The sequence below is a fragment of the Equus przewalskii genome, chromosome 12 (assembly GCF_037783145.1).
Source record: "Equus przewalskii isolate Varuska chromosome 12, EquPr2, whole genome shotgun sequence".
NCBI lineage: Eukaryota > Metazoa > Chordata > Mammalia > Perissodactyla > Equidae > Equus > Equus przewalskii.
The window spans coordinates 13802276-13874364 of record NC_091842.1 but is presented as its reverse complement, the minus strand read 5'-3'; the positions used below and the strand labels follow the sequence as shown (position 1 = coordinate 13874364).

General features: G+C 42.8%; 1 long non-coding RNA gene across 1 annotated transcript; it reads right to left on the bottom strand.

Annotated features, from left to right (window-relative positions):
* Positions 1 to 45384: 45384 nt before the first annotated feature.
* Positions 45385 to 65616, bottom strand: LOC103557615 (uncharacterized). The gene is made up of 3 exons (XR_546522.2): positions 65491 to 65616; positions 46978 to 47097; positions 45385 to 46885 (listed from the first exon to the last, which is right to left on the bottom strand). It is a non-coding gene; the product is annotated as an uncharacterized lncRNA (long non-coding RNA).
* Positions 65617 to 72089: the final 6473 nt, after the last annotated feature.

Below are 72089 nucleotides of genomic sequence, written 5' to 3'. Positions count from 1 at the left end.
TAGATCATCCAAACAGAAGACCAATAAGGAAACATTGGCCTTAAATGACATATTAGACCAGATGTACTTAGTAGATATATACAGAACATTCCATTCAAAACCCACAGAATACATATTCTTTTCAAATTCACATGGAACATTCTCCAGGATAGATCACCTATTAGGCCACAAAACAAGTCTCAATAAGTTTAATAAGGTGGAAATAATACCAAGCATCTTTTCTGACCACAATAGTATGAAACTAGAAATCAGGAGAAGATTGAAGAAAACTACAGGAAGAAAACTAGAAAAGCCACAAATATGTGGAGATTAAACAAAATGTTACTGAACAACTACCAGGTCAATGAAGAAATCAAAGGAGAAATCAAAAGATACCTGGAGACAAATGAAAATAAAAATATGATATGCCAAAGTTTTTGGGATACAGCAAAAGCAGTACAAAGTGGGAAGTTTAGAGTAATACAGGCCTAGCTCAACAAAGAAGAAAAATTTCAAATAAACGATCTAACAGTACATCTAAAGGAACTGGAAAAAGAAGAACAAACAAAGTCCAAAAATTAGTACAAGGAAGGAAATAATAAAAATAGAGCAGAAATAAATGAAATAGATACTAAAAAAAAAAAAAAAATAGAAAAAATCAATGAAACTAAGAGCAGGTTCTTTGAAAAGATAAACAAAACTGACAAACCTTTAGCTAGATTCTCCAAGAAAAAAAGAGAGCAGTCTCAAATAAATAAAATTGGAAAGAAAGAGGAGAAATTATAACAGATATCTCAGAAATACAAAAGATCATGAGAGAATACTACAAAAAAATTATACACCAACGAATTGGATAATCTGGAAGAAATGGATAAATTCTTAGAATCATACAACCTTCCAAAACTGAATCAGGAAGAAATAGAGAATTTGACTAGACCAATCACCAGTAAGGAGATTGAAACAATAATAAAAAACCTCCCAAGAAATGAAAGTCCAGGACCAGACAACTTCCCTGGTGAATCCTACCAAACATTCAAAGAAGACTTAACACTCATCCTTCTCAAACTCTACCAAAAATTTGAAAAGGAGGGGAAGCTTCCTAACTCATTCTATGAGGTCAACATTACCCTGATACCAAAACCAGACAAGGAGAACACAAAAAAAGAAAATTACAGGTCATTATCACTGATGAATATTGATGCAAAAATTCTCAACAAAATACTAGCAAATTGAGTACAACAATGCATTGAAGAGAGCATACACCATGATCAAGTGGGATTTATTCCAGGGACACATAGATGGTTCAACATCCACAATTCAATTAATGTGATACACCACATTAACAAAATGAAGAATAAAAATCACATGGTCATCTCAAAAAATTCATAGAAAGAATTTGACAAGATACAGCATCCATTTATGATAAAAACTCTGAATAAAATGGGTATAGAAGGAAAGTGCCTCAACATAGTAAAGGTAATATATGACAAACCCACAGCTAGTACCATACTTAACAGAGAAAAATTGAAAGCTATCCCTCTAAGAACAGGAACCAGTCAAGGATGCCCACTGTCACCACTCTTGTTTAACATAGTATTGGAAGTCCTAGCCAGAGCAATCAGGCAAGAAAAAGAAAAGGGATCCGAAATGGAAATGAAGAAGTGAAACTGTCACTATTTGCAGATGACTTGATTTTATATATGGAAAACCCTAAAGAATCACCCCAAAAACTATTATAAATAACAAATGAATACAATAAAGTTGTAGGATACAAAATCAAGATACAAAAATCAGTTGCACTTCTATACACTAACAATGAAGTAGCAGAAAGAAAAATTATGAATATAATCCCATTAACAATTGCGACTAAAAGAATAAAATACCTAGGAATAAATTTAACCAAAGAAGTGAAAGAACTGTACACTGAAAACTACAAAATATTGCTGAAAAAAATTGAAGAAGACACAGAGAAATGGAAAGATATTCCGTGCTCTTGGATTGGAAGAATTAATGTAGCTAAAATGTCCATACTTCCTAAAGCAATCTACAGATTCAACACAATCCCTATCAAAGTTCCAAATGATATTTTTCACAGAAGTAGAATAAAGAATCTTAAAACTTATATGGACCAATAAAGACCCTGAACAGCCAAAGGAATCCTAAGAATAAAGAGCAAAGCAGGAGGTATCACACTCCCTGAATTCAAAATATACTACAGAGCTATAGTAATCAAAACATGGTACTGGCACAAAAACAGACACACAGATCAGTAGGACAGAATCAAGAGCCCAGAAATAAACCCACACAGCTATAGACAGCTAATTTGCTACAAGGGAGCCAAGAACATACAGTGGAGAAAGGAAACTCTCTTCAATAAATCGTGGTGGGAAAACTGGACAGCCACATGCAAACTAATGAGAGGAGACCATAATCTTACACCATACACAAAAATTAACTCAAAATGGATTAAAGACTTGAATGTAAGACCCGAAACCATGAAACTTCTAGAAGAAAACATAGGCAATACACTCTTCAACATCAATCTTAGCAGCATATTTTAAAATGCTATGTCTGACTAGGCAAGGGAAAGAAAAGAAAAAATAAACAAATAGGCCTACATTGAAGCTTCCGCACAGCAAAGGAAACCAACAACAAAATGAAAAGACAGCCTAACAATTGGGAGAAGGTATTTGCAAACCATATATCTGATAAGGGGTTAATATTCAAAATATATAAAGAACTCATACATCTAAACAACTCAAAAAATGGGCAAAAGATCTGAACAGATACTTTTCCAAAGAAGATATACAGATGGCCAAAGGGCACATGAAAATATGTTCAACATCACTAATTATTAGGGAAATGTAGATCAAAACTACATTGAGATATCACCTCATGACTATTAGAATGGCTATAATCAACAAAACAAGAAATAAGTGTTGGACACCCTGTGGAGAAAGGGGACCCTCATACAGCTGGTGAGAATGTAAACTGGTGCAGCCACTATGGAAAATAGTATGGAGATTCCTCAAAAAATTAAGAATAGACCTGCCAAATGATCCAGCTATTCCACTGCTGGGTATTTATCCAAAGAACATGAAAACTTGAATGCGTAAAGATATACACACACCCATGTTTTTTGCAACATTATTCACAATAGCAAAGACTTGGAAACAACCTAGGTGCCCATCAGTGGACGAACAGATAAAGAAGATGTGGTACATATACACAATAGAATACTACTCAGCTATTAAAACAGATGAAATCCTTCCATTTGCAACAACATGGATGGAACTTGAGGTTACTAGGCTAAGTGAAATAAGTCATACAGAGAAAAATCAAATATAGTATTATCTCACTTATAATATAAGATAAAAACAACAACTATAACCACAAACAAATACACACATGCAGAGATTTAGATTGGTGGTTACCAGAGGGGAAGCAGGAGCAAGGAGGGCCAAAGGGGTGACTGGGTACATGCGTGTGATGATGGATGCTAATTAGTCTTTGAGTGGTGAACATGATGCAGTCTACACAGAAATCAAAATATAATGATTTACACCTGAAATTTATATAATGTTACAAACCAATGTTACCTCAAAAATTGATCAAAATTCTGACATATGCTACAATAATGGATGAAACTTGAACGCATTATACTATGTGAAATAGCCCAATCACAAAAAGATAAATACTATATGATTCCACTTGTATGAGGTACCACGAGTAATCAAAATTATAGAGACAGAAAATAGAATGATGGTTGCCAGGGACTGGAAAGAGGGAGTATAGGAAGTTAATGTTTAATATGGGTATAGAGTTTCAGTTTTGGAAGATGAAAAGAGTTCTGAAGAAGGATGGTGGTGATGGCTGCACAACAATATGAATGTAGTTAATATCACCGATGTGTATACTTAAAAAGGGTTGTGATGGTAAATTTTATGTTGTGTGTATTTTACCTCAATAAAAAATTGGCGAATAAAAAGAAAAGAAAGACATCAGTAAAAAGGAATGACTTATTTAGAGACACAATAAAATCAGAAGTACATATTAGAGTAAAAATCCTTGGAAGTGAGTGAGGAAACACACTGAAGATAATTTAGGTGAGGTAAAAAATGAAAAAAGAAACAAAATTATTACAAGAATTTACTAAAGTCCAACCCACACAATGGAGGAAACAAAAGCTACTTCAGTAGCCAGCTCTGTTGACAAATGACTTTCACTCTCCAGATGCCTGATGACATTTAATTGGTCTAAAAGTGGAGCATCTAAGAAATTCCTTTGTTTTTCTTTCTTCTCCACCTACTTGCTCCATCCACCACAGCCATCTTCCACTTGCCCCAACGTTTCCAGCTCCCTTCCATCTCAGGGCTTTGCACATGCTGACCTCTTTACTTGGGTGGACATACCTTACTTTTGCTTGGCTTCTCACCCTTCAGACCATCATCCTGAAGAGACCACCCTTATGACACCACCCTTAAGAGAATGTCCCTGTATTTCCTGTAATTCTGTATACCCACATCATTCCTCTCACAAAGCTTATCAGAATTTGTCAGTGTTTAATCTATTTTGAATTCCCTGTCTCCTCGACCATATTAAGAGCTCCATGAGGAAAAAACAAATGTATCTTATTCACCATTGTATCCTCAGTACTTAATACACAAAATGACTTTAGAATCCAGTTCAGAGTGGGTCATAAAAATATATTTACTGAAAGAATAAGTGAACGATCATAATCCAGTTAACTCCTATGAGAAAGAGAGGGAGGGATACCTATATAATTAACACAACTGTACAAGACTCAGAGGAGCTCTGATTTTAAAATGGCACCTACCAAAGTGGTAAAAAGAAGAGTTCATGACCAAGGACAAATATGAGAAAAAGATGTCACACTATGAGAACAGTATCAAGAAGCCTGACATCCTTATGAGATGAGGCTGCAAACAAATGCTGAGAAGATTCACACGGACTTTCTTAGTTATATCTGGAGTTAGTCAAATGTAGGGGAAGAATCTGACTGGCTACTTAGGGTATAAGGTCTACAATTTAGAGGCATTAATGGGAAGATAATCCCTGGGCAAATCTGCCATGGAGAAGGATCTTCGGTCTAAAAAGACAATTAGAGTGAAGTTTATTGCCATAAAAAAAAATCAAGAGAAAGATCACTGAGTGTGGCCAATACTTCGGATTGGCTCACTCAGTATCCTCTCTGGCCCCCAGAAGTTCTTCCCAATCTCTAAAGACTGGAAAATAAAAACTATACTTCCCAGACTCTCTTGCAGCTGGGAGTTTTCATGGGATCCAGGTTCTACTAAGTGAATGTTCACACAAGACGCGTGAGAAAGACATGAACATTGTAACAAAAAGGCTAAACATGGGGGATTTGGCTTTTCTGGTAAGCATGGCGGTGGAGACATTTGGTCCTTTCGGGACCAGCAGCAACCCTTACAGCTTCATGATCATGGCAGTAATGGGTAGAGGGCTGGCAGTGGTGCTACTGGCTTACTAAATTGCCCATTTACTACTGCAGCAGAGGATGCGGGATCTGGGACCCAACCTGGCAACAGCTCCCTTAGCAGGGCAGCTCTGTAACGTGGTTCTGGGATTTGTTCCTAGAAGCTCGACTCAGATTCTGTTGCTCCAATTCTGCCAATGTCTCTGTGAGCTATTTAATACCCTTTGTATAACCCTTTTCTGCTCAAAATTGCAAGAGTGGATTCTGCTGATTGCAACTGATAAACCCAAGCAATCCACCAAGAAGAGAGAAGACAGTTCCTTTTATGTTTACGTGTTAGGGACAACTATGTCTAGGAAATCTTTTACAAATGTAATTTTGAGATTATCTTGGATTTCTTTCTTTAAATCTATTTCTCCTTTACTACTAACAGTGAAAACTCAAAAGAAACACTAAGAGGGGCCATGTGTTTATTTTAGAGATAATCCTGTAGAAGAACTATGTGCATGTGCCAATGAATCTTTGGGTAAAAGAATGTCAAAGATAAAGAATGTGTGTTTTGAATGGAGGAGACTAGGCAATTTCCAGAATCCAGAGGGAGTGAAGAAATATGCAAATTAAATGTTTGTAAATAAACAAAAGAAAAAATCAGTGTTGGATCTATTAATCAATGACTATTATGTAACAGCTACACTTCTCACTATGTATGAAATCAAAGAAGAAAGACAATGACACTAGCTCTTTTCTCAAAGAATATACAACTAGTTGTTGAACAAAGGGAATTACGTATTAAACACCAAAAAATGATATAGGATATTATGGAACTAAACAGAAAAGTGTTTTAGTAAAGACATTGGTCACTGTGGGTAGGGGTCATTAGAAATGGCTCCATAAGAGTCACACCAGTTACCCTAAATCTGGGTAAAAGAGTAAGCTGTTGGAAAGCAGAGAAAAGTTGCGAGGAATTTCAAGGACAATTAATGTAAAGCATTAGCAGGGACATGCATGTTATTTTGCCTGGAGGCTCAGAGCTGCTGGGGAGTATTTGGGTTGGAGGGTGGTGGGAAATCCAAATGAAGAAGTTAGGAAGAACTTCCACTGATCATATTGAGTCACACAATTTCTGGGTTAGGAGAGACTTTTAAGGTCATCCAACTCAACACTTGAATATTTCTACAGCTTACTCTCCTCTCATCTGACTTACTGTTTTTAGAAAGTGAGCATAAGAGGATGGATGTGATTTTAAAAGCCCTAGAGAAAGCCTCTTGGATAAATCCAAGACACTGATAACAGAAAAACAAATACAAATTAAATTTAGGAATTGCTTGTTCCAACATTTTAATTTTACAAGTAAGTAAACTGAGTTCAGAGAAGCAGAAGGACTTCCAAAGGCCACTCAACTTAGCAGAGCTCACCCTGGACCCAGGCCTCAGAACATCGAGCCCAGGTCTCTACCTTGACCAGGATTTTCCTGGCTCTGTTTTGTGAGTACTCAATTTCTCTTACCATGTGTGAAAAATGTTAATAACCTTCTCTCTCCAAACATTCTTCCCCAGAGGAATAATAGATCAAGGAGAGAGAGAGGTTTGCCATCATGGAGGGACATTATCATTTTTATACAAATGCTAAAACAATTCTGAGCTCTCAACCTGAACTAAGCTACCTTAATCTTACCTGTGTCTCACACCTGGGGAAACTTGGTTTAGAAAACTGAGTCAAATCCATTTCAAGTGTTCTATCTTAAGCCTCTCAGTTTGCACTCAATTTGTTTTACCACATAGTGATAGGAATTAAAGGCCTTTGCCACAGTTTAGGCAGCTTGCCAATACCTATTTTATAGCAATAAAATATGTACAAATTAAGGAATCTCATGTGGAAAATTCATTCAACAGCCTCAAAAGCCAAATGAATGGTAATTACTTTGAACACAATGTGGCAGCAATCAAGCACGATTGGATCATGCTTTTAAGTGTACGTCTACATTTTAAGAACTAAGATAATTATGAATTATGAAAATAACTAACAGAGACAATGGCACAGAAAAGCTGTTGTTTATGAAACATGAAAGGGACGTTTTCAGAGAGTAGGGGGAACGAGTCATTTTGCACACCTGCCAGGGAATATTGACTATGACATAGTTATGAAGTACAAGGCTGGGATCGGCTTCCCTTCCCAGCCATTTCACATGGGGATTACTACTGCTGAGCTCCAGTGTTCGCAGAGGTTGATGGGAGCCCTGAGGTTTCCAGCTCCACTTCCCACACAGCGTGGAATAAATACCCTTCCACCATTCTACTCGTCACTGTTCTAATAGATCTACTCCATGTTATGACTAGAAACATGGATGAAAATGTTCTCTGGATGATCAGTTGCCAAACTGTCTCCAAACAAAATTATTCTGAGAAACAATTCTTGGAGTGGAGAGTCCTTGAAACAGGATTTCTTTTGCTGGTCTCCTATCTTATGTGAGACCCTGGGGAAGTCATTCGACCTCTCTGTTCCTCAGTTTTCCCAACTTGAAAGTTATGGGGTTGGCCAACTGATCTTCTTCAATGTGTCATGTGTCTTTGCTACAATGCAGGTGGTGTCCCTGGGAGCTGTGAATGTGGGGGCCATGTGGAGTGTGCCAGGAAGGCATCTAGGGAAGAGCATTCCAGGGGGGTTAAGCAGCAAGGTCATAAGACATGAACATCTCTAGTGCACTTGAGGAAGCGTGAGGAGGCCAGAATGGTTCAACTGAATGTGGGAAAGAACAAGAGATGAAATCAGAGAGAGAAACTCAGGCATCATGTGGGGCCTTGAAAGCGACTGCATGTTGGCTTTTACCCTGAGCAAAATGGGAAGTTTGGTAGGATTGTAAGCAAAGGAACTGCGTCATCTGATTTACTGTTTTACTAGGATTCCTATGAGTTTTGGAGTGAGAATAGAGTGGAGGAAAGTAAGAGTAGAAACAAGGAGACCAGTTAGGAGTCCTTGATAATCCAGGTAAGAAATGATGGTGGCAGGTACTAGGGTAGTAGTGTTGCAGGTGGGGATAAATGGTCAGATTTTGCATTCGATTGGGGAATGTGGGGGAGGGCATTGGGCAGGATTTGCTGCTATAAATCCTACCTATCAGTCTTCCATAGAACTGAGAATCCAAATAACCTCAAAGATTAATAGTCTTCCATGTTTACAAATGTTGGTGACTCAGTTCCCAACTCATGGCCCTGATACTTTCATTTGCATTTTTAATTTTCCAATAAAGCTTCAAGTACATATACATTACTCAGGTTCAGTTCGAATATTTTGAACTTCTCTACCAATAACAAGTCCTTATTGTCAGACAACAAATGACTTATTACAGAATTCTGTTGAAGCAACGTAAAATCTTTTCAAAGGCCTACTGTCTTAGGCTTGGTTCTCTTCAGAAAGTAAAGCCTGAGACAAGGACTTGTTGTGGGCAGTTTATTTTTGAAAGTGATCCCAGGGAACAGGAGTGGGATCTTGGAAATGTCAAACAGAGAAGGAAGTTGTATAGGTCTAGAGTCTCTATCTAGCTTTCTTTCTATCTGTGTATCTATCTACATACCTACCCACCTACCTATCATCTAACTATCAAGAGATTTATTTTAAGGAATTGTTCCTGCAGTTTGAGGGCTGGCAAGTCAAATCCAGAGGACAGGCCAATAGGCTAAAACTCAAGTGGGAGCTGATGCTGCAGTCTTGAGGCAGAATTTCTTCTTCTTTGGGAAACCTCAGGTTTTGCTCTTAAGGTCTTTCAACTGATTGGATGAGGCTGACCCACATTACCAAGGATAATCTTTACTTAAAGTCAACTGATTGCAGATGTTAACCAATCCACAAAATGCTTTTACAGCAATGTCTTGATTAACGTTTGACTAAATAACTGGGTACCATAACCTAACCAAGTTGACACATAGACTAACAATCACAGAAGGTATGGCAGAATGTTTGCAAAGGTGGTCACCATTCCTCCCTTCACTGTATCCATGCTCTTCTGCAATGGAACTTTGGGGCTCCTCCCATGCATAGATGAAGTATGTTTCCCCACCCCTTGAATCTGGGCTAAACTTGAGATTTGCTTTGACCAACAGAATGTTTCAGAAGTGATGCTGTGCCACTTCCAGCCTGCACATCAACAGGTTTTATACGCTTCCTTTTGGTTTCTTGGGACTCTGCAACCTCCATGTAAGGAAGGCCAGGCTAGCCTGTTGGAGGACAAGAAACCACAATAACATCCCAGCAGAGGCCACCTGAAACCATCCCAGATGCATGAGCAAGCAGAGTTGAGAAAAACCAAGCCTAGCCCAGATAAGCAGAACTACCCAGTTGACCCATAGATTTATAAGCCAAATAAATCGTTAATACCTTAAGTTACTAAATTTGGAATGGTTTGTTACAAAGCAAAAACTAACAAAAAGGAAAAGTCAATACAAGGGTGAATTATCAAATCAATCACTATTATGGGAAGTTGGGGTTCCATCCCACTGGACCCTCTGAGGAACTTCAAGACTGATCATCTGAGAGTCAGAAGAGGAAGAGCGTTATTTCACTGGTCCACTTCTTCATTAGTCAAGAATTGTCCCCTGGGATGGTAGTGCTGCCATATTCTCAGGCTGTGCACACATAGGCATCCAAAAGATTTCTGCATGGGCCCCATGCTGCAGCATGAAAGAAGCCCTTCATCAGAAAGGAAGATTCATATGCTGTACCTGAGTCAAGGTACCCTAAGTTTGCACTTTGGTAAATCAGACTTTTACGAAGATGGTTGGAGCAAAAGATGGGTTTAGGAGATGTGAAGTGAGACACATGGGATGTCCAGTAGAATCCATCACATGGGTTGTCCAGTAGAATCCATCACTTGCACTGCTATGATCTCCTCAAGCTCGCCATTAAGTTTAATCTGTCACAGATTCTTTCAAGGTGGTAGGGGGCTGGTGATAAACTCTTCAAAACACTGAGCATAGTGGATTAATGGGCTAAGGTAAAGTTCCTCCTACTGCAACTGGTCTTCAGGGTGAAATAGATACTCATATCTCTTATCTTCTACTTTTCCAGTTCTTCTTCACTTTGGCCAACACTTCAGCAAGTCTAGGGTACTTACTAATTGGGGTGACCCAGATCTTCTTCAGCAAGCGGTCTTGGTCCTTATTTGCTTTACTTTCCTGAACTATGTTGCTGATTGCCCATTTCCACCTATTCCTGGGTGTGGAAGCACCAAGAGGAGCGATATTGATTACTTTCTTCCCCTATTGTTTCACCACATCCCTAATTCCTCATGGTAATCAGGAACATTATCCCTTCTAAAGTAGTAACTCTTTTCTTTGCCTACTGGTCCACACAAATGAGGAGCCCAATATGACCGGGTGGTAACTGTGGTTAAATTTCAATGGAATTTTTATTGTGTCCCCTAGTGGAAGAGTTTCTTTCTTGGAATCTAGGACCTCTATTCAAGTAGGGCCTAAAGTTTCAGGGATAAGAAGAATAAATTTTTTCATTGTGTTACTAGAAGTGATAGTGAGAGGAACCTAATGTACTTGCACTGTTTGGCTTGGCTTGTGGACCCATGTATTGTAGTTCATTGGGGATATACCATCATATATTAGCCACTGGCTCAATGTGTATACTGCATCTTGGAGGACAGGTGCCCCAACACGACAGGATTTTTTTTCTTGGAGCTGGCCCCTTCACTGAGACTTTAACACGTCACTCCTTTTAGTATATTAAAGTGCCTGCTTTAGAGTGATGTGGTCTGTGATAGGACCAGTAGATCCTGTGGTTATGCACTCTTTGTCACACCTCCCTGGTCATAAAATAGGTCTTGTGATTTGAAGCAATATTGTGAGTAATCCTATGTCACTAATCAAGCATTCCTCAGCCCTTGGATGGTGGTGCTGGCAGAGGCACCAAAGGCAGGGAAGATAGAACACATCTGGAATAGGTGACAATTCAAGTAAAGGCAAAAACCTATCCTCTCTAGGTTGGCAAATCAATTTAAACAAGCTGCCAACAAATAGCTGGTGGTCTCATGGGTGGCACCATGATGAATGCTCAGAGTCAGTCTCTGCTCCTAGCAAGTTGGGTATTCAACAATGGCCGTAGCTAGATCAGCCTTGGTCCTATATATAACCTCCATCCCTACTCCCATGACCAATTTTTCTTTTTTTGATGATTTTTTAATTGAGTTCATAATAGTTTACAACATTGTGACATGTCAGTTGTACATTATTTCTTGTCCATTCCCATATAAGTGCTCCCCTTCACCCCCTGTGCCCACCCCCAAGCGCCCTTCCCCTGGTAACCACTGATCTGTTCTCTTCATCCATGTGTTTATGTTCCACATATGAGTGAAATCATCTGGTGTTTGTCTTTCTCCATCTGGTTTATTTTGCTTAACATAATACCCTCCAGGTCCATCCATGTTGTTGCTAATGGGACAATTTTGCCACGACCACCTTTTTAGCCCATTGTACATGTGCCAAAGTAGTCCAAGAGAGAGCATGGCTAACACCACCATCAACGAGTCATCCTATCTATCAAGTCACTGAGTGACTATGGTGGGGAAGACGCTCTAGTGAGCATTAAAATGAGGCACAAAGATTAGCACACTCTGTGTCCCCTCCAATTGATTTGCCAGTCCTCGTCTGCCTAAAATATCCTTTTCTCTGTTCTTTCAGGCTCGCTCCCTCCATGCCTCTGACCAACCAGAGAAGCCATTCACCTCTGCCAGGAGTACAAGTATAGTTACAAAGTGCGCTATTCACAGCTCTAACCACTGGAAGTACTTGCTTTATCTTCTGTCCTTAAGGAATACTCCAGTGTGAAATTGTAACAGTCCATCTCCAGGAGCATGAACATATTAAATATTATAATTATATTATATATTAATATATTAATATGTGCAAATAATATAATGTAATTATATTATATATATTATATATAATATTACTATTTACATATAATATTAAATATATTAACCCATCCCTGAACCATGTCTGAATTTATCCTCTGTCAGTTGATCAGATGGAACAACCATGAAGCCTTAAGTATAGGTTTAAAGAGACGCATTAGTCTAAGAGAGTAGTTAACATGGAACCCTAGGCCATCTGTTCATGTTTCTTATCCATGCCCTCAGAACTTGTTCAGCTCCAATTCTAAATGTACCATTTCCATCATACAATGAATTGTTTCTGTGCCTACCCAACCTTACGACTCAAGTATATTGGATAATACCTAGCTAATAATGGGCAATTTTGTTCTCATGGTCACATGATGTCCCATGGTTATTCAGTCTCTACTAAGGCACAACAGCATGCCAGGAGATGAATTTCAAACAGCAACTTGTTCTCTGCCGCAGAAGGCATGGCCTTGCTTCAGAATGCTTTGGGGTCCTAGGAATCTGCACTGTGAACCTCCTAAGGGATTTATCAGTACTCCTGGTACTGCCAAACTCACTGGGGCATATGGCCTTAGCAGCAAGATAACTGTCACCACAGCCTGGTCTGCTGCAGAGCTTACCCCTTCTCTTGGCCCAGCTCAAACTTGCAGTGTTGTGAGTTATCCTACAATGGGTCAGAACAGGGTTCTTAAATACAGTATATGCTGCCCCCAAAATCCAAAGAGGCAACAAGCACAGTGCCTCTTTCTTAACGGTAGGGGTCACACAGTTCAATAACGTAGCCCCACAGGCTTCAGACCACTGAATTTATGAATATTTTACTAACGTGGCATAATCCTGAGTTTTCAGAGAATATGTCTCCCGTCGTCTGGCAACATGTATTATAGTAGTGCATCCAGAGTACTTGACACTTTCTATTCATCAGATCAAACTAGTATGATGTAGTATGATGTCATCCATACAGTGGATGACTGTGATGTTGAGTGGAATGTCAAGATGATCTAGGTTCCTGTGGACCATGTTATCATAGAGAGGACAGTTAACATAGGGCAAGATAGTGCGTATATTGCTGTCCTTTCTGTGTAAAAGTTGATGGCTTTTCTTCTTTAATGATAGGGATTAAAAAGAATACACTTGCCAGATCAAGCAGCACATACTCCACATACCCAGTACTAGATGCTGATGTGTTCTATTCCAGTAAACATGCCACATTTAGCATAACAGTTGCAATTGGTGTTACTGCTTAGTGAAGGTTATAACAGCCCACTGTCATGCATCATAATCCAGATAACTTTTGTTGATGAGCTGATGGAAGACAATGGGGATCATCATATTTGCATCATTTAATTCCTTAACAGGGGCACTTATTGCTTTGGTTTCACTTGTAAAGTTACTCTTGTATTGCTTTGGATTTTCATTTGGTCATTCCTCTCATACAGGCTCTTACCACCCAGGTCAGAAAGCCACTGTGAGTGTTCTGTATATCCATCAGAATTATGCACTTGCAGACTAGAAAAATACCCATGGGATAGATCCATAAATCCACTGAGACTTCTGTGAAAAAGACTCAAGCCAGGACTGCATGTGTCACCTGGTTCCACAAGCACGACATACACTAAACAAAGGGTCATATTAATACTTCAAGTCCCTTATTAACAGCGTCAGGTCAGACTCTATATCTCCTGGCTCTTGAAAGTTCTGGCTCTTTCCTTTTTTCTAGTGTGTAGCTACTCTGACTGAAGGTCCTTTGCGGGGAGAATTGGGAGCATATATACTCTACATACTTGTGGTGGAATTGCAGAGTCTTCCTCTGAAGTGACCTCTTAAATCAGTGAAGTGTCTGACTTTCTTCTGGAAACTGAGTGAGACCTTGTCACTCCCATTGTAGTAACTAGCATCAGCTTTCTGATTACCAGCTATCGACTTTTTTCTTGTTTGTTTTTCCTGTGGTCCTACAAAGTAAATAATATCCTAGACAATTTCCTTTGTATCTTGTCCTCAGGAATGTCATGGTCATTGCCATAAATCCCTGCAGGTCCAGCGTACACTGGCTGCCATCCCAGCTTTCTTGTCCATTATAGTAATTATTTCTGCCTTGCCTTGTCAGTTAAATGCCACCACCTGACCTTTGCAGTTCTGAGGTCCTGTTATCTCCTTGATGACAGGGAGCTCAGCTCCATGGCATCGCCTACTGCCAGGCCCAAACTACAGAGAATGTGGTGCTCTCCTCACCACTAGACCTCTCAAAGAGTTAGTGCTCCCCTCCCCAGCACATTTCTTACTGTTTTAGTGAAGGGAGTGAGATGGGAGAGAGTTTTTAGTAAGGGGGTGAATTTTCTAGTTTCACGTAATAAATCATTCTAACATTCCCACCTCTCTCAACCTTTTGATCACTAACTCATGACTCTACCAAAAAGGTACTATCAACTCCACCTTATTTATTGTGAACTATCACCATGTGGAAGCTTTGAGAAGCCCTCCCAGGAGTGTGTTAGGACTGACTCCAAGTGACCTTGCCAAGATATTAACCCCCAGTTACGAGAAAGTTTCCCTTATCAATAAATTCTCCCCTATTCGGTTGCATATCGTGCCCCCTCCCAACCTCTACCACCACACCTGGGTCTGGCACCACCAGATTCCCTCCCATGATTCCTCTCAGCATACCTTTACCAAGTCTTGCCATTTTTGGATGAGTATGTCATTTCCTTCCAGAGCAGGGAGTGGCTGTGCTCTGCTGCAGCCTGACCCTGGTTATTGTTCTGCAGGCAAGCAGGAGATGGAGGGATGGGTTGTAAGGTGACTTCTTCATGTGAACTTTTTGCAAACTTCCAGGCAAGGGGAAACTGATCTTCTCTATCAAGGGAGAGAGCTGCTTCTGCTGACCTGACAGATCCAGGGGGATCGAGGCTTCACGATTCTCCGGCCATCCAACAAATATCCCGATCTCTGGTCTCAGAGTCCCAATATTTCACATCAAGGCCCTTATTTTGGCATAAGACACCTATTAAGACCATGTACGCAGTCTTTTTCCTAACTCTGTTCTCCTTAAAATTGGATCCTGGGCCTAGTTTTCAGCACGGTTCATCCTGCAGCTGAGAGTGATGGAGAGCTCCTTAAATGCTTCCACAGAGGCTTTCTGACGTTCACAATGTGCCCTGAGTACATGGCTGACTGACCTGAGTCTTTCATTTTATTTCTTCAATGCTTCTAACGCTGTTAACAGAAGCCAGCCAACTCCAGAAACTTCAAACTGACCGCTGCCCACGCTCCTGTCAAGTTTCCCCGCCTGAAGGAAGCCAGTGCACTTCATCTCCATCCGCCATCAGTGAGAGTCTTGGTCGCTGTGAGGTTTCCACAATCCAGGAGTTGTCAACACCTCAATTACCCCAGCAATGGAGCCCAGGCTGCCACCCGACTGATTAACGAGAGCGATTTCTGAATCCCATCCTAAGGGTATGCTTTATAGGGACACTCCTGGTATCGACAGTTGTAGTCTGCATTCCTCTGGAGAGCACACCTAAGAAGGACACTGTGTCCAGGCAGGGTTTAGTTTGATTTGCTCTGGTTTTGAAGGGGCTCCCAAGAAGAGGACTGGGACGAGTACATCAGGAAAGGAGGGAAAGCGGATCTAGGAGTAGCTTGTGAGCTGATCACTTCAAAGGGCCCCTGGGCCTTGATCCCTCTGAGACCCTCTTAGTCATGTAGCATGTCCACCGGTGGGGCAGAAAAGGGGAACATTTACCCACCAGTGGGCTTCTGTCTCCCATCGACAAGGGTTGGCCCATGGGGCAATTAATCCTCACATTTGGAAACTGTCTATGTTAGATACTGGAAGAGTTCCCACAGGTATTCTGCTCCAGGGTCTCCAAGAAACTCTGAAACAGAAAGAGTGACTCATGTTCAGATGAGACAAGGTGTTGTTAGGCCACCTGTGTACAGCTGGCTTTTGGTAGCAATGACTGAGGGAAAAGTGCGCCAAGAAGGGTGAGGTGAGACACATCTACTCTTTGTGAATGGAGTGTGGAAGAAACACGATTAATCTTTTCAGAGCCTCTGCTTTCACATAGCCAAAATGAGGCTGTCAATCAATGTCTTCATATTGTGGGCAACTGGGGCTGAGTCCCAGGGGAGCCCTTTGGAAAACCATGTGGATTCACTTCATAACTTTCCTGCTGAGGGATGAGGAAGTTGGGCTTTTTATTCACAGCTTCAGTCACTCATAGGTCAAGGGTCGCTCCTGGGGAGTTAATTCCTGGCACTTCCAGTCTGTCCTCTGAGGGCAAGAACTGAGCACAGTCTTGTGGCTGGAAAACTCTCAGGCAGAGAGTTGCAGAAGGCCATGAGCAGGTGTGGGACCTCTGCAGGCGACCTTCAGGGTAGGTCAAGGAGACACAGACTGGACACTGGCAATGTTTCTATAAATATCTCCATCTCCTCAACCTCTATTGGGCAGGGCAAGAGATCAGGTCAATTGGGGTGATTGATTCCAAGAATTTACCATGTCTTCCAAATTCTTTTGTAATCCTCCAACATTAGTAAGCACCTGGTAAAACTCATTTCCCATAAAACATCTCCAGAGCACCCCTCGGATGCATCAACACATACCCTTTTCATTCTCCCATTACCAGACTATCAGAAGTTTTGAAATTCTCTTGTAAAACTACTGCCTTGAGTCTTTGTGAAGAGAACAGCAAAACAAATGCTCAGATTGCTGAGAAAGAGCAGATACGCATGCCATGCCGGACATTATTTTAAAGCCACCGCAAAAGACCTCTTCTCACTTTATTAAAAGTGGCAGACAATGCCCGGGCGCCGCAGCTCGGGGCCAAGGAGCTTGCAAGGGCAATCCGCATGCTGTTCAGTGCTAATAGGCGACAAGTTCCGATATTCCAAGAATTTCTAATTCGTGGCTGCTTTCACTTTCCCCGAGTAGATACCCAAATTGATTCTGCCTACTTCAGGCTCAATGTGTGAAAATGCTGACTGACAGAAACACCTAAGGGTAATACATCTGCCAAGTGATTGGTTAAACAGCTATTCATTTTGAAATATATCTTCAAGAAGCAGAATAACAGAGGGCCACTGTAGTGTGCAGCCCATTAATTATACAGTTGACAGGAAAATTACCCTTCAGATCAACATTAGTGAAGACTTGTCTGGATGGAGGCCGGGGGCACGTAGAGAACAACATTCCACAGGGTTATCTGCACAGCCCGCTGTGAGGCCCTCCTACATCGGGGAGGAGTGAGCTGTTATATATAGCGCAAAGAGCATGAGTGTGAATCCTTCTGCCCAAGGTCCTATCTGTGTGACTGAGGAGAATGTATTGGACGTTCTTCAACCTGGTGGTCCTTACCCATAAAATGGGGGCAACAAAAGCAGCCCCAAGGGTAGTTAGGAAGAATAATGAGAGTGCAGGTAAAGTATCTGACGTAGAGTAGACGCTGCTCAACACACATCTGATTTCTTCCACCCTGTGGTTCCCTGTGCCCTATGACAGCCCCCCGGGCACCTGGCTGTAAGGAAAGCTGGGAGATCTCCTGGCTGTGTATACCTGCTCCTTCAGCCCTACCCAGTAGCTGGCCCAGAGCCCTAGGGCCCAGGCCAGTGGTGCATGAGGAATGTCTGCCCCTCTAGAAAGTAAGGTTTGGATACTGTCTGTTATTCTTCAGCCCAGGTATGAATTTCTGGAGAGAACTGAGCCTCTGGCACCTGTCAGACATCAGGTCAGGTCGCAACCTTCTCACCTCCCCTGCCTAGCGTGGCTGATCAGGCTGGCTGGCATCTGAGTTCATGTCTGCCTCTTGGATCCACTCAACTCCTCTATGACACTGATGCTGATTGTAAAACCCAATCCAGCTCTCAGGGACTCTAGATTTAGATGGTACCTTCAAACTGAGTAATTGGAGGAAAGTGTAATGAAAGGAGCCATTGACAAAACTCTAAGCTGCTACCAGCCCCATGCCTGTGGGGACCCAGCAGGGAGGGCTTACAGAGCCTGGAAAGAGAGAGAGGGTTGACTGTCCGGGCTGCGGTGTTCCATGGAGGGATGTGGCCAGGCCACAGCAGCCTTGCAGGAGGGGAGCTGGAAGAATAAATTACTGAGTCCCCTCTCCCTCCTCTCAGGAGCTGAGCTCAACCAGAAGCCAGAGGATGAGGGTTCCTGTTGCACCGCTCCAAACAGGTCAGCCTTCTGGGCATAAACAGAGGAGGGCAGAAAGGGAGGAGGAGTAACTGAAAAGCAGCCACTGTTCAGGCCCACACCACACTTGGGTGTGGCATTGAGCCTGGGCTGGTCACATTGAACTTGAGGCTTCCAGGACTCCTTGGAAATGTTGGACCCCTCATAGGTACCACTGCAAGTTCTCTCAGCCCCAACTCTGATTCCAGCAGCTACTCTGGTGAGCCGTTTTAAACAGGCTTCCTCCAGCTTCAAGTGGGTACAATGGCGGCTCTTTGCTCTTAGCACTAATGTGTACTCCTTGCTTCCTGATTGAGACTTATCTGAGGCCACAATGTAGGACACCTGCAGCCGTCCCCTTGACTTTCATCCATGCACAACTGAAGTGTAGGGGGTTAACAGTGTGGGGCCATACTTGACCCACAGAGGCATAAGTGCTTCTCTCCCTGCCCCTAGCAGGAGTTCCAAACTATGTTTCATAAGCTGCCTTAAAAGGCTGGATTCTGATTCTGAGCTCCAGCACACTGGGACTGGAATCTGCAACCTTCACCCAGTTCCTGCAGCCCTTTGCCCTGGCAGATGATGTTGCTTTCTGCTCTAGATTTTAGACTTCCAAACCCGACGACCAGCACTCCCTAAATGCCCCACCCAATCCAGTCTGTAATAGCCAGAATCCAGGTAGGAAACAGATGACAAAATCAACCGGGGAAATTTGGGGAGTATTGTATGAAGGATTTATTTACATAGGTACCAGCTGTTACTGTCCCAAGGTCTGGGGATCAAGTACCGTCTTCTGTGGTGATAGCCAACTATGTAACTCATCCTTAGTGGGTTTTCTATTCTTCTCTGCTAGTCCCTCACTCCTGTTTCCTGCCATCATTTCCCAGATAAACTACCTGCATTCAAATCTTAGTCTTGAAGCCTGTTTCTCAGATCAGGAGGTACCTGAACTAGAAGGCATTGGTTCTCAAGTGTGATTTTAGGACTTCCAGAAATTCCGGCCATTTCAGAGCTTATTAGTTCCTTCTAGTTCACGCTTGAAGCCCCTCTCTCACTCTCCACCCACACCTTTGGGAGTACCTGGGATGCCTGGCCATTCTCTGACCTCTGATCTCTGACTAATCCCTGAAAACAGCCCTTCTGTCTTCTTTCCAGCCCTTGGATCCATCCTACTGACAGAGCCCCTGGAGACCACCATGTCCACTCTCTCCTTGCACCTTGGAACTAGGAGAAGTTCTGTCTGGATTGGAGGCAATAAAAGAATTAGGAGACTATGGGGGTTGCCTGTTGAAAGATACTGGCAGTGGAGATGAAGAGAAATATCAAGGAGGTTGAAGTACAAAATTTAATGGTTGCGGAAGGCACGAGAAAGACAAAGGCAAGATGGGTCTAGGCTTCTCCCTGGAGCAGCTAGGTCGATGAGGTGCCATTTGTTAGGCCAGAGTCTATGAGAGAATTTCCTAGGGGGAAGGTTGTAGAAATTCCAGTCATTCTAGATTCTTTCCCTGCCAACTGTTCACCTCTTTATATATTCTCTACGTATATTCGGCCAGGTTCCATCTGAGAGTTTGGTTATAGAACTCTATTTATAGGTTAAAATTTATTCTCTTTTAGTTGAACTAACACAAGACGGAATTTTAAATATTCAATTTTGCCAAGAAACGTATAGAAAACCAAATTATAATGAAGACTTGGAAGAGTTACGGATTAGCTTGCCTGGCAGTTTACTCGGCGTGGAATTCCTCTTCCAGGCACTGCAAAGGACTTTATCCTGCTCTCCCAGGTTTCTGGATTTAGGCAATTTCCCCACCGTTGGCCTTGTGTTTCCAGAGGAGAAGGGACATAGCAGCCTCATTCATAGCCCTAACTGAACCGTGGGTAATGCCCACCGGCAGTGAGAGCCAGAACCTGGGAGGGAGGAAGGTCAATCTGGATACATTAGAATGTACTTCCAGAACTGCTTATGGTGAAAGCTCTTGGCAAAGGGAACAAGCACAAAGTCGTGGATAATCATTCCAAACAATGGTGAAGCAAGATGGAAGAGCCCACGCAGCCGGAAAAGTCAGATCCCAAAGCTGGTGAGAAGACTGGGTTTGGGAGATGGAGAGAGTGAAGGCAGGTGTCTGAGAACAGACTGGACAGTCTGGGGAAGGATCATTCCTGGAACAGATGTCAGGTTCCGGTGGCAAATGCCTTTTCCATGCAATGTTCTGGAAAAGGCCACAAATTAGTGTTGGTGGATCCTGTCCTAGGAGAATGAAACCTTCCAAAACTAGCAGGAGAGAGAGGCTTGCTGAATGAGTGTTGATTGCAGGCCAGGTGCCATGCAAGGCACTGGACTTACATATTTTGTTTAACCTTTATCAGGATTAAGGTAGAGAATATTTCCCCCAAGTATCAAATGAGGAAATTAGGGCTTGAAGAAGTCAAATTACTTGCTGGCTGAGCTGAGATTCAGGTTTGCTAGTTTCTAAAGCCCATATTATTTTTATTAGCAGATTCTAATTTCTCTAAATGTATTTTTGCCTCTCTCTACCTCCTACAATGCTGAAAGGCTATTTATGTCACACTTTGGCCCAACCTGAGTATGAGACATATGGTGTCTCAAGAACATGAGCAAGTGGGAGTGAGGAAGTTGGGACCGGATGCCACAAGGGCTGAGCCCAGACCCACCACTGACTGTTGTGGGGTCCGTGGAAAGAGAACAAATAGAGGCCTGCACACCATGCAGAGAAATATTAACAAGTTGTAAGTCAAGCCAACAGACTGTTAAATAAAATATGTTCTATTATGTATTTCTTCCTTGATAAACAGACCTTCATAACAGCCTGAAAAGCCAAGTCACAATGTAGAATTCTCGAGTTCCTCTAGGTTCCATGTGGAACACAGCACTGTAGAACCCCTCAGCCTGGATCCCCCCATTCCAAGTTGTATCCTGCTTTGAAGAGGCCTTTCACATTTGCATATGTCCAAACTCTGTCCACACTCCACCCAAGCAGCTACCCTCTTGCTGGGCTTTGAGCCTAGAGTTGTGCGTGCTCTGTCAGCACACAGGGGAGATGCCTGTGAAGGCCCTAGAAGCAGAATCATGATTGTTCAGGCAAAGAATTCTTGCGTCTTGGGTATCTGGAACACGGTCTAGAGGGGAAGAGATGGGTTCCAGGTGGGAACATCCCCTTGACCACGTGGTCTTCTTACCCCTTGGGAAGGTCCTGCCTAGAGGATAGCCCTGGTGAGAACCTCCAAAGGGTGAACCCAGGACAGAAGCCCCCTCGCCCAGGTCTAAGGCCAGTATTGGCTGGATGATCCACTACACACAGCAAAACAAAGGGATTGTGAGCCCCAGGATGGCTCAGGCAGGGGCTACACAAAGGGTTCAAATCAGCAGACTGGTCAGGTTGTCTTACAAGTACAAAAAGCAGTCCCTCCCCTCACAGTGGGACCCAGCAGGGATCTGGAAACAGGAGAGAGAGCTCTAGTCTGCATAGTAGACTGAAGGTTAAATGCAGAAAGGCAGAGCCCTCACTTATTTCTGAATAAACCAACAGAGCGAAGCAAGCATCAGGTAGTACCAGAAGGACAGGTAACAATAAGCAGCAAGAATAATTCCAGGCCCCTCTCCTCCTGGCAGGGCTGAGGTTGCTGATCAGGTTCTGCCCTGGTCAGGGCTGGCTCACGAACACAGAGTCTGATCCCCAGTATAGAGGGCACCAGTGATTCTAATCAGGAGAGACAAGGGAAGGCAGGAGCTGATCATTTCCCCATTAGAAGCGACAGCACACACTGTGAGGAGGGTGGGTTTGGAAGCTTCCTCTGCTTGCTGAGCATGACTCCCCTCAAAGTCAGTTTAAACTGAGGGAAAAAGAGTGTCCTACCTCCAGCCACTATGGAGATCGACCAGGGAAGCTTCAAGATGCTCTACGAGATCTGAAATCACCTATTGGCAGGTGGGAAGGTAGGGAGTCAACAGCCTTGTTTAAAAGATGGTCTCTGTTGTAAATGAGTTAGGGTCCCACAGGTCTCTGGTGCTTCTGCTGCATTAATCTTTTTCCTAAACGAGTGTTCATTTTTTAAAAGAAAACATAAGTTGTATTACCATTTCATTCCATACGTGTTTACATTTGGCTATTTACTTGGGATAAGAAAGCCTCCCTTTGAATTTTTGTACAAATTTTAAAAAATTAGATAATGTTGCTATTTGCTTTCCCTCAGACCTGGGATTTGAATATCGTCAGAGTAAAAGCATGAAATTCAGACTTAAGAGAGTTTGGTCATAGTGCTGGGTGTTTATTGACTTTCTAGATTTGTACACCTTATTTAACTTCTTTGGCTTCAGTTTCCTCATTTATCAAGAAGCAACATTAAGAACATCAGACTTATCCAACTCAAAGGATATTTGAGGCTCCATGAGATATAATGGAAGCCACAGAATGTTCACGGTAACATGATGTTGCACAAAGAGTATTTTAGAATGAGATCGGTCAGGGTTTGAATTTTGGCTTTGCCATTTACTAATCATGTAGTCTTGGGCAGGTTTCTTCAGAAACTTGACTTTCAGTTTCCTCATCTGTAAAATGGTGGACACAATACTTATATCAAAGGGTCTTGTAATGATTTAGGTAAGATAACTGTGGAAGAAAGCAATGCAGTTCTTTCCATATGACAGATACCTAAAAATATAAATTTTCTTCATTTTTTTCCTAGAATAAAACACTATAAGGGTCTAATTAAACCTGGTTATCTGACCCGGAATATTTCTCTTTCCAATCCCTTTAAAGGAAACAAAAATATAAAATCCAAAGATGTTATAATAGTAGTAAGAGACTTCAACATGATGCTTTCAATGATGGATGGAACACTTAGACAAAAGAAGACTTGAACAACACTATAAACCAACCAGACCTAACGGACATCTACAGAGCACTCTTCCCACCAACAGGAAAGTGTACATCCTTTTCAAGTGCACAGGGAACATTCGCCAGGCCACAAAACAAGTCTTAATAACCTAAAACAGATTGGAATTATACAAAGTATCTTCTGTGACCACAACAGAATGAAGCTAGAAATCAATAACCAAAGGAAAATGAAAATTCACAAATATGCGGAAATTAAACAACACACTCTTAAACATGGATCAAAGAAGAAATCACAAGGGAAATTAAGAAATAACTAGAGATGAATGAAGATTAAAAAAAATCAACATATTAAAACTCATGGGATGCAGTGAACAGAGGGAAACAGCTGTAAATGCTACATGAAACAAGAAGAAAGATTGAAAATCATTAAGCTAAGTTTACAACTTAAGGAACTAGACAGAGAGGAGAAAAATAAATCCAAAGCCAGCAGAAGGAAGGAAATAATAAAGACTAGAGCAGAGATGAATAAAATAGAGATTAGGAAAACAATAGGATCAATAAAACAAAAATTGATTCTTTCAAAAGATTAACAAAATTAACTAATCCTTCACTAGACTGACAACGAAAAACAGAGAGAAGAAATAAATAACTAAAATCAAAAACGGAAGAAGGGACATTGCTACCGACCTTACAGAAATAAGAAGTACTACAGAAAATACTATGAACAATTATACACCAACAAATTAGATAACCTAGATGAAATGGACAAATTCCTAGAAACACAAATTATCTAAACTGACTCAAGGAGAAATAGAGAATCTCAATAGACCTATAAAAAGGAAAGAAATTGAATCAGAAGTCAAAATCTTCCCCCAAAAGAAAATCCCATGACCAGATGCCTTCACTGATGAATTCTACCAAACATTTTAAGAAGAATTAACACCGATTCTTCTCAAACTCTTTCAAAAAACTACAGAGAAGGGAGTACTTCTAAACTCATTTATGAGGCCAGTATTACACAGAAACCAAAGGCAGAGAAAAACATCATGGAAAAAGAAAATTACAGATCAATATCCCTTATGTACATAGATGCGGAAACCCTCAACAAAATACCAGCAAGCTAAATCCAAGAGCATATTAAAAGGATTATGCACCGTGACCAAGTGGAGCTTATTCCAGGAATGCAAGCGCAGTTCTACATAAGAAAATCAATCAGTTTAATACATCACATTAATAGAATGAAGGAAAAACAAATATAATCATCTCAATTGATGCAGAAAAGGCATTTGACAAAATCCAATGCTCTTTCCAACATGCTAGAAATAGAAGGGAAATTTTTCAACATGATAAAGGGTATTTGTGAAAAACTCACAGCTAACATCGTACTCATACTTTCCCCCTAAGGTCAGGACTGATACCAGGATGTCTGCTTTCACCACTGCTATTCGACAGCATACTGGAAGTTCTAGCCAGAGCAATTAAATGAGAAAAAGAAAGAAAAGGTATCCAATTGGAAATGAAGAAGTAACTACCCCTATTTGCAGATGACATGATCTTATATAGAGAAAATCCCAAACAATCCACAAGAAATCTACTGGAGTTAATAAATTAATGTAGCCAAGTTGATGGTACAAGATCAATACACAAAAATCAGTTATGTTTCTATACACCTACAACGAACAGTCAAAAAAGGAAAGTAAGAAAGAGGTTCCATTTACAATAGCACTAAAGGAATAAAATACTTAGGGATAAATTTAACCAAGGAGGTGAAAGACTTGTACACTGAAAACCACAACACGTTGCTAAAAGAATCGAAGACATAAATAAATTGAAAAACATCACAAGTACGTGGATAGTAAGACCTAATATTAATATTATTAAGCTGTCAATGCTACCTGAAGAGAGCTACAGATTCAATGCAATCCCTATCAAAATCCCAGTAGCAGGGTCTGGCCCCATGGCCTAGTGGTTAAGTTCAGCATGCTCTGTTTCAGCAGCCTGGGTTCAGTTCCAGGGCATGGACCTATACCACTTATTGGCATCCATGCTGCGGCAGTGATCCACATACAAAGTAGAGGAAGATTTGCACAGATGTTAGCCCAGGGTGAATCTTCCTCAAGCAAAAAGAGGAAGATTAGCAACAGATGTTAGGTCAGGGCAAATCTTCCTTAGCCAAAAAAATAAAAATAAAAATCCCAATAGCAATTTTGAAGAAATGAAAAAGCCAATCCTAACATTTACATGGAATTTAAAGAGGCCCTGAATAGCCAGAACAATTTTGAAAAAGAAGAACAAAGTTGGAGGACTCACACCTTCCAATTTCAAAACTTACTACAAAGTTACAGACAGCAAAACATTGATGTACTGGCATAATGATAGACATGTAGACCAATGGGATAGAATTGAGAGTCTAGAAACAAACTCATACACCTATGGCCAACTGATGTTTGATAAGGTGCCAAGCCCATTCAACAGGGAAAGAATATTGTCTTCAACAGATGATGCTGGGACAACTGGGTATCCACATGCAAATAAATGAATTTGGACCCCTACCTCACACCATGTACAAAAACTAACTCAAAGAGAGAGAGAGAAGTCTATCTGGAGCTCAGAGGATTCAGTGGGGCATCCCTTACCAGGCATGCCCAGTGAGTCTGGAGAATGGATAAGAACATGCTCAGTGATAAAGAACCAAGAAAGACACAGCAACTAAGGACTCAGATCCCTCAGGAATAATATTCTAAGTCACCCCACCAGTAACCAACCTAGATCAAATGAAATTTTGGTTAATGTTGAGTGAAATATAGAATGGATTAAACAGGGAAAAGATGATAAATATTAAATATGATCTATTATATGCAGCAGTGGAACCTATAGGCTGTTATGGTAATATACTTGTATTATGTCTTTTCAGAGTTTACGGCCAGCTGCCACCTTGAAGAAGATCACGTGATGAATTGGACATAATTAGAGGCTTGAATAGATCTGAATGGTACAAGGGTGGGCTGTATCAGGCACCTTTTATGTCCCACTGCCAAACATTTCAGTCCTGTCCGCCGCTCCGGATGCTATTGTGGCAACCAGTTCCAAAGAGAGAGTGGGCTTCCACGGTGCACCTGGATAGCCCCTGACCACACGTTCATACCACATACCTCTTGCTTCCTATTTTGAGGCTTCTCTGATGCCATGGCATGGGATGGCTATGGGAACTGGGTGTTGACATTCGCACAACCAGGAAATAAAGAGGAATAAAATCTACAAGGACCTTTGATCAGTGGAAGACGGGAGCTGGTGGATACGTGCTTCTGCCTCTTGTCCTCCACACTACACAGTGTTCTGGCGAGATGGAGCATGGCTCACTTGCAGCAATGGCCAACCCGATACAGTATTGTGTTTCCTTCTGTCCTTATTCTACTCTCTCAGGCCCTCACTCCTGTTCCCTGAAACTTTCTCAAACTTAAATGCATGCTTTTATCTCAGGCTCTGCTTTTGGGGGGGATACAACATAATACAAATCTAGAATATTTTCCCCAGCCATATGAGTGAAAAATATGCAACTATAATGAAGACATTTTCAGACATGCAATGGCAAGAGAAAGAAAAGGGAAAGAAGGAAATGAGGGAAGGAAGAAGGGAGGGGAGGAGGAGGAAAGGAAAGGAGTGGAAAGGAGAGGAAAGGAAGGAGAAAATCCAGCCCACCAAGAAAGGAAAAAATAAAGGAAGTCTTGAAATCCAAGACTAAAACTAAATCCAATGCAAGAAATTGTCCAAGGGAAGTTTCAGGATAACAACCGTGCAGCAGATTCAGAGAAGAGGTACTGGAAATTGGGCTTTCAGGAGACATAACTCTGGGGGAGAAAAATAATTGAAAAAAGATTTCATATGTGTGAGCATTTGGGGAGAAAATACCACATATAGGAAATTGACAGGTTTGAGGGTAAAATTCAAAGATATGTATGTAGAAAACAATGTAAGTGAAAAATAAAGTAATTATTTATTCTTCCATATTTCCAAGAAAGGAAATGTAATCACAGTGAAAGTGTGGCCCACAAGTGAACAATATTTAGACAGCCACAATAACATAAATTTTATGATTTGTTTTTCTGGTAAGCTAGGGAAGAAAAGGTTTGTGTGTAGGGAAGAAGCATGAAAAAGAGCTAATTCATCATTTACCAAAAATAGCAAATGAAAACAACAGAAAATATTTAAATCGATAAATCCACAAGAAGCAGTAAAAAAACATATATTCAGTTAATGCAACCGTCTGCTACTGACAGTACAGCAAACTCTCAATCTGAGAAGAGGGTATAAACATGAGTTCATTTATTTTGTGCTCTCATTTCTGCCTTCAACTGTGCTACGCTGAATTCCATTTTCCCTTCACGTAACCTCTCAGCCAGACTCTATAGCTTCCTGGTCATCTTAAGAGAGGTGTGAAATGTTCAATCCACCTTGCTTCATTTTAAAACTTCAATCTCAGATGCTGATGAGTGTTCTCGGTCTCTCCCATCTCCAGCTGTGCCTTAGCCAAGGAACTCAGAGCAGAGAGGAGACATGCTGGTAATTTCACCCTCCTCCCTTTCAGTCCGGAAGTGGGAATCAGAGTAAAGAGGTAAACATCTTTATTTTTACCTGATGCTGCTCTTATCACCTCCTAGTAACACTGGCTGACCTCGGATGTCAACCAAGTGGCAAGAATCTCCGTGGTGGCTCCCTCACAGGGCACTTGTATGAGTCTTTTGATGGGACCTCGGGAGCCTTCCTCCCACGAAGTTTACCTCTTCTGACCCCACCCAACCTCACAACCCTGGCTTCTTGCTGTTACTGTCCCTTCCAGCAAAGTGCCAACAAGATCGATTAAGCTTGGCTAACTTCCCCAGGGCCCCTTTGATCTACAAGAAATCCTGCATCCCGCCATGTCCCTGTTCCTGCCTCACTCTAATTCTTTTTCTCCCTGCGGAAATAGACAGGAAGGGAAATCAACCAGTCTGCTGAAACCAAACATCCATCAGGGGAATGAGACACCAGTCTCACCTTCTTGTAGATACCTCTAGTCTCTACTTGGAACACATTCCCCCCATTTCTTGGTTTACAGCTGCAGCGGGAAAAGTGCAACAGAGGTGAAAAGAGGAGACATTGATTTCTCTCCCTAGGCTGATGGCAAAATCCTTCCAGAGTTTCTGGTGCTCTGTCTGCCCATATAGGCCAGAGTGGAAGGAATGGGGGATGGCAGCAAGATCATCGAGAGGCAGTGTCATGTCATGGTCAAGAACCAGACTGCCTGAGATAGAAACCTATTTCTACCATTGGTCAGAATTACTTACCCTCTCTAATTCTTAGTTACCTCTTCTATGAAATAGAGGGATTTCATAGGGTCACTACAATAGTTAAATGAGTAAATGAATCTAAGGAGTTTAGACCAGGACCTGGGACAAGTGTTACTTATTCTTATTATTTCTGCCACATGTTAGTAAGATCTTGGGAGATTAGTCTTGTCTTCTTGTCAAGTCTCTGTAGACTGTGGGAGTTCTTAGCACCTATTATTTTCTACTTTGAGGCTAAAGCTACAATTCTGAGACCAAAGCAAAAATCCATTTATCGTTCTGCTACACATATTATGCAGAAATATAGAGATAAATATGGAAGAAATAGCTAAAGAGTAGACAGTGATTGCCTCTAGAGAGCAAGACCAGGTGACAAAGCTCTGCAGAGGGCCATGGCTTCTTATTACAAGCGCTTTAGTACTACTTTATTTTTTTAAAGCAGATGCATACATTGCTTTGATTAAAAAAACAACTTAATTTTTAAAAAAGATTTTCTGAGAATGTCAAGAATTTCATATATTAATTAGCATCTATTTTGTTTCGATCCTCTTTTAAGAGTGTCATGACAAACTCAAAAAAATGACAGATCTCACCCAAGGTTATCACTAAATTGAGACTGGAAAACTTGTGTGTAGACAATACAAAAAACCATTAAGTAATTCTTTAACTCTCCTTTTTTCTTTCATTCCTTTTTCTTTCATAACCGAAAGGAAAACATACCTAGTTTTTAGTAAACAAAGCACTCTAAGACTACATTTTCAGTAGATCAGTACAATATTTCTTGGTGGACTCTCAAATTTAACCAGATTTAGAATTCTATTACAGTAGTGTTGATTTTTCAGGCTGTTCACTGCTTCGTGAGTTACCTACCCTCTTCCTGGTGGAAATTTCATGCACGACAGTGTATACTGTACCATTGGTCGTAGAGTTCTGGGAACCTAGGTGAGCTTCTCCCACGTCAGGGAGGCCTCAATGACTCACATAGATGAATGGATCACCAGCATTTTACTAAGCATCCAGTGTACATGTTTAAGATCATGGGTTTATGATTGTGGAGGACACACAAGAGGCTAACATACACTTCTTGTCCTCAAGACATGTGCACCTCAGCTAGTGGGGCAATCCAGCTGAATGTGGACCACATTGCTGGGGCAACTAGAGCAAGAAAGATCAAAAAGTACCCACCATAGGCAAGTGGCCGTGGGCTTATTTCATAAGAAAACCATAGGCATTTGCTCAACATTTTGCTTCCAAATCACATTCCAAAACTTGCCTCACTTTATTCTCACAACAAGCCTCTAGGGTGGATATCATCACCTGCATGCAGATGAGAGTCAGAATCCTACTGGAGGATCAAGGAGGTCAATGCATCCTCACCACAGAACTAGGGGCATGAAGTAATGGGCTCGGGATGGGCAAGCCGAAAGTGACTAACGCAGAGGGAGGCCACATTCCTGACTCATTGCCCAGTGCTCTTTCCATCACATGCACTCTGTGACTCTTCTGGGTGTACATATGGAATTATACCAAGTGCTCCGCCCCCACCTCCAGATACATTGGGTGACACATATCCTGGTGTACCTCTGGACATCTATGGTTGAGGTCAGAATACTTGGACCCACGTCTAGCTCTAACTTGTCCTTTGACCTTAAGAAAGTCACTTCATTTCCTCTAAAGCTTTGTGTCTAAAACAAGAGCTGTAGCTAGCATCGTCGGGGAAGTACCCTTCAGCATATAGGATTAGAATCTCATGGAATTCTGTAAGTGGGAGGCAGTGTGGTTTGAGGATTTCAGCAGTTGGCAGCTCTGGCTTGGATTTCTGGCCCTACCACTTTCTACATGCATGGCTGTGAGCAACTCACAGATGTTCTTATCTGTAAAATGTAGAGTGTATGTGAAAAGCTATAAGCAACGTGCCTGGCTCATATGAAGTGGTGAACAGTGATCACTCCTTCTCCACCTCCAACTCTTTCAGTTTTCTGCTCAGGATTCTTCTGGCTCAACTCAAAGGAATAGCTCTCTAATGGTAGAATCCATCTGAGACACAGTTAGAGGAAAAGGAGAACACTGTGGGACAGATTCCTTCTGATGGTCTTCCAATCATGTGTAAGGAAGGGTCCAAATGAGTCAGGGCAAGTCCTTGTAGCACCCTTTATGGACTGAAGTCATAACCTGCCCTCCTCTCCCCTCCTGGTGCCCAGACACCACCCTGGCAGGCAATGCAGAGAGAGCTGTCTAAGCCGCAGCCCCCACCTGCCCCAGTGGGCAGCCCAGGGTCATTACACTTGGGCTTTGTGTAACCAGCTACATATCTGAAGGTGTGACGTCCGTTCCCTCACAGCTGAAAGGAGAATCCAAATGTAGGATAATCAAGCAATCGGAGATGTCACAGGGTAGCGGGGAGCCAGCCGGTGCTGGGTGGGGAGTCCCTCATGGAGCTCGCTAAATGGAGGCAGAAGAAAGGGCAGCCTGGCAGCTCACGGGTCTGCTGATCCTGCAGGCTTCATGTCAGAGCTTTCCTTCCGTTTGTCTGGGACCAGAGGGGGACTTTTGCAATCTGCCTCAGGAGCTAGGAAGGTGGCAGAGAATGCCTGCACTCTTCGAGCATTTTAGAGTTTCTTTTCGTAAAAATTTATAAGCAATTTTAACATATAAAAAAGTACAGAAAATGAATTAGCAGTACTCTGTGCTTGCCACAAAATTTAAACAAGTGTTAACATTTTGTCAAGTTTGATTCAGTTTTTTGTCTAAAGAAATAAGCCATGACGGTAACATCGGGACCTCCCAAATCCTGCCCGCCCCTCAGACGGAGCAAAGAGCTCGGCTTCCATATGGAGCCTGATGTCTATACGCGCATTGGTACTGCATTATCTGAAAGTGTAAATAAGCCGCCTACCCACCCGCAGTAGAATGGATGAATTCTTTTCCGTATATTCATGCAAGGGAAAATTATAAAGCAATAAAAATGAACAAACCACGGCTATCCACAAGATCATGTAAGAATATTCCTCACATAATGTTGGGTGAGAAAAGAAAACCAGAAAGAATAGATCTAGTTTGATTTAATTATATTAAGTTCAGAAACAAGCAAAAAAGTTCAGAAAGAAAACTATTTCAGAATCTACGCACACAGTCAGGGTGATGGTTGCCTGCAGGGGAACAGGAGTGGCTGCACTGGGTTAGAAAAGGATACACAGGGGCTTTGGGAGCTGGCTGTTTGGTTACGTAGGGGTTCACTTTATAACAACTGCACTCTATGTAGATATGCATTTTATGCTCTTCGCTCAATGTATATTTCACGTGTCTAAAATATACTACTTTTGTGACTTAAAATTGTACAGCACTATTAAATTATACATATACTTTTGCAGCCTGATTTATTCAAATTTACGATTTTAGACTTTAACCGGTTTGATACATGTCATTCTAACGTATTTATTTTAATTGCCATTTAGTATTATATGCATAAGCCCCAGCTTACTTTTCCATTCCCTAGCTGAGCAAGAGTTGTTTCACATCCGTGTCTTGTAATTAAAACAGCACAATAGAGACAACTTTGTACTTTTCTCCTTATGCACAGCATGAGGGTTTCTATTAGTCAAATGGACTTGAAATTGCTGTGTCACAAGGAATGTGCATCTCTAATTCTCTTAGATCCTGTCAACTTGCTCCCGGGAGTGATTGCATCGTTTTATACTCTCAGAAAAGTATCTGGTCCCCTCAACCTCCCCAGTATCTGGTGTTACAGACTTTTCAGCTTTTGCACATGTGCTGGGCATGAGATGGAATCCCCTTGCTGTTTTAATTTGCATGTCCCCAGTTACTAGTAACATTGAGCATCTTTTCATGCGTCTTGGCATTTCTGGCATCCTTTCACGAAGGATCTGTTCTTATCCTTTGCCCATTTTCTATTGAGCTGTTTGTCTTTTCCTAATCAATATTCAGGAGTTCTTTATATATTCTGAATGCTAATCCTCTGATGGTTTCATAAAGTGCAAAGATCTTCTCTTAGTCTATGGTATATCTTTTCATTTTATTACAAATAACATGGCAAGAAGGTGAGATGAGGCAAGAAATTTAGTTAAGAGAGTAGATTTCAGAGTCAAACTACCTGGTCCCTTAACTTGATTCAGCCACTTATAAACTAGGTACATGGCATTGGAAAAGTTATCTAATTTCTCTCTGCCTCAATTTCCTCATCTTTAAAGTGGAGATAATAATACTCTTTTATTATTATCAGGATTAAATGAGATAATATGTGTAAAACATTTGGAACAGTGTTGAGACCATTCAAAAAAGAGTAGCCGTGTTTATGATGTCTGTTATCATAGACATTCAAAATTTTGATAACATCAAATTTATTGTCTCTTTTATGATGCTTTCCTTTTCTATCAGATTTAAGACGTGCTTCCCTACTCCAGTGTCATAAAGAAATCTGCCTAGATGTTCTTGTACATGTAGGTCTTTGATCCAGACAGACTTTATTTCAGGTATTTATTTGGGGTATTTATGCATGCTAGGGACATAAGATGGTCTTTGCTTTAGGAACGGCCATTTGTCCCAGCACAATTTATTAGGAATAGCTGGGTTCCGCTAAAGGGCAATAGTGACACATTTGGCTTAGGCTTGATTGGACACATACATGGTTTACAGGCACGTGTTCTAAGCCTTGTGGCTTCAGGAGTATCCCCACTACACACAGCCGGCTCCCCTGGATGCTGACACAGCATCAGAAGCATATGGGCAATGGAGCAGGAACACACGTGTGCAAGGTTTTCCTTACATCAGACAGGTAACAGTGTAAGCAGGGAGTTCCATTCTCATCGACAGCCAGTCAAAAACGTAAATCGTCTCGTGTAGGAATTCGCTCAACAATACAGTGCATACAGTACAAACACACCCCACTCTTCTGTTTTCTGATGGGAGTCATGCCAAATAGACGGTATTAGAATCCGTGTGCTTGCAAATCACAGACCTGTAGGGAGACTGCAAACAGCAAGTACAGCTGTGGGGGGTCACATGTCTCCTGCAGTCCAGTTATCAATAATTAAAACAAGTCTCCACCTCAAGGCTGAATTATCTTCCTATTCTTTCTTCAGAAAATGTATCAAAAGCATTGTCAGCTCTTTTAAAACGTGCAATTTGTTGGATTTCTTGTCTCCTTATATATTTTTACTACCTCATCCAATTTTGTATTCTTGTCCTTAAAGAGAGGTCCCCAATGATTTCAACTTCAGGTCTCTCAAAACCTGAATCTGTCCCTGCTAGTACATTCGTGTTTTCAAAGAAGTCGTCTCACTGGGGAGAGTTCGCTTTCTCAGTGGTTTTACAGATGATACAACAGACAACCAGAAAGGTGGACCCATTTTTCCCGGATTAGTGGTGAGCCAGCACAAGAACCTGTGGCCTCTGAGGTGGCGTGCTTTACTTTCTCTCATGGAGTCCTCCGTGTACCATGCTCTTCCCATCACCTTCCTAGTCCGAGGACCCTGCACAACACACAAATTACTGACCAGGCACTCAGTGCCTATTCTAATAGGGTTATCCTGAGTGGATAATACAATCCCATATCCCATCCCCCAGAACTGCCCCTCCTCCTCTCTTCCCTCTCCCGGGGGCAGGGTTAAGGAGAGAGCAGTCTGATGATTTTCCAGTCTGTTTCTCTGTCCCTTTTCAGGCAGCGTTTCATTACTTTTGTTCTCTGACCAAATGACCTTTCTGCCCTAGCCGGTCACAAAATGCCATGTTCTCTGTCTCCAATGCAAATGTCACCTTCTCATTCCCTGCTTAAAACACCTCAAAGGTCCCCATATGGCTACAGAATAAAGCCAGAATTCCTTGGGGTGACATGGGCCAGCTCGCCTCCCCAGCCTCACCTTTGACCGCTTCCTATCTGTTCATTCATTCACTCATTTGTCCACTCATCTGTCAATGAGTCATAGCTACATGCCTTCTTCTGAATTCTCAACAATTAATTCCCCTAGAAACATATCTGCTATACCCCCATCTGCAGATGGAGAAACTGAGTCTCTGAGAAATCAGACCACTTGCTCAAGTGCAGTGAACACCACTGATTTCCTCCACAGCGTCAATCCCCGCTTTCTTCCTTCCTAATAAAATCTTGATCTTGTTAAAGTACCTAGCTTTCATCCACACAGCCCGGCATTCCAAGCATGGGCCTTTACGGACAGCATCAGTCTAAATAAGGGTTGACAAACTTTTTCTGTAAAGGACCAGATAGTAAATGTTTTAGGCTTGTGGGTCACATGGTCTCTGTTGCAATTACTCAGCTCTGCCGGTGTATCAAGAAAGCAGCCACGCACACCGGCTAAGTTTGCATGTTGCGCTTTGGAGGCCTGGGGTTTGCTGGTTCAGACCCCAGGAGCGGAACTACATACTGCTTGCCAAGCCATGCTGTGGCAGGCGTCCCACATACAAAGTAGGGGGAAAAGGGCACAGATGTTAGCTCAGGGCCAGTCTTCCTCAGCAAAAAAGTAAGCAGCCGCAGACAATACATAAACCAATGGGTGTGGCTGTGTTCCAATAAAAGTTTATTTAGGACTCTGAAATTTGAATTTCACGTCATAAAATATTTTTACTTGTTTGATTTGTTTCAACAATTGAATATGTAAAGAAAACTATTCTTAGCTCATACAAAGACAGATGGTGGGCTGGATTTGGTCCTACAGGCTGTGGTTTGCCAACCCCTAATCTACGCCATTCGGTACACAGTGTTCTCCTGGCAATGCCAGGGAAGGCACACCACCCAAAGGGACCCAATCACATGCAAAGAATCTTAGGGAAGTACAACCTGATAGAACTAAGCTTTCATAGGATTCCAGAGATCAGGATTGTGGGAAGGATAAAAGAGGATGTTTCCATTACTGCCTTTCCTCTTCCCACCCACGAACGTCCCTGAGCCTAGGCCCTCTTGTGGAGAGTCCTGCCTGAGTCCAGTCTACAACTGAGGTTCTGAATTTCCCTCCCAAGGCTAAGGTTGCTGCAGGATAAGGTTGGCACTCAGATGTGGCACTGCATCTCTGGAGGGCTCATTTTGAGGAGATCCAGTGGGATCCTCCTGGATTTCGGAATTGCTTAGCTGTCCTCTATGAGAACAGGGGGTGACCTGACCCGCTCCCTCCCTCCTAGCCCACTAGGATTGACCTCCGCAAAACAGGAACTGGGATTCATGCCAGAAATGATCAGAAATTAACAGAAGGACGAGATGAATAGTTTCTCATATGCCATACAATTTTCAATATTGATTTTGATTCAATGAGACCAATTAAAATTATCTGTTTCAATCATTTTCCAAACTAACCTGCTCACTAGCATGTCTAAATTCCTTAACCATTTTGTTTTAACATTATTTCATTTTAAAGTTTAATTTTATTTACACAGCAGCTCTGTTTTACTTGTGCAAATAAGCGCTGTATGGCTATATCAGCAATAATTCATTATCATCCTTTGCAAAGCCAGGAGGGAATTTGCCACTTTGGAGAATATCTATCACTTTTAGTTGGACAGTTTATGTAAAGGCTACATTGACTTGAAGTCATTTGCACTCACAAATCAAGTGACAAGCGTGACTTTGATTCAGTGGCTGTAGTCAGTGAGAGGCCACCTCTAGAACTGCCCCCTTCACTCTTCCCAGAGCTGAGCTCGGGCTTCAAAAGCCCTGGTGGGAAAAGGAAACGTTTCCCGGGACACTCCCTTTGGTCTGTCACTGACACTTGCTGTGGGTAAAGTTGAAATGGTGGCACCGAAACGATGTTCAAGATAGATTAAACATTGAACTCCAAGGGAGATCTCCCCACAGCTAACAGGGCAGGTTCTCTCCCAAGACCAGGCTGTAAATTAATCCACGCACCTTACTTAGGACAGTTTTCTGGTGCTTTTCTCAAGGAGTTATTTATTAGAAAGTCAGTTTGTCCCTCCCCACACACAATGGGATAATCAAGAATGTTGTCAGGGAGGGAGAGATTGGGAGTTATGTACACTATAGGGAAAAAGGGACCAGCAAAAATACAGGATTGGGGCAGCAAAGCTGGAGGGTGTGAGTCTCATGGCTAAGGGAAGGCACTCATGCTGCAGTGCGGGAGAAGGTGCCCAGCGCTGTCTGAAGGGCTGTGCCTGCCGAATCTCATGGAAATCCCGTCCTGAGTCTCCTAGCCAGGGCTAACCATTCCTGGCTTGCAGAGGAGGAAAGGAAGACTCGAGGAAAGAACAAGTATGCTGGATGATGCGTCGCATGTCAGTGAGCACCTGACATGCGGGGCTTGATGTCATCCTTACTAAGGGACCATGAGACGGGTGCTCTCATTCCCACTTCAGAGAGCGGAAAACTGAGGCTCGGAGGTGGTGAGCGCTTGCTCAAGTCCTCAAAACTTTTCAGCGGCCGAGTCGGATTCTACCTCAAATATATTTACCTGGCTTCCTAAGCCAGTGAGTGCTCCCTGGGGAAACAAGTCCAGAATCGCTGCCTCCACCCCAGGGCCAAGCCCAGCGTTCAGTAACCGTTTGGTGGGTAAACGGAGGAATGAAGGAACGGTGGGACAAATGCAGAGGGGAGAGTAAGATGGAATGTAGGGCGCCCGTTAAAAGAGCTTCGAGGTGACTTTGCGGATTGAAAGTACTCTGCTGGGCACATTTTCCTTTCTTTAATTTTTTTTTTTACTGGCGCATAAAATTGTAAGATACTGAAAGTGCAAGATGTGATGATCTGACACATATTTACTTTGTGAAGGGGTTCTCCCCGTCAAGTTCATTAACTCATCCACCACATCACATATTTACCTTTTTTTTTTTTTTGGTGAGAACATGTAGACTCTATTCTCAGCCCAGGTCAAATTTTCAAAGAGTTTGCAACGAATCAACAATCAGAAAGTCTGAGGGAGATGAGGGCCAGGCTGGGGCAGGCAAACCAGCTGCAAGGCATCTACCACAGAGGATGGCAACTTCCTCTCTTGGCGCCTGGTGTCATGTGGTCTCCCTGGCAGTAATCTGCAGGTGACACTTCAGCCCCTGAGCTGACATTTATCACACAGTCCCCCGGCAGACACTATGCAAAGCGCTTTACATACCACATCTTCCATCTTCCAGACAATAATCTTGTGGTGGGTTGTATTTTCATCCCATTGTACGGATGAGAAACTGAGGCTCGGGGAGATGAAATTCACTCAATGAAAAGAAGAAGCGGGCCTGGCAAGCTGGTCAGTCTGTGAATCCAGATGAGTCCAGGACCGGGATACAGGGCTGCAGTTGGGGAAGCTCAGGATTTTTAAGTAGCTTTAGGCTGAAGTGGAAAGGTTAACGGCACAGTTTCTACACACCAGAGAGGCACTGTGAAGGAGGTTGCCCGAGATCTGTCGAAAGGTTGCTACTGCCTTTGAAGTAGAAGCATTGCGTTCCCCACTTAACATCTCACAGCTTGGCCTAAAGGGCCCTCCTTGCTCAGATGCCTTCACTTTCAGCTCCCTCTGGGTGGAACTCAGAGAGATGGAGGTGTACATCCTACAGTCTTGGGCTGTTTAGGCGGGACTAGATTGCACGTGAGGAAAACCCGGTGTGAACTGGCTTAGGCAAAGGAAGGAATTGGTAGTGTGGGAGAGAGGAAGGGGATGAACAGCGTCAGGAAGGAACATGGCGGCTCCATTGGGCGTGCCAGAGAGGGGATATTTCCCAGGAGGAAATGCTGAACAGACAACCACATAAATCTCCAGCTTAGGGACCAACCTCTGCCTCCTTTGTGTTGTCGACGTCCTCCAGAGCTTTCATGGGGGCGTGCTCCCTCAATACGAGGTACATGCCTGAGGGACACCATCTTGATTGAGTGTGTGGCCTGAGTACAAACAGCTGTCACTGCCTTGAATACAGAGATGAAAACAAACCCCATTGTCCAGCAAAGACATTTCCAATACACATGTCTCTAGCCGTAATTCAAACTAATTTTACACAGAGAAGAGAAAAGCACCTTGGGGGTAGGTGAGCTTGAGGTGTCTGTGAGATACTAGTCTTATAATGCAGGAAGTTTTATAATGCAGGACGTGACTTTCATTCTATTTCAAATGGATAGGGTCTGGCTTTTTCAAAGTACTTGGGTTTGTCAGTCTGACACTATGTAATAAGTCATACATATATATATATGTGCCCTTTTGCACATACACAGGCACACACACAGTTTCCTATGGAAAGAGCTCTGGATTAAGACAGTTGGAATCTCATTCCCCTCCCATCTCTGCATGTGGAGTTTGGACACACCTCTTTCCTTCTCTCTGTCAGTTTCCTCACCTTGAGTTAGCCTCAAGCAGGGACATTTGGAAGTGTGTGAGGAGGCTCTGGGTGGTCCCCATAACTTTGAGGAAGGGAAAAGGAACCCTAAGAATCCAGGCCAGGGCCAAGGATGGTAATTGTCCAGCAATTGGTGAAGGACTGTCCTGCCTTGAATAATAATAGCCGTCCGGTTTGAGAAACACTTGGCCGATGGCCCTAAGATCTCCCCATCCCAGACAAAACAAGTTCAGTGCTTTTACATTTCTCTCAAAGGCTGCAGCAGAGGAGAGGACAGAATGTCCAACCAGGCCCATGCGTCTCACAAGTACAAGCCCCTCGAGTTGGCGGTTGGTCTCTTTCCAACAGTGCCCTTCCGACTCCTCACACTTTTCTGGTCTGGCTTCTACTGGAAGCTGCCAGTGCCGGGTAGACCCCACCTTGACCAGCTCCCTCTCTGCCCTCCTCTTCCCCCATGACAACGACTGCAAATCCCATGGAGCACATGCTGTCTTTGCAATTCCCTAATTATGTGAATTTTACAAATTTAGCTCGTATAAGAATCTGTGTTGCTAACGGCAAAATGGGAATAGAAGGAAGTTCTGAAATGGCACTCAAAGGGGCAGGTGAGTGGAGGCTCCTCTCCATCAGACTTTTCGCTCTAGTACCACAAAAGCCTGTCTCCCTCCCTGACATAGTCTGATAGGTGTTTAAGGTAAGACTTTAGGGCAGAGATGTCAACGAGATTTGATTCTTGTGCCAACTCCAAACTATTAGAGGTTGATGCTAGGAGCATAGTGGTGACAAGGACCCTGAGGCTGCATCCAGGCTGGGCAGGGTACCATCCTCTGCTCAATTCATGTGACATTTCATGGAACAAATGAATATATCTGCCATTTCTGCTCTAGGGGGTCAATCCTTCCCAAGTTCAATCCTTTCCAAGCTCAAAAGTGGTGTGCAGGTGACATCTGGTTTAGAGGTAGTCTCAAAGCAGGAAGAAAGTCACACAGTAACCTGGCAGGGGATGGTGACAGGACACCCCTCATCTCTAGGGGAAAAGCAGAGAGGTAGGGGAGCGGCTAAGGACAGGTTGCCCACTGGGTGCAGGGGAGTTCTCACCACCTCTTCCACATGTAGCCCTACTCACCAGATGCTGGCATCCTTGCAATGACCCTGCTTTCAGGGCACGCAAGTTATCTAGAATTGCATTGGTGGGTGGCCCAAGTCAAGGTTCTTACTGACAAGACCCCATTTGTCCAGGCATGAAAGGCACGCTGAAAATTGCCACAAGGGCTCACAGAGTCAAGGCTCCAGGCTGTGTGGCCAAGGAGCAGGGTCCACAGAACATTCCAGAACTGCTCCTGCCCCAGGGAGAGCTGTGTGGACACTCTTGCAGACCACTCCTCTACGGTGGCCTGGGGATCACAATCCTGGGCCCTGTTCGGCTGCCTCTGAATGCTGGATGCCCTTTTCGACTCTCATCTGAAACAAATTCTGCAAAGAGCCCCTTTCCTCAAGTCACTGCCTGCTAAGTTGTTCTCAGGCCATTGCATCTGGTCTGCATCACTGTGCCCTCCTAGGAAGGAAACCTGGAAAAAAGAGATCCTGGCCTCTATCTTGGGAGGTAAGACTCAGAAGCTTGAAAACTTCCCAACATAAGAGGAAGCATATTCAAAAGATGTGTGGGCAGCCCAGGACATACGTCCACTCCAGGCATTCATCCAGATGATGTGCAGGGATCAGCACAATCACAAACAGGGCACAGTCACGTGGTTTCCTGTCCCCTTAATTCAGTGAACATTTAAAGTGTATAATTCATTGATCTGTAATACATTCACAATGTCCTGCAATCATCACCACCACAGTTACAGAAGATTTTCATCACCCCCAAAGGAGACCCCAGATCCAGTAAGCAGTCACTCCTCACTCTCCGCTTTTTCCAGCCTCTAGCAACCACTAATCAACTTTCTGTGTCTATGAATTTGCCTATTCTGGACATTTCATCTAAATGGAATCATGCCACAGGTGACTGTTTGTGTCAGCTGCTTTCACTCAGCATGTTTTTGAGGTGCATCCATGTTGTGGCAGCCATTTTTATTTTAACAGAGTGCATTCATTTTCTAGGGCTGCTGTAACTAAGTACCACAGACTTGGTGGCTTGAACAAGAGAAATTTATTTTCTCATGGTTCTGGGGCTGAAAGTCCGAGATCAAAGTGTCCGCAGGGTTGGTTCCTTCAGGGCTCCACGGGCAGCACCTGTGCCAGGCCTCTCTCCTTGGCTTGTAGATGGCCAGCTTCTCCCTGTGTCTTCACGTGGTCTTCCCTCTGTTCATGTATGTCCAAATTTCCTCTTTTTTTTTAAAAGATTTTATTTTTCCTTTTTCTCCCCAAAGCCCCCTGGTACATAGTTGTATCTTTTTAGTTGTGGGTCCTTCCAATTATGGCATGTGGGATGCTGCCCCAGCATGGCCCAATGAGCGATGCCATGTCCGCGCCCAGGATCTGAACAGGTGAAACCCTGGGCCGCCAAAGTGGAGTGCGAGAACTTAACCACTCGGCCACGGGGCCGGCCCCCAAATTTCCCCTTCTTATAAGGACACCAGTCATATTGATTTAGGACCCACCCTAATGACTTCATTTTAACTTGATTACCTCAGTAAATACACTATCTCCAAATAAAGTCACATTCTGAGGTACTGGGGGTTAGGACTCCATTATATGACTTTGGAGGAGGATTCAATTCAACCCATAACCCATGTTTTTTTACTAACGATTAGAGGAAACAAACAAGGGCTCTCCAAATAGTTGTTGGCATGGGGAAGTCTGACAGATCTTCATCCTCTGCTCGCTTGAACTTAGGTTTGGTTATCAGAAGCCCAAAGGTTTCTCTATTCTCTTATGTTCTTGAGACTGATCACCTGTCCCCTTTAGTTTGTCCCTATTTTCAGGAGACAATAGGCCTCTTTCTTCTTGAAAGGCTACTTCCTAGGAATTTCTTGATAAGACTCTTCTGGGTCTTGTGTGCCACCCCCTTGCATACAAATAAAACACCTCTATACCTCAAGAGCCTGTAGCATCTGCTAGACCGGGGAGGCAGGGGGGCTGATGCAGCCCCCTTCAGCCCTGGATATGACCCGATCCTTGACCCTCTCTCTCCCAGTCTTCCAGGACCTGGCCTCCCACCAAGTCATAGTGGGGGATTTAAACACATCACATCAACTAGTCCTTGCTGCTGGCTGGGCCTTCCAAGAGAACTCAAGGTCTCTCCCCAGGTAAAACGTTCCTAAGGAGCACAGTAACGACAGGGATCCTGAGGCCTGGAGGGAGGTGAAGCTGGGATTCCCCTGGGTTGGGATGATGTGACTTGTCTCTTTGCACATCTCTTTCTTTTCCCTTTCCCTTCTGCAAACACTTGGAGTCAGACTTACTGAATGAGTGGGGACCACACCTCAGTGGAAGAGACCAGGGATCCCTCCTTGTAAGGCATAATTTAGTGTGTGATGAATGGCAAGCCACGTTCAACTCTCTAGCTCAGTCTACCCCTTTGACAAATGGGGCTAATTCCACCCATCCTGTTGATCTCATAAAGCCCTTGGAATAATGGATGAGAAACGGCTTGGAATGTAAAGGGTATGCAAAGATGAGAGGTTTTTTCTATTGTTTACTCATTTAGCCTGCAATAAATGTCCGGTAGAGCTTCATGTGGGGGTGGAGCCCCAGGGAATGTTCTTGGAGCTCACCCAGCCTTTTCTAACCTCATCCAAACAATTCTCCTCGCTTCCATAAAGAAAATCCAACGCTTCATTTAGTGCGTTAACCTCCGATGTTAGAAGTGATTTCTTCCTAGCCATAGGGAGGCTGCCCAGGTTATGTCAAAGTACTGTTCAGCAGGGGAGGCCAAAAGCCAATCTTTTGCAAAAGCAATCTGGATTATCTGAAAAGGAGATTTATCCTTCAGAGAGCAGGGAGCAGAGCTAGGAATTGGTGAGAGCTCACAGATCAATTCCCTTTTAACCTCCGAACTGTGAGTCTGTGTTACATCGTTCCGAGTTCAGAGGGGCCGAGGCCTCTTCTAAGCAAAACAAGGATCGTCTCATATACAGTAAAGCAGATGAAGTGGAATCAATATGTTAACCAGCACTGTAATGGGCAATTGCCTGTGTTCGCAAGCCGTGCCAGCCCTGTTCCCACGCAGTTCCATACGCTACGTTAACTTAGCCTCCGAGTAAGACTTTTACTCAGACGTGAAATAATTGTTCCTCTAACATCATGTGACAACAGGGAAATGCCCATATTGGTACTGACACATTCTAATCCATACTAATGTGTAAAGTGAGTGAGTTCCCTAAATGACCTGGCAAATCTTAAAGGTGCAGTCCCTCCCCAGTCTGAAGCCCAATTTAATCTATGTTACAAATTAGTGCTCCAAAGCTGGAGAAATCATTTATGCTTCCCTGCGTGTAGGAGCTCCGTGCACTGTCAATTATATTTATTGCTCTGAGTAAATGAAAGGAGGAAGGTGCTTGAGGGAAGTATTGGAGAGAAAGAGAACTATTCCAGCTACTCCAACTGTTCCTTATAACTTCCTCCTGCAACCTTTCTGTCTGGTGAGACTAGAAAGTGTCCGACTTGCTCTTTTTGAAACGTGCTTTGCGAGCTGAGAGCACTTGGGTGATCTCATCTGCAGTCTGGGCAAGATTTGGGGACGTAGTTCGTCCAAGCCAGGACATTTGAACACATGTACTAAAATCTAATAGTTTCAAGATGTCTTGCAGTGTGCAAGGGTTTCCCATACCTGCCGTTGATTAAGCCTCCTGACAACCACATGATATAGACCAGGCTTCCAAACCTGAGCAGGTGTCAGAATCTTGATAGGCCTGTTAAACAGCTTCCCAGGTCCCACTCTCAGATGTTCTGATTCAGCAGGTCTGAGGTAAGACTTGACAACTCGCGTTTGTGACAAGTTCCCAGGTGATGCTGATGCTGCTACAGGGATGACGCTCATCATCATGAGGCCCACACAATGAGAACTACTGATAGGAATTACTGCCTCTGTTTTGTGTAGGAGGAGATGGAAGCACAGAATGACACAGCAGGTGAGGCCTCCGTCCTCAGCCTCATAACCTCACCCACTGCTCCCTCCCCATCAGGCTGTTTCTCACTCGATGCCGGAGTTTCCAGGCCAAAATTCACTCTTCTGATGGAGAAGGCAGAACTCACTTGGGGGCCACAGTATCTATCCCTGTTCCATCCGTCTTCACCTCCCCGTCAGAGCAGGCAAGGACCGTGCCCATATTTGACCGTTCACTTGCTTTATTTATAATCATCACACTTCTCCTGCAAATCCTTCCTGGGCCACATGCCCTCATTCCCTCTTCCAGATGTGCCATTTTACACCTGAGCTCAGCAGACAGTTTTCTTATGATTCCCCCCTTACTTCCTCTTTAGGGCCTTGTAAAATTGTGCACTCAGTGCTTGGCCGCCTTGCTAGAGCCATTCAACCTCCAGGAATGGTACCGATTATTTTTTCAAGCCCCTTGACCCCTAGCAGGGGCTGCACAGTGTCTCTCACTGTAGTGAGCCCTCCCCAGTTGGTTACCACAAACTCATGCTGTCCTCATTTATTCTCAGGACCCATCGCTTCCACCAGGTTTACTCTGTTGGCTGGAGTTAAGCCCAGAGTAGTAGATCCTGCTGTTGCCTCTTCTACCCTCTGGGAAATGAAATTGGCAGACCAGTCAAAAATATGTCAGATACTTTGGATTTCCTCTGAGGGGACGTCTCAGTTGATGTCAGCGTGGTGACATCAACTCATTCCTCTCAACAGCGCTCATTCCTCTCAAATGCATGATCTTAGGTGAAAAACTTCTCCACTTCCCCATTGACATGAACAGTGTGTAGTAGCTGTGACATTTTTCTGTCATGCCTGCATTTCTACTCTGGGCCAGCTGGGGGATTACTAACACTCTTGCAGGCCCTTCCCTGAGCCAAATGCCTCTGATCTCCTCTCCCAATGCCTTCCAGATACTTCTGGGCACTGACTGAGAGAACATTCAACCAGAGAGAGGTTCCCTGGGCAAACAAAGCTTCTCCACCTTGCCCCAAAATAGAGTTAATGTCTTTGCATTCACAGACACACACACACACACACACACACACATCATCTCCTTGATCTCAGCAGCCCCATTGTTGTCTGTTGCATATCCTGGACTTCTACGTAAAATTTTGTTGGAAGAAAAGATTTAGTACAACCCCATTGTTTTATTTTATAGAACTAGAAAGTGGGGCTCAGAAATTATTTACACAAAACTTCACTGCCAACCAGTGTCACAGCCAGGGACACTCTGCTGCCCTCTCTTTCTTCGTCCTCCTCTTCCTCTTCTTCTTTCCCTTCCTTCTCCTCCTCCTTCTTATTCTCGTTTTTGGTATCCTTTTACCATACCCTATGGTTTCATAAGTCACCTTTTCATAAAGCAATTGTTGTTAGTTAGATGTAAAACAACTATTTAAAAAAGTTTTTATATATAAAAAACTTGGTGAGATTCAACATTTTTAACTCCAAGAAATTAAATGTAGTAGGTTTTCCCCTAGAGTGGACCAGGCTATAGAATTTTTCCTTGGTGAGTCTTGTAAAACGCCACCTCCCACCAGATTCTCACGATCCATTTTTCCTTCCAAGGCTCTATTTGTCTACATAGCAGAATCTGTGCCTTAGCGTTCAGGAGCAAAAGCTCTTGTGTTATTTTTTTTCCCTAATCAAACTAAGTTAGGCTTGGAATACCCTTGGCAAGATTGTTTAGATACAGATATCAGCTTTTACTGGGCCTCTCCTCTTTTACAGGGTTTTACAAGAGTCATGGGCATGGGGTGGGGAGATCAAGACATCCATACATTCTAGGAAGTGCCCTGGTTGGTCTCAGTCCGTTGTGGTTAGCTCCGAGATGCTCCTGGTCCAAGTCCACATGGTATTGCTAGGCCAGGAAGCAGGGCTCCTGAGCACTCACAGGGTACACTATCGTCTGGCAACCTTCATAAGTCCTTCTTTCCGGGTGCCATGACCTTGATGTTTGGAATCAGTCTCCAAGCATCCTTGCGCCGCCCCTCTCAGGGGTCCTAACCATCTTGAGGTGTCACGTGGAAGCACCACCTCTACATCCTTCGCTGGTCTCAGAAATCACCCTGCCTTCAACTTCAGATCCCTCCATTGTTTAGATGCCATTTTTTTGTGACAATCCAGCTGTTTTCTTCTATGAGCCTGCTTTCTAAAAAATGGAAGATTCTTATCTTGTCCCTGGAGTAAGCCCAGAGCAGCAAGTCACAAAGTCCAACTTGCCCTCTTAAGAGGGAAAAAGAGGGGGAAACCCCACACAGAAATGAGGCAGAGTCACTATCTCCTTCTGTGTGCTAGGCTCCTGGGCTTCTGCTACCTTCCAGCCAGTCCCTTGATGACATCCATGCGGGCAGAAAGGGATATCACGTCATGCTGATGCTCAGAATCTCTGGACCATGGCTGGGGGCATGCACACTATGTGTTGGGCTCTAGGACAGAGGTCCTGCTGTGGCCCACTAGCCCTTTCCAGCATTCCACCTAGGGGCAGCCTTTTCCCCTTACTCCCCACCCGGGGCAGCCATCTATGGGGCTGAGGGGGAGATGAAGAGCTTTTCTTATGTGTCCCACCCTCACAGCCAGATTCTTTATCCTCTCCTGTGTACAGCCCTCCAATGTTCCAGGACTGCAGTCAATTCCGATTCCCTTATGAAGCATTTGTTACAGAGTCGTTAGCGTTAATCTGTGGCATTGTACAAATTTTCACCATCTTGCCCTTCTCTCCCGCCAAACCATCAGTTCCTTAAGCAGGGGATGGGACTTGCTCTTCCTTCATCCCTCCATGCCCTACACAGGTGCGTGTGGAAGACCTACAGAAGATACACAATAAATATTTTGATTTTCATTATATTATTGGAAAAAAATCCAACCTCGTGTCTACAAAGGTGTTCATTGCTCTTACCTCCTGGAACAATGACCATTTAACCTGTGGGTCCTGCCACGTGTTTCATGTTCTGAATTCTTTCTCTTCTCTCCTCCTCATCATGTCAATGCTTTAGCTCTTTCCTTTGCCTGACTGCCCCTGAAAGAAACGGAATGAATGTCATATGTTCTCATGGAAGAGAGCCTCACAATGCAACTCACCAGGGGTGTGGGGAGGGGACAATTGTAGCAAAAGCTACAGGCCATTGGGGATTTATTGTTGAAGGAGTACAGAGTTTCAGTTTTGTTAAATGAAAAGCGTTCTGGAGGTGGATGGTGGTGATGGTTGCACAACAATATGAATGTGGTTAATGCCGCTGAACTGTATGCTTCAAATGGTTAACAGTGAGCATGCAATGTATATTTTACCATAAGTAAATAAAGAAAGCAAGCTGTAGGCCTGCTATGGGAAGAATTCTCAGCACTACCACCCAGCCCTGCCCCCAGACGTGGGGGCTGGGAGCAAGAGATGCTCAATTGTGACATGTTTTAATAAAATATGCTAAATTGTATGCTGGTAGCATTAATAGCAATCAGGCTGGTAGAACATGGGATCTAATGGCTCATAAATGAGATGCAAGTTCATTTTTACAGGCCCACTGTAATAAACTAATTATTTTGGAACTCTCCAATTATGCATTTTTCAAAAAGCTGAACTGCATTCAAAACATGTTATGGCTTTATAGATCTTGTCTGTAGGGAGAGAAGGCGGTACATCTGCTCCACAAGTGCCCAGGGAGAGAGAGACAGAGAGAGAGAGAGAGGGAGTCACAGGCAATAGATAAAGAATAAGCCAGCTGCCAAATGACAAATGTAGTGAAGGAAGACAAAGAGCTGTCAGTTCCCTCATCAATTACGGCCGGTCGCTAACCCACGAGAGAGCAAATTGCCGCAGCCATCAGAGATGGCTCTGTTAGAATTATGGAGTTTGAGATCTCCACTGATTTATTCAGTGCCTGGGGTACAGAAGGGTATCTGTTGCTTTGGGATTAAGATTTCTCTGCTCAAAGTCATCGAGAAGCTCAGGAGTAGCCCGTCGATGTCAGAAACACTCTGGCTCTGTATCTCCACATAGAAGCAGGCGTCTGACAGGCCTGCCAAACACCCCAGAGACTGCTGACATGCCCTCCGAGGCCTAGGGTGAAGCTGCGGGCACATGCCGGGATGGAGCTGATATGCCAACCCATGCTCAGATGTAAAGGGAGGGCCTAGGAGGATAGAATGTTTGCATGCATTTGTGAAGGGCCCACACATCCACCTGGTTACCTGCGTGGCCATTTGGGTTTGAATCCCATAGAACCACCTCCCCCACTGCATAACTCTTGGGACAGGGAGTGAGGTGGCTTCAAGTTTATTCTTTATATCTTTATAAAACATTATATGCTCGTCGCAGAATAATGGATACAACCGCTTCACAACCATAGGAGGCATATCGTTGGTCTCACGGCTTTTATTCTTCCAATGAATAACTGAGCCTTTTCATCTCTTATTAGCAGGACGTCTCGCTTTTCCTCTTGAAGTTTCTCTTCTCTTTGAATTGTCCAAAGATGCTGGGGGCTTCCATGGTCCAAAACGGGGGGATCTGACATGTGCACTCAAGAATCTCTGCCTCAGCTACTACCATCCTTGCACCCATCACATGTTAGAGCCGGGAGCTCCCTGTGGTGCCTGATTGCTGAGCGTCATGTCCCCACTATCTGACACCAAAATTGCCGACCACTCATCACAGCTTCACCAGGAAAAAGACCTTTTCCTCTCAGCGCAGACCTTGGGCAAGGGCCCTGAATGTGGGTGACCAAGATCACAGACCCCAGAGCTTTCCCACACACCACCGCTCTCAGGGTGCCTGCAGTGGCAGGGTGCTGGGTGTGGGTTGGTCCTATAGTCCCAGAACCATTGTCTGTCTTTTATCCCCAGGGACTCAGCACTGGCAGCCCCAGAGTTCATCCTTCTCAACCCTCAAAACCAGTGTTACATTCAAATCTATTTCTACAGTGTCTCCCACCACTTCTCAGGAGGAAGCCCCCTTCAGGGAGTCAAGAGGATCTTTCTAAAGGGGAATCTTTAAGTGAAATCCAGGGACCCACAGAATCTTTTGGAGAAACAGGAGGTGCGGGCGATTTGCTACCCTCTCCCTCCAGAGGAGAGGAAAACCCCACGGATTCCTGTCTGTTGGACAGCTCACCACCCTACCCACAGACGAGAACATCCTGCTACAGGCTCTCCTCCTCTTTTTCTAAATCTCCCATGTAGAACCATGTGCCAATGCTGTATTTCTTCTCCTCCAAAATACAAATTTTTTCTGTTTTCATAACATGTTAACACTTCTAAAATTCAAATGTGTATGTAATTGAACCATACACACATTCTTTAAAATTATTTTACACCAGAATATTGTTACAATTTGAGGAATTTTGGGGATAAACCAAATAAATGCTTTCAAATACATGAACGCATTGTTTGTTTATTTCCTTTTTCTCACCAAATTGGGATCAAATGACTCATGTGGTTTGTACGCCACTTTTTGTACTTGCTGTTACATCATGAGCATGTCTGTTATTATTAAATATTCTTCCAGCTGATGATATCACAAGTTTTACTCAAAATAAACTGTTGTGCTGATGTTTCTTAATTTAATTGTCCATTTGCTTATTGTTGAACACTAAAATTGCTTTTTTTTCCAAGAGACTATATATGCTATAATATTCTTATATATAAATCTTTGCTTGCATCTTTATTTCCTCTGCATAAATTCCTAAAAGTGCATTTACTGTCAAATAATAGGGACATTTTAAAGACTTTCAGTAAATACTGCCAAAATACCGTCCAAAGACCTTTTCTTTATTTACAAGAGCATGACATTACTTATTTCTCTACATCTGTGCTAGCCTTGGTTATTAACATTACAAAAATAAGTTTGGTAATTTAATGGTCTAAAACCATCTCATTTTAATTTGTACATCAGTTATTATTAACAAGATTGAGGATTTTTATGTATTATTTTCTCACCAAATACGTTTCCTCTTTTGACAATCTCCAGTTCTTGCTCTTTGTGCACTTACCTAATGGTACCCTATTGCTTTTCAGATCAGTAAGTACGAATATGTACAAAGGAGCCCCCTCAACCTACCACCACCGTCAACGAATAAACAGGATATTAGAAATGAGGATGATACCCTCTATGTCCCCCTGGAGGTAGCATCGAGGGTGCTGAGTCTGGTCTCTGTCTCTAGCAGCCAGCCCAATAAACGCTGCATGAATGGATTCATCACAAGGAATAATAACAGCCTTTAGAGGTCATATTTGTTGCAAGCATTTTTCAGCTTATTTGCCTTTAAATATCTATACGGACATATACTTAGGGTCTTTCCGCTCTCTTTGTGGTTTCTTGCACTGCTTCTAAACCATGAAGGTCTTCCCCATCCAAGGGTGTGTTAAATATTCAATTCTATTTTCTGTTCATCTTCCCACTGTTTGCTGTTTCACATTTAGTTTTATTTCTCATGTTCTTAATGGAAACCAAGCCGCTGGACCAGACCCACCGATGGGTTTTTGAACCAAATGGGTAGGTAAACAGTCCCCTTCACCAGGGAGGGCACCTGAGGAGGTGGCTTATTGCTCTGCGTGCCTGCCTGGATATGCTGCCAGTTGGCCTTCCAGAGAGAATAATTTTTAACAGCAGGCTGAGCTCCCTCTGCCAGGAAAGATGTTATAAACACCAGTCCTCTCCTCTCAGTATGGGGCTTCATACTAAATCAGTTAATTTTCCTGCCCCCACCTGAGAAGCAGGCTGAGCAGGGGCTTTATTTACAAAGGTTAAACATTCCTTTAATTGGATTGCTGGCATTTAAGCCCGGAGGCCTCTCCCCTGCCTCTTTGTCCCCCTCATCCGTACCTGGAGAAGTGCCTGAGAGAAATGCCAAGGGAAGATTTCATTTTAAAAAGGAAGAGATGAGAAAGGTCCCTTTGGAGAATTACGTTACAACTTGGAGCCACCACAAAGTAATGAACTGAATCACAGAAGGTCCCCAGCCGCTCGGCTGTGGAGTGGAGGAAATGCGAGAACTCTCTAGACTGGGGAGAAGCAGGGTTTGGAACACGCATGGCCTGTTCTCCACGAAGCGCTGTTTCACGTACAGAGAATGAGGTTATTTTCAAAGACACATTCATCTTCTGACCATCTGAAAGCGGTCATAGGTCTCATGTTGACACAGAGAACACTGGCAAGAGACAGGACAAGATTTCAATCCATGCCTAGCCACCATCTGGTTTGTGACAACGGGCATGTCACACCCTCACCAGGCCTCAGGTTCCTCTCTTGTAAGTAATTCCTAACTTCCCCTCCCATCTCTGACACTCTGTCCGTCCTTTCTGTCTATCTCAGTGATACTGATAGTTACAGAGAGGGTTCGTCTGCTACGGGCAGAGGAAGGGTACAGGACAAATCCAGAGCCGTGCACACTGACATGCTCTGCTCCATGACAACACTGTGTCAACTCAAAAGGTCAAAGGCCTAACTTCCTTGTATACAGGTTAAAACGAAGAAGCAAAACTCTTTCAATTGGATTCAGCTGTTGATTCCCTAAGCCAACAGAAGAGGAACAAAGAATGAAGAAATTTCTTCACAGGAAAATCAACACAAACAGCGAGCCACAGAAGGAATACATGCTCGTTGAGCACAGGTTTGGGTCAGGCCTGTCCATATACATAAGATGGTCCACATTCTACAGCTCTATAAACTCACATTGAGAGACCCCCTGCCCAAGGGACTGGGTGCTGTATGAGGCCTGGATCTCTTCTGTTGTTGTTGTTTTAGGTTTTGTTTCTGCTTTTTTTGTTTTGTTTTTTGGTATATCCTCAGTACTTAGTACATTGTAGGCACTCAGTAACTATTTCTTGAATAAATTACTAAATTTATTTAAATTGTCCTAAATCCAAAATAAAACTTGTAGGGTTAAATCCTGGTCCCTGTGTCCATCAGGATCCTGGCAGGTACAGAGGGCAAATTCAGCTGGGGTTCTGAAGAAATGTTTTAATGAAGAGACTGATCATAGAGGTATAAGCAGTGTTAGGGCAGCAACGAGGGGTGTTGAGGCATCACCCTGGGCCAGAAGAAGCAAGAGGAGTAGAGTGCCATGTGAGGCGAGTTGAGAGCTTGAGTTGGTCACAGAAGAGAAGCCGGAGAGAAAAACAGAGCAGGGAGGAGACTAGGGGAATGCCTGCCCAGTCTCTCCTCCCACACTGACATTCTCTGCCAATGCCTTCCGCTGGCCTAATGCAATCAGCAACCCCAGAACCCAGGGGACCAGGCGATGCCCTCCAGAGAGATCAGCTTTCTTGGACAAACAGCTGGGCAAAGACAGGCAGAGAAAGAATCTGGGAGCAAACAGAATAGTCAGTACAATCTTTTTAATACATACCTCAGCCTCAACCTCACTGTGTTTTCCAAAGGGCATTTAAGAGCAGTAAATGCAATGGGAGATGGGGACCCCAGAACCGATCACCCCAAGAACCTGTTTCACTTCTCCTCATTCAAAGCATCTAAATTATATCCAACTATTTTGAGAGTTGAGCTCATCAATGGCATGGCACAGGGCTGAATGTAAATAGATGAAATCTTTAACCTAAAAGACCCAGAACATTTTTTGTATTCGTTTCACATCTGAAGAATTTCTAACATCATCGCTTTTCTTGTCTCCCTGTTCCCCCAGGTTTTCAACGGCTCCACACAAACTTTGGCTGACTAGATTCTATCCCCAAGGTGTCATGGATAAAGTCCTTTTAAATAGCCTCATTTGTGCACATATTTGCCTATCTTTCCACTGTTCCCTCAAGTCAAGGAGTCCAAGGTTGAAACTTCTCCTTTATCTTTCTCTCTTACCTCTCACTTATCCCCACGCCCATTCTATTTTCCCAGTGTAGATCTTAAGTGTTTTGGAGAATGTAACCCAACTGACATCAGGGACTCTGAGCTGTAGAAAATACAAAAGGTCATCTCACCTAACCGCCCATCTGAAGCTTGGGACTCCCGTGCAAGGGTCATCCCTTGCTTAAACTCTGGGGGTTCTGCCCTGTGATTGCTCTGTTGGGATTTGTCAGAGATACCATACACCATCCCTATGTGCCCCGGATAATTAGAATATCATGTGTCCACAAGATCATAGGTCCAAGTGTCACACAGATTGCGTCACAGCTTAAAGCTGCTGCAGATCCTTCCCCTGCTCGGGCTCCACTTGAAACTGGCAACCACTGGGTTACCCAGTGAGTGGGTCAAAACAGCATCCCCGGCTGTGTAACAGACAGTCTCTAAAATCCACAGAGGCCCGTTAAGCATGCAGCTCTTTCTTTGTGGTGGTCAGCATAAAGTACATCAACTTATCTCTCACTGGAAAAATATATACCAACCAGTTTATTGTAGATAAGGGGGGATTTCCGGGGTAAGTTGCTGGAGGCTGTGAGTCAGAGTTCTATGTGGATGCATGGTCCGTTTGTGTACTCAGTCCCTCATGGGAGACTGTGATACCATTTTGCTGGGAAGGAAGGATAGACCTTTATAGATTTATATATGTACATATATATGTATGTCTGTATGTCTGTCTGCCAATCAGTCCAGTCCCAGACCACTTGAAACCTGAAACCTGAAACCTGAAACTGTGTTTATGTGGCAAGTCCCTGAATCTTCCTGGGATTTGTCTTCTATCATCTGGCATGTATGCTTTACTAAGGCAGAGGTTATCAAACTTCAGCATGTACTAAATTCACCAAGTGGGCTCGTTAAAACCCAGATTCCTACATCCATTCCAAGGGTTTTTGATTGAATAGCTCTGAGGTGTAGTCTGATAATTTGCATTTCTTACGTGTTTCCAGGTGCTGCTGCTGGCCAGGGACCACATTTTGAGAATCACCGTACTAACTCATCTACCGTACCTGCTGCTTCTTGCTCACTGGATCCAATTAGCACAATCTCACCAATGTAAAGCCCTGATGTGATGTTCTGCTGTATATCAAGACGGCAAGATCCCTCCAGACTGTTACGTCAGTGAAGAGAAGAATCAACCCGGGTCTGAGGTCAAACTGTGAGGGTACATTGCTGCCCCTGTCATGTGAAAGCAATCGTTTACTAATTTACTGATAAGGATAGTAAAAGAAAGCTTTTGTAAGGCAATAGCTGGGTACCAGGTGTGAGGTGGGAGGGAGGAGCTATACTGATTTGCTCCAGCAAAACCACATATCTGGAACAATCATTTTAAATGGAACTTCCAACTTGTTATTTTTATGATAAACCACAATCATTCTCCAAGATCCATCCACCTTCTGCACAAGCCAAAAAGAAGAGTCAAAGGGGATGTGCTGGAGTCGCCAGTCTGTACCCTTTAAGACATTTACGACGGCAGTAATCTCTGCCATTCTCCTAGAGTTACGAGGGTTTTATATATGTGTGTGTGTTATTTTATATACATATTATTATATATACATATATGTATACATGTATGACATAATATGTATATATAATAATATATACATATATAATATACAAATATTAATATAATATTAATATAATATTAATATAATATTAAATATTAAATAAATTTAAATAATTATATATACATAAAATATATATGTATAATATATAACATATGTATTATATATGTATAATAATGTATAACATTATTATAATGTAATTACATGTATTACATTATTATAACATTATTATAACATGTATAAGATTATTAATGTATAACATTGTTATACATATACATTACATATTTATATGTACACATATACACACATTACATTATTTATTGCAATGATAATATATACATAATCATACTGAATATACTCTTCTGTGCCTTGTTTCTCTTGTTCATAATGATAATATTGATCCAATAGTTATATATTTCAGTAGTTCATTCTTTTTTATTGCTGAATAACGTATGAATATACCACAATTTTTATAACTATTTTCCTACAGAAGAACATTTGGGTTTTTCTAAATTTTGTCTACTATGGAAAAAAGCTGCTATGGATATTCTTGAAATATATATATTTTGCATATATTTATATATTTCATGTATATGCCAAACTAATCTATGGTGATAACAATTAAAGGAGTGGTTGCCTCTGAGAATTAGAGATTGGCTGGAAGGAGGCACAAGAACATTTTCTGGGGTGATGGAACTGTTCTATATCTTGAAATCCATTAGACTGTATTCTTAATATTTGTGCATTTCAATGTATGCAAATTTTACTTGAATTTTAAAAATATGAAAATAAAAAGGATTCAAAATAGGATAAAGACGAGGCCAGTACTGTCCCTTTTGTCACCTTTGCATGAGTTAGATAGTGTTCCCTCCAGGAAGATGTAACCCTATGGGCACATGGCTTCAGGATGAGTGAACAGTGACTTTGAACAAATTAGCAAAAGGAATCTCTTCCTCTAGGTAATGATGTGCATGGCTTGGATTTCAGCTCCTGTTCGTTCCATCAGCCAGGTGCCCTTATGTAGGATATAACCTATACACCTGCATATGGCAGCCCTGGGTAAAAGAGTTGTAAATGCTTGTCACTGATGGCCCATAATTTCTGCCATGAGGGCATCAGTAACAGGGCTCAAAGCACCTTTGGCTGCAGATGATTATTCTCTCCTAAAGACCAATTCTGCTGCCTTGGACCAGTATTCAGATCATGAATGACTCTCATCTTCAGGCTTACGGATAATATTAGCATGTAGCTAATATCTAGATATTACTTGGCTCTATAATTTATAGAAAATAATAAATCTTTTGATTGGTTTCCGTCTCATTGTCATAGAATTTATCATTTCTATTTTTATTTTTTTTTGAGGAAGATCAACCCTGTGCTAACATCTGCTGCCAATCCTCCTCTTTTTGCTGAGGAAGACTGGCCCTGAGCTAACATGCGTGCTCATCTTCCTGTACTTTATATGTGGGATGCCTACCACAGCATGGCATGCCAAGAGGTGCCATGTCTACACCCGGGATCTGAACCTGCGAACCCCAGGCCGCCAAAGTAGAATGTGCGCACTTGACTGCTGCGCCACCAGGCTGGCCCCCCATTTCTATTTTCAAAAAGAGAGTTTTAACCCACAGTTCGGCTCAAAGAGGAGAAACAGCTCATCGTTTGGTAGATGCTAATATTCACAACACATATTTCAACCCACAAAAAAAAGTGTTTTGTCCTATTTTATGGGGCAAAAATCTCTCTTTAATTTGATCCAATATATTTGTCTCTCGAACCACAGTAAACCTTACAAGTCCTACCTCTGGGCATGAACATAGTAGGATGGACTTTTTTAATAAGCAGCTGAAAGAGCAACACATAATTCAAAGTTTTTCCTGTATTTGATTATAGTGATCTAAAGGGGAGATCATATTAGTGGAACCATAATCACCCAATCATTTGCAGAAGATAAAGTGGCCAACTGGAAATGAATCAAGCACCTACATATTATGCGGCAAACCTAATTGTACATTAACCAAACTGAAGATCTATGTAATTACTCTATCATTTGTTTGTTTCCCACGTTTGAGCTTTCCTTGCTAACAGGAGGTAAAACAGCCTGGTTGAACAATCCACTCAGTGACCATGATAATTTTTGTGTAGCCCACCCAGTGCTTTCAATTATTGCCTCGTCCTTGAAATTTACGTAAATTATTCTCCAGTTGTTATTGATCTTCTTATTACAGTAAAGTGATTAACTGCCTTTGGTAAGACAATTTTAAGTTTCCTCTTTTGCTCAATGTTTTAAGGACTCATCTTGTGACTCCATCACTTTGGTGTGGGACAGCTGGCTAGATGGAAGGGATCTGGCTCATTCACTGTGTCTGAATAGCAATCAGAACTTTGGGTACAGAAGGAAGCACTTAGCAGCTGTAGTCTATGATGTTCAAGGTATCCAGGAAGGAAAACTCTTCAAAAGCCTTGAGAAATGAGTTTGGGTCAAAATGATGCAATGAGCTGAGAAATGGAGAAATCTCATTTCAAATTAGAAATCCTGATCGTAAGACATAAATCAAAACAGAATGGTTGAAGATGTTATGGTGGGAAGCAAACAGTTCATGAATCGGGAGCTTGATTTATGTTTCTGTCCCATCACGCCATGCAACCATTTAAGTGGCCGTCTTCAGATCTTCCCGTGAGTTGCTCCATTTCCGGGAAAAATCAATGAAAAGAATCCATATGACGACAAGTATCTTCCCTGATGGGCCTGAATTTCTTCATCAGTAAAATGAGTGAGAAAAAGGGCCCCTCACTACTTGTCCTTTGATAAAATTTAGGTGAATCAAAGATTTTTGTTTCAGACTTACACTTGAATAGACTCAATTCTTATTTACAGTACTTACTCATCTCAAATATATAATCAGTGTATGGTCATTTTAGGAAAGAAAATCAAAGAAGAAAAATGAGCAAAATTTTTAAATCACCCATTACCCTACTATCCCAAATTAACTACTATAATTATTTTGTATAGTTTTCTTTCAAGTACTTAAAACTTTTTTATTTGTTCCTTCTGTAAATATTGTTTTGAAACCCTTTTATTCATAATTAATATATTCTGAGTATATCCTTTGTCTATAAATGTTTCCTAATCATTATTTAATGACTGTATATTATCTGATTATATAAATATATAACTTATTTAATCAGTTCTGTATTCCTGTATATTTGTATGTTTTCATTTTTTTGCTAATATAAATAATACCGAAATGTATATTCTTGAAATAAAAATTTTGCATATAGCTTTATTTCCTTAGAACAAAAATCTAGAAATGGAATTCCTAATCAGCATTTATGCGTATTTTTAGGTCTTTTAAATATCTCATCAAATTATCATCCAGAAAGTTTGCATTGCCGTCATTGTGTTGAACTTCCCAGTCATATCTATCACCATCATGAGATATTACTGTGTATATTTTTAAATCTTTGCCAAATCAATGGAAGAAAAGGAGTATTTTACTACTTTATTTTGTTTCCAGTTGATTACATGCAAACATTTTTTCATATGTTTATTTGAGAGCTTTGTTTTGTTAAGAGTAATTTCATTGCATTTATTTTCTATTTTGCTTTATTCTTCTTCTTAATAAACAGTTCTTTTCCCCAATCTGCCATAAAACCCCTTTTCTTCTTTGTAGGAGAGGTTTTATTTTCATATTCTTAATTAAAGAAGAAGGCCCCAAAACAGACATAAGTCAGTTTGGTCCTCACAGGCAAACTGCACCAACATTGTGAGTTTGAGCTCCTTGGGAGTCAGATGGTGAATGGCTAGTATAGCCTGTGGGAAGGAAGGCTGGCCTCAGGATCCTTCTCAGGCAATCCTGTTCCGCACCCTACCCCAGAACTGCTCTTCCTCAAGTCCGCAGTGGTGTCTTAATTGTCAAATTCCAAATCTCCCTCCCCAGCTTCTTAGACCCTCTGCAGAAATTTCTCTCCATTGTTTTTGACCACAGTTGCTTCTCTTGGCTTCTCTTAGGTTGATCATGCCTGTTTTTCCTGCCATTGCCTCAGTTACTCCCTCTTGGTCTGCTCCACTAGCTCCTCTGTCCATTCATCCCACACTCTCTTCTCCCTGGCTTGGCATCTGTGTTAGTTTCTTAGTTACCACGAACCAGGTGGCTTAAAGCAACATAAATGTATTGCCTCACAGTTCTAGAGGCTAGAAGTTCAGAATCAAGGGATGGGCAGGGTCTTGCTCTCTCTGATGGTTCTAGGGGAAAAGGTTTCCTCGCTCCTTCTAGGTTCTGGTGCATGCTGGCACTCCTTGGCTTGTAGCTGCATCAGTCCAGACTCATGGCTATCTTCTCCCTATGTCTTCATATCACCTTCCCTCTGTGCATGTCTATCTCTGTGTCTAAATTTCCCCTTTTTCTAAGGACACCAGTCATATTGGATCAAAAATAAATAAGTATTTATATAAATTGAATATTCCTAAAACTCTCACAAAGAGAAAAACTAACCCAAATGCTTCTCAAGTTCACATAATTTGGGTAAATCTTTGGTAAATAAGAGTAGTTTAATATGGTCGGTTTAATGAAACAGCTGTGTCTTCTGAGTTACTATGCATATTAAGCTGATGTGTGAAATATAAGTTTTAAGAATGGACTTTTCAACAATTATGTTTTATAATATCTGCCTTAAAACAGTTTCTGAAATTTTTGGGGTTTTTTTGAGAAAGATTAGCCCTGAGCTAACATCTGCCGCCAATCCTCCTCTTTTTGCTGAGGAAGTTGGCCCTGAGCTAGCATCCGTGCCCATATTCTTCTACTTTACATGTGGGGCTCCTGCCACAGCATGGCTTGACAAGTGGCGTGTAAGTCTGCACCAGGGATCCGAACCAGCGAACCCTGGCCACCGAAGCAGAACGAGTGAACTTAACTGCTGCACCACCAGGATGACCCCCTGACATCTTTTTAGTAATTTGCAACCTAGTTGTAGAAGGTTCATGGAAAATCATTAAAAAAGGAATATCTCATATCATGAGGTCTAAAATAGCTAAGATTGTACAGATTTACTTATAAGGTTTTTAGAAAATGAGCTCTAGTATCAACACTGATACAAAACTAGAGTTTGCTTTTTATTCTGTTAAAAAAACAAAGTTTTCTTGGACTATTGATTTGCTCTTGATAAGAGATTGTAAAAGTTTCTCTTTATCTTTTGAGTAATTTGTCTAGAAAACAAAGATTCTGTGCCTTATCAGAATAATTTCCTATGCTTTATGTTGACTGTGTCATGTCTTGATTATGTAAGAGAACCCATTCTTCTCACTTTTAAAAACACTAAGGTTTTTCTTATAACCATGATACCTCCTGTAGTTGGTTTTGAAACCTTTTATTGTTACTTTGGTTAAATAGGTAGCTGAGTTTTTTTCACAGTGATGTATTTAGTCAAATGATTCTGTTTAGTCAAATAATTCTATTTAGTCAAATGTTCAAACCTTTTGACATGTTGACAATTTTACTTCCCCAAAATCAAATTGTAAATGAAATCTTCTTGCTCTTGAACAGAGTTTGTTATTTCCCAGAGGGCCCCTGGAAAATCTCAAAGGATTTGTTCTTTCACCTTGTAAAATGAGAAATGTTAAGAAATAATTAGGTTTATTTAATATGTTCAATTGCATGACAAACATTGTCAAATAAGAAATGCTTATCCCTCCCTGGGTTGTATTTGTATGGGTAAATAATAACATAAGTATTTCAGAAATTGTAGAATTGTAGTTCCTAGAAATTTGTCAATGTCCTCACTTTCCATGATATGACCTGCTGCTGCATTGCCTGATAGTAGACAAAAACAATATAATATAGTCAGTCATAAATCTGGTTATTACTTTAAAAGATTGCGTGTGACAGAAATAAATAGATTTTCTTGTCAATTGTGTCATTTTTATAATGAACTCTCATCAGATCTTTAATCACTGACATTTTAAGTCTTTTGTCTCCACAGATTGTTTTTGCTTTACTCTGATCCTTCTCTGGAAGCATCTATAATCAGCTGTAGGCAGAATGCTTCATCTCCAACAAAAAGCAACCATCTCAGAGACTCGTGGAAAGGACTGTGGGGTGCAGGCTTCTGACGGCATTGCTTGAATAACTGTAAGATCGCACCACTGGACAAGTAAGGATTTCCAGAACTCTAGTGGAGAAGCTGACGGGTTCATAAAACTGCTAACCCAAGATCCAGCAGAGAGATTAATCACATGGAACTGAATGAACTGATAAAGAATGATCATGATTTTTTTATGGCTTTTGTTTGTAACTTTGCTGGTTCTTTAATGCTCTATTTTGTAGATATAAGGAACTCCCTTCTCTTTTCTCTTAAGCTATCTAAAACTCACAACAATGTAGTGGATTATACTTTTGTAAACAAAAATAAAACAGTTATCTTTTCCTCCCTGCCTCATCCCTCCAGAATTCAGAAACTCTTTTTGCGCACTCTTCTTTTCACGGCAATATAGTTATTTACATCAGTTCAATGACAGTCTGTCTTCCTTGTAACAGAAGGTGACTGGAAACATTAGTTATGTATCCAAGGCTTTGACTGGAATGTGAGATTTGAGAATGATATGTATAGAATTAGGTAGGATTAGACAGTTTAAGGAACTAAGATTGACTTTATGGAGCCAATACTTACAACGTTCTCCTGGGAAAACCAGCCTGGTATCTGGCTTACAGGGTTCCCAGCCTTATAGGAGAGCAAGGAGGGTCATCTCTGGCTGGTCCAGGAAACTTAGGATACTTTGGGAAATTTAAGAATAGAGGAATTCACCCAAATCTGTAGGTACTGTGGTGAAGTCTGGTGGTGAGTCCTTGGCCTGGCTTCCTGGCCTCAAGAGGCTTTTAAAAGTCTAATCTGAGATTTCCTATGAAAAGTCCCAGCAAAGCAAACTTTAAAAGCTGTATGTGGTCAATTGCCATTCTTGTTGAACTTACGTAAATAGACTGGCCAATTCTAATGAGATCAGACTTATTTTGTCAATAAGAATAACCTTACTTTGGTTATCTTTGATCAAAAAGGGGGAGTGACTATAGAGAGAAATTTTACATTTTAGTGGAAAAGTATAGCACCTTCTTGTGTGTTATCAGGTCCCTGTTTATTGTCCTTGAGGTTCTGCTGTTTACGTTTGGATTGAACTGGATCCTACCATCTTGCACATTTTGTCTGTCCTTACCAAATTCTCAATTCTTCTAGTTTCCTTCAATATCTGGCTAGAACTCTCCAAATTGACATTTCCAAGTTTTCTCCCATCTCCTGACTTGGCATCACTAAAAACCGAAATCTGAAAGCCCAGATCCTTATGGAGACTCTAGGGTGTCTTGTAGCTGACCTTTCCCTCAAGATCCAAACAAACCTCGAACTGAACTAAAGCCCTGAAGCAGACTGAAGCCAGGTGACTTGACACACGCTTTAAAGGCCCCACGCCACGGTAAGTCACGGACGGGCAGCCTCGGAGCCCACTGCTGCTTGGGCCGCTTAGAAAGTTCACTGAACTCTCGCCTCTTCAACACTTTGCTCTGGGAAATAACCACGATTGTGGATAATCATACTGAAAAAGTCTCTCATTAAATGCCTGATGGTTCTCACCATCTAACAAATACCTTTATGACCAAGCCTCAATAGATATTTCAGGCTGTCCTTAATTAACAAAAAGTGGCCAGATGAGAAATTAACTTATATTGTTCTTATATTTCTTCTTTCCTTGAACAAGAGGAAGGATCGACAGAGACTCTTTCCTTAAGCGAATTTTAATTAGGCTCCTCTGAGTCTTCCTCTTGACTAGGCCTCGACCTTGGCCTTCCATATCTGTCCTGTCCTGGGCCTGCATCACCCAGTCTTAGCAAGAATCCTGCTATGCCAGTTTAGCGAGAGTCCTTCACCCTTGATTATCTGACCACTTTTGATGTCTGATCAAGTTCTTCATTCCCAGGGCCAGCCTGGTGGCACAGCGGTTAAGTGTGCATGTTCTGCTTTGGTGGCCCAGGGTTCACTGATTTAGATTCCGGGTGTGGACATGGCACTGCTTGGCAAGCCATGCTGTGGTAGGCGTCCCACATATAAAGTAGAGGAAGATGGGCACGGATGTTAGCTCAGGGCCAGTCTTCCTCAGCAAAAAGAGGAGGATTGGTGGCAGATGTTAGCTCAGGGCTAATCTTCCTCAAAAAAGAAGAAAATAAAAAGTTCTTCACTCCCCACATTGATGTCTAAGGCCTCTACCTGCCTTCAGCAAGAATCTTGTTAGACCAATTTAGCAAGAATGCCCCCATCCTTGATGTCTTCTCTCAGTAATTTTCCATCCACTGGCCGCCCCCCCTTGGCTGTAAATCACCACTTGTCCCTGTTGTATTCAGAATTGAGCACAGTCTATCTCCCCTAGTCTTGACTAAAGTCTTTTTTACTGTTTTAACAAGTGCCAAGTTAATTTTTTCTTTAACAATAGCAGCCACAGGAAACTAATACTCTACCTCTCATACAGTTTTTTTGTTTCTTTGTTTGGTTTTATTGGTGTGGCGCGCACACACACACACACACAAAATGGATGTCTGCAAAAAATAATGTTCAATGGAACCCTGCTTTAGACTGAAAAATCCAGCAAAAAAAGATCTACTGAACTGTGGGCTCTCCAATATGGCCGGCAATAGAGATGCAAATTATCCCCTTTAGAAAGCAACAAAGCCACTGTTATTAATCCTTGATTGCTTCTTTTAGTCAGGAAAAGTGACTGGGTCAGAAGCATAGTTCCAACTGGCACTTCCCAGAAGGCAGAAGGAAAGGCCCAGCAGATTCTCACATAGAACCTCATGTGGACTTGGGAGCCAGGAACGACAGACCCAGGATTCCTCTTGTAAGAATTTCGTCAGCACTGTAAAGTCTCTGATTGGAGTCGTTTTTGTTGTCCTTGTATATTTTCGCATGATGATCAGTCTTGAATCATTAACGTTAATGGGAGAAGGGCCTTGATGCCTATCTTCAGAGACAACAGGGACACAGGGAGCTGAGGAGCCTGTTTCCCACCAGACATGGGGTAAGAGGAGGCCCAAGGAATAGAGAGGTTGGCAACCGCTAAGGGTGAGTACAGCAGACCACGTCCCTGAAGCTGTGGCCAAGGACAAAAGGGGACAACAGAAGGCTGGTCTGGGTCTGAAGAAGACCTGTGAGAAAGGACCAGGAAGACTTCCTTCAACCTCAAACATCTACAATGAGCATTTCCAAGGTGGGTTGACAAAGACAAGGGGAAAGTCATTGTCTTCTGGCTCTAGGGGGACAATCACAAGGTGCTTTGAAAAGGACTATCATAGAAGTATACATAGGTGCTTGTGGAGGTACGCACATTCCATGACATCTGGCTTCATTCCGTAGTTAACAGGAATGATGGATGGTTATTAAGCTAGAGAATAAAGTACACAAGATGTGAGAGAAAGAAGATTACCTGCCCCTACCTGGAGAAGCAGGTAGTCAAGTTGAGGATTAAAGTCTTAAAAATGATTAAAGGGTCATCTGATTGCAGCAAAATGCATTTTTACCTTTCTCTTGCTCCCCTATTTCCTTCTCCTCCTCATCCCATTGGGGAGTATGACTTCTAGGCGGCACATCCTGGATCGTTGGATTATGACCTGCTGACAGCTCCCCAAAAGGAGAAACCATAAGGCTGATGTCCCTGAACTTCCTGTTCCCTTTCTCCTTCTCGGTCCTCCTCACTGCCCTCCCAAACAGGTCCATGAGGGGCAGCTCACTGTAGGATGAGTACGCGGGGCTGTAAGAGCTGGTAAACCAACTCGTGTGTATTTGCATTATCTTCTCCTCCTTCCTGTGAATCAGTTACAACCTCTTCGGCAACACGTCACAGGTGAGCCTGACTCAAACTGGCTTCAACAATAAGGAAATGTATTATCACACTCAAAAATAAACCCGAAAGTATGACCAGTAGCTTAATCATATCACGAAAGACCAAGGTTACTTCCTCCTCTCCTCTCTGCTGTGCTGTGTTCACATCTTTCTCAGGCAGGACAGGACAGACTGGGTGGGTGGGGTGCAGTGGGAGCTGCCCACAAGACTGCACACAAGAAGAGGGGTCCTGGGGCTGGCAGTAGGGCAGTCCTGAACGTTGTTGAAAGCTACAGGCCAAGAATTAGAGACAACAGTCCAGCCCAGATGGAAGCCAATTTGAACACAAACCAGTTTAACCACAAACAGCCAGTGAGATCTTCAGCCAAGGGTGGCTGACAGAATAAAGTGAGGAAGAAAAGGACACACGGGTGAGGTCAGATCAGGGTTTTAAGAAAATTTAAATCATTCCTGAGCTTGGGGAGTAGAAATGCTACTGTTAATATGAACCTCAAGTGTTGTGTTAGGATGGACCGCTTCTCTGATGGTGTTGTGGGGCAATGTCAGGAAAATTTACTCCAACTTTTCTTTAGCTCCACAATCAATTCTCTTTGTCTTGCAGAAAATGCCACATCCTTTTGTCCTTCCCCCCACCTCCCTGCCCCCCATAAGATGAATTGTGTGCATAATGATGGCCACTTTGTTCTCTCTGCAAGCAGATCCCCATTATATCTCTCTTCAGCTGGATCTCTGTTACTGATGACTGGCTCCTCATAGTGGAAGCAGGTGAGCTGCAAAGACCTCTGGTGTCTGTCTCTGTCCCCTGCATCCTGCAGTAAGCACCCAGTGAACAAAACGTTCAACCATATCCCTTTCCAAAGTCTAGACACATCTTCATCTTATCATGCCTCTCCTACTTCTTTGTTCTTTTGCTTACCCAGTCCCAAATTCTGAATTTTTGTCCTGTTTCTGGGCCAATTCTTGCCTCTAGACATGACGAAAATTGACATCTTTTGCTCCATTCGCATATGCATGAAGGGAGGCCTAACTAGCTTGCATGACTTATTCATACAAAAAAAAAAAAGTCAGTAACTTTTTCCAGAACAAAGAGAGAGAAAGGATGCATTTGTGAGCCCATCTGAGCCCATCAGAAACTTACCTCTTCTGAGATGACATTTAGCAGAAATGCTGGAACATGTCTGATTCACCCAGGATATTATAGAGAATCAGCCGGATGACACATGCTTTTGGGTGAGTGTTTTGTTCCCTTCTGAAAATAGACACTGGCTTTGGAGAAGCCCCAAAGTCCTTCCTCTTGGCTCCAATCCCACCCCCCACAGTCCCCACCTGCCTCCTTTAACAGTTACTCTCAGGCCTAAAAGCAGAAACCCAAAGCATGACAAATTCCTGGTTGCAGGAGATCTCAACCTTTCAGAGACTGTGTTTCATACACGTTCTTGAATACTAGAGCTTTTGGGAGCATATCAGGAAAAGATGAGAAGGTATATAGTAATTTTCAAAAGTAAACAAGTTTTGGGGCGAAAAAGTCTTTCTAAAGTTATCCCAAATTTCATTTGTCTACCCTCAAACTTGTGTGACTAGGAAAAACCGTTCACCTGTTTTATGTTGTCATATGTGATATTTCCTAGCACTGACTGGGTGTTGTGAAATATCTTTTGCTTCCCATACCCAATAGATTGTACGCCACCCCATGCTGCATGAACTGCTCAACATTTCACTCCAGAGAGAACAGAAACAGTATTCACGTTCAGTTGTAGGGAAGAGCAATTTTATGCATCAATTCAAATTAGGCTTCATACTTGTACAAGACTCAGGAAACACTTTGTGTAGTGGCATGCTGTTTGAAAACCTTGCCTAGTGACCCCCATCATGTCCTAGATGAGAAGCTAACCCCGCTACAAGGTTAATAGAGCAGTCCAGAGAGCCGTGTCCACACCAGCAGGACGCAGAGACTAAGGTCAGCCAGAAGGTGGTTCACAAGTCATGAAGGCATTGGGCAGAGATGAGCAAAGTCAAGAAGGTGAGCTTGTTTGGGTTCCAATCATTATAATCAACTAGAAAGAAAAGGGCGCAATGGCCAAGCAGGATGTGTCAAGAGGTGGGACCCTGTTGTTGGTTGAATTGTATCCCCCAAAAAATATATGTTGAAGAGATATTTGCACATCCATGTTCATAACAGCATTATTCTCAATAGCTAAAAAATAGAAACAACCCAAGTGTCCATCGATGGATGAATGGATAAGCAAAATGTGGTGTGTTATATATATATATATATATATATGTATGTATGTACAATTCAGCCTTAAAAAGGAAGGAAATTCTGACATATGCTACAACATGGTTGAACTTTGAGGATATTATGCTAAGCAAAGTAAGCAAGCCACAAAAAGAGAGGTATTGTATAATTTCACTTATATGAAGTACTTACAGTAGTCAAAATTATAGAGTCAGAAAGTAGCATGGTGGTTGACAGGAGCTGGGAAGAAAAGGAAATGTCGAATTAGCCTTTGATGGGTATAGAGATGAAAAGAGTTCTGGAGATGGATGGTGGTGACGATAGCATAGCATTATGACAGTACTTCTATTGAACTGTACTCTTAGAAGTGGTTAAGATGGTAAACTCATGTTATGTATGTTTTACCATGATAAAAAAATTACAATGTTGAGTAATAAAAGCAAGTATATTCTACTTCCCATATTTTAAATGTGAAAATTTATTATATGTGTGTATGTGTACATATACTCACATATACATATATACACAAAATATCAGCTGAAATTTTAAGCACTAAATTCAGGAGAGAGTTTCCCCCCAGGGCAGCAGGGAGGGTAAGATGTGTTCCGGGAGCATTTCAAAGAGGCTTCAACAATTACACTTTAATTTTTCAGAAATGTGGTGGGTACAGGAATGCATATTAAATTATTTCGTATACCTCTTGTATATTTGAAGTATTTCACACTTTAAAAAATTGCGATAATACAGTGTCATTAAAAGGCGATTATAAAGGGTCAGCACAAGAGGAAGTAAATAAATTAGGCCTGGGGACCAGAAAATGCTACAGAAAAATGATAGCAATCAAGTTGAAGCTGAATGGATAAACTAGAATCTACCAAATAGAAAAATGAGAAGATCTCCCAGCCCTATGGACGGCCAGGGTACGCTTGGAATAAAGTACACATGGGTGAGAGCCCAAGAGGAGCCTGAAATGGTAGGAGACGCTCTGAGAAATTGTGCGGCAATGCCTTGGGTCCGTTTTCATGACAAGTGTGCCTTGGAGCATCTGCCCTGCACAATGCTGTGTGCAAACAGGCAGCCAGGGTCAAAGAAGTTTGGGTCTGCTACCTGCCTCGTACACCTCTTAAACATCCTTATCCCTGCTGGCTAAGCATTTCTTTCCAGCATTCCAGGGTGAATGCAGCTCTGGTAAGGTTCTGTCTACTTCTGGTCCACTACTGGCCCTTGAGCTCTTAGAGAGACTAGTTTATTCTGTGGGGCTCTGTTATGGACTGAACTGTGTCCCCCCAAAATTCATTTGTTGAAGCCCTGACCCAATGTGATGGTATTTGGAGAAAGGATCTTTAAAGAAGTAATTAAGTTTAAACGAGGCCATAAGAGTAGGGCCCTGATCCAATAGAAGTGGTGTCCTCAGAAGAAGAAGAGCCACCAAGGATGCTGTGCACAGAGGCAAGGCCGTGTGGAGAAGCAGCAAGAAGGTGGCCGTCTGCAAGCCAAGGAGAGAGGCCTCAGGAGAAACCAACCCTGCTGACCCTTTGATCTCAGATTTCTAGGCTCCAGAACCATGAGAACATAAATTTCTGTTGTTTAAGCCACCTAGCCTGTGGTATTTTGCTGTCACAGCCCTAACAAACCAATACAGCATGAGCTCTGCACAGGATTCCGCCCCATGCGCATGCCCAGAAGTGCAAGCCCCCAGGCAAAAGTGGCTGCAGAAGTCAGCTGGAGCTCCCAGCCAACCTTGCCCTCAGTAACAGTCTCTACCCATCTAGTTCTCCTTATCGAAGCAGCTCTCTGCAGCCTTCAAACAGATGATTGCTGTATTCACCTGGCTTTTCTAGTTGTTCCAGGCAGGAGCCTGGTTTGCCACCAGCTACTTCATCCCACTGGAAGCAGAAGTCCTTGATCTCCATTTCTCCTCCCCCTCTGCCCCCTCCTCCTTCTTCTCAACTTTCTGAAATAAAACACCGTACTTTTAGAGGGAAGGGACCATGTTTTCTCTCTTTGCATCCACAACACCTAGCCCAGTGACTGTCAGTCGATAGCTGTAGAATAGGATTGATTGTAGAATCTAGCATAGACATAGTAGATACTCAACAAATCAACCCATTGATTCAAAGCAATACGAAACATTGGGAATCTGGGATGCAGCCACGAAATCACAGAGCCAGAAGTCATAATAGAGAGCCTCTTGCCAAATCCCTCCTTTCACAGATGAAGAACATGGAGCCGTGTCAGGTTACGTGATGCGCCTGGTCCCAAATCACATTAGAGGCACAGCCCAGGGGAGACTAAGGCTGCTGATTCCCTTCTCATGCTGTCTCCTTGAAACCGCCTGCCAGAGTCTCCCCTGACACCATACGACCAAAATGGAGTCAGTCAAGGCTTCTGTCCAAATGCTAGCACCAGAGATTTTGATTACAAGAAGCCCCCTGAGCTGGCCTGACACTTCTTTCCAGTTGGAAGGAGGCGGGTAAGGAGACCCTGCTGTCAAGGAGCCCTATTTGGAGCTGAGGACAAGGTGTGGGATGCTCTGCTTTCGTTTCTGTGAACATCCCAATATCTGTTCTGGCTCTGATTCAGTACCTTCGAGCCTGTCTCTCCTATTCCTGTTGCTCTGTTTTTATAATGCCTAAAATTACAGTGATTCAGTCAACTGCTTACCAGATTCTCTTAAAAGTATATAACATTGTTAAAACCATTGTTTTTAAAAAGCTGCTTTAAAACATGACATTTATTAGCCATTATATTAAGATAAACTCGAAAGTTATCCCCAATATAGATGTTACCCTTTGATTTAAATTCCAACCTGAGTAAACTAGGCAAAGAACATTAAAAGCAGAATGGCTTTTAGGACCCACTGGGTAATGCTAGAATTTGTGGCATGCTAAACACTGGCAGAGCGTGCATGAGCCAGTCTTGGTTAATCACATTTGGAGCCCAATTAAACTTTTCCCGACTTGCTGTAGTTTCTACCTGGGCCCCGGTGAAGGGAGATCACAGCAGGCGAAATTGCTGTGGGCGGAAGGAAACTTTAGCTGGGGCTGGTGAGGTCAGGTGTGCTGCTCATTAACTGGGCTCATTGCAGAATCGGAAGGACAAGCAAGAACAGAGCCAGAGCAAAGCCAGTGACAGGAGGCTTGTAAACCCCCCAGAGCTGCTCTTTGCTCTGCGTTCCTGCAAACCAGAACTTCACCTCCCACTTAGCTATGAATGTGCCAAGGGTCATATCATGGCAGAAGGGCAGACAAGCTCTGTGGGGTCAGTGAGTTGGGACAAGGAATAACTTGAGCCCTTTTGGGGGAAGATGCCATCCTTCTGCGATGTTTATTAAGTTCAGTTGTCACCATACTGCAGATGTATGCTCATTTCTTTCAAATTTGTTGAGAAGGGCATCCAGAATACTGATCTCAGTCTCTCTTGGGGTGACTGTCTGAGGTTTTCATACTCAAAGCCCTGAGGAAGAAAAATTGCTTAATGCTTCTTCCCTTGGAAGAAGTGATCGTTTTGGTCAACCTGATGTACCTTTCAGGTGATTGGGTTGATAACACTGGGATGAGAGGTGCCTGCAGGGGCACTGGAGGAGAGAGCCATCAGGACTGGGAGAAGGAGACGGAGCTGAGATCTGAGTTGAGGGAACCTCCGTCAGGAGGTAGTTTTCTCCACTCTGCTTATGAGCTAAAAGTTAGAGGTGCCCCAGGAAAAGAAAACAGAACGTAGAAGAAAAGAAACATCTGCCACCGGGCTGTCCACTGGAGTTGACGCAAAGCAGAGGAGCTCCAGGGAAATTGGTACGGATGGGGCTTGGTGTCCTGCCTCCTGCCTCACCGTCTCCTGAGCAGAGCCACTGGCAACCACGTGGCAGGCTCCACTCTCTCTAAGTTCCCAGACCATTGAAATTTGCTCAGGAAGAATTCATCAGCAGCCTGAGGCCCCCTGCTCCTGTCAGAATGACCCTCAAAGCTCAGCTTCCCACATTCCCCTAGGCCTGCAGTGCCCTGTTCTGTGTCTGAGACCTATCCATTTCTCCCTAGGTGACTCACGACTAGAGGGTTGCCTTTTCTTCATTCATTTCTTCAACAAATAATTGTTGAGCTGTAGCATCCTTCAAAGCACTAGAGCTGTGAAAAAGTCCTTGCCCTCAAGAAGCATACATTCTAGTTGGGATGGGAGCTAGAAAGTACACAAACAAATAATCCCAGATGGTGAAGAGTACTAGAGAGGAGACAAATATTGCGGAATGATGCGGAACAATTGAGGGAGTGTTGGTCTTCTTTAGAATGGAGGTCAGAGGAAGCTACATTGAAGAAGCAACATTTGAGATGAGAACTAAGGCATGAAAAAGAAGTAGCCACATAAAATCTAAGGTAAGAAGACCCCAGGCAAAGAGGCCCCAGATTCAGATATGCATTTGTGGGAAAGAGCTTGGCATGTTGGAAGCCTGCAAAGGAAGCCTGGGGGCTGGAGCAAAGTGAGTGAGGGCAAGGGTGGAGGAAGATGGCTGGAAAGGTGAGAGGAAACCTGACCACTCAGGGGTCTCAGATGCATCCCTGCTGGGTGGCAAGCAGTTTGAAATAACACAGTAAGTGCAGTGAGAAGCCACCGGGTGGTTTTAAGCAGAGCAGTGATGCGATCCAGTTTAGACTCTAAGAGCCTCATTCTATGTGAGTAATAGATGGAACAAGGACAAGATTAGAGACAGGGAAACCCATTAGGAGTCCTACTTTGGTAAAGTGTCTGAGACATGTTGGGATTCAGACCAGCATGATGGCAGCCAAGTGGGAGACAAGCAGATTCGGAGGAAGTGTATTATGGAGCCAGACCCTGCAGGACCTGCTGGTTAATTAGGTGTGGGGATGAGGGAAGGAGGGTTTTCTGCTTTGAGCAGTTGAGCAGCTTGTGGTGACGTCCACGGAGATGGGGAGGACTAGGTGAGTAACCCACAGACTCGGGCGTTGGTAGTGTGGACGGAGGTGGAAGGTGTGGGGTTTGTTGAGGTTTCGCTTAGACATGTTGAGCTGTTTGAGAAGTATTAGACACACAAATGAAATGTCGAGCAGACAGCTGGATATACACCTGGAGCTCGAGGAGATGTCCAGCCTCGCTCCCTCTTTCTGTGTTCCTATTCTCTTAGCCTTCCTTGAAGGAGATAGAAGGGGCTCACAAAAACTACCTCAGCTTTGTCAACAAAGAGATGGGGATTTGAATCTCCTCTTGGCCACTTGATAGCTGAGTGGTTTTGGGCAAGGTACTTTGTCCCTCTGAACTCAGGTGTAACCTGACAGGGTTGTCTTGGAGATCCAAAGAGTTAGGCCTCAGTAGGCACACAATGCACGTTACCTTCTTTTTCTTCCCTATTCTTGCCCTCCAGTTATAGCCCAGGCATGGGGGCCTCCTGGTTCCAGTAAGCTTCCCTTTCCCAGGGGCTGGAGTTCTGTCCTTAAAGAGGGAGTCATGCACCAGATACTGCCTCCTCATGGAAACCACTTTTCCAGGATTCC